Source organism: Polyodon spathula, chromosome 10 (assembly GCF_017654505.1).
Source record: "Polyodon spathula isolate WHYD16114869_AA chromosome 10, ASM1765450v1, whole genome shotgun sequence".
In the NCBI taxonomy this organism is placed as follows: Eukaryota; Metazoa; Chordata; class Actinopteri; order Acipenseriformes; family Polyodontidae; genus Polyodon; species Polyodon spathula.
In genome coordinates this window covers 40,260,486-40,322,182 of record NC_054543.1, presented here as the reverse complement: position 1 = coordinate 40,322,182, position 61,697 = coordinate 40,260,486, and the positions used below count along the sequence as shown (strand labels likewise).

Genomic DNA, 61,697 nt, shown 5'->3' with positions numbered 1-61,697 from the left:
AGCAAATCCACACTCAGAGTGTAATAGTGGTTGTAATAGAATCAGTAAGCAAACTTAACATACTAAAAGCTGTGAGAGAGTCCAAGTGTAAAAGACAATGTTAACCATTATAGAATCCAAATTGTATTTGAATTAGCCACCATTATGCCTTTGTGTATGGAGTAAACTTTAAATAGTATAATACAATAAATAACCAGATATCCCAGTATGCTTAAATTTGTCACTCTCCCATTGCAGATAAAGGATCATGTTTGGACTGAAAGTCATACATGGTCAGACAAGATGATCAGCTGGTAGTGAACAAAATTGCCACAGAAAGTAAGTTAAAAAAATAAATAAATAAATAAATAAATAAAGTTTTTGAATATTGCACATTGCCCAAAGTACCAATATATTCTGTAATGAAACAAACTTATTGTCATCAAACTGGATGAGAAATGCTTTAAAAACAAGAATGAACACACATACATGTTATTAAAGATGTTTCAGTGCCACCTAGTGGATATTTTGGTTTTGTTAGCCGGCTTTATTTTTGAGATGTAAACTTTTCAATCAAGGTATAGATAAAGTAACACATCCTAGCCTTTAGCTCGATTTAAGTTACTCAAATCAAAACTAATTTTCTGTGTCTAAAAACATGTTTCTTATCTGTTTTTATGAATCTCAGTATTGCGCACATTCCCCTTTCTACATAATATGTAATGTTATTATTTTGTGTAGAAAGAGCTTGGGTTCAGGGGTCAGACAGTTAAAATTGAGGTTATGGAGGTTTTTGGAATTGAAAGAGCTGTCCACTCAAAGAAAGATCTACCTACCATGTGGCATTTCTTTTTCCTTTCTGATGGGTAAGTTTACATTTTCGTTAAAACTCTGAAGTACATTTACTGCAATTTTACCACATGTGCTGTTTCACTGATGTACTGGGAAGCTGTATAATAGAGTGGCTGCAATGGTCCTGACACATACTGTTGTGTCTGGTTCATACTCTGTATTGTCATAAGGAGCGGGCCACCAATTTCATTTAAACCTCACCTTCAAGGGCATTGTGTTGTGTTGATTGAGGTCATCTCCAACAGTTTTTCATTCAATTTTTATTGTCTGTACTGCAAACAGATTTATACCAGTGACTTCAGGCCTTTACTAAAAGCAATTTAAGGCATTACATGTAGTATTAAATTAAGGCATATTCAAATTTTGTGCTTATAAAAATGTTATAATAATAAAATAGTTAATCTATAATTATTTTATCCTAAAATTTGGATTTCCTGTGACAATGAAATGTATACAAATACAACTGCTAAAAGAAAAAGGTACAGTAACCTCAAATGTGTTATGAAGGATTTGCAGCATGGGAAAAACAAATATAATACCCACTCAATAGTGACTCAATATGATTCAGGCACAGATGGTTCTTCAGATGGAGCTGACTGTACTTAAATATTATATCTATACACTCAATATACAGAGTTAATGTGTATCATTTTAATCGAGTAGAGAAGGAGGAGCGTAAACCAGTGTTTGAGACGGAGCCATTGATCTGGGTGGAGGACATGCAATTGGCTTCCAAATGTCTTGATAGAAAGGTAACAGTGTAAATGTAATCTTCATGAAAAGGGATCAGTTGTGAATCATGTTATATTACTAATGAATTCACAATGATCAAACTCTGTGAAAGAAATTTGTGAGCACTGAAATAAAGTAATAGTTTTTTTTTTTTTAAATTTATTTTATTAATGTCACCATGTGAGCGGCTGAGCTTTACAAAAACATTCCAACAAAAGGTTGTTTCCCCAATTACTGGGTTAATGAGTAAAGTACAAAAACTCAAAGATTTTGATACTAGTTAATCAATATTACTCAAGAATGAGAGTTTGTTAATTTATCGTAAAACAAATATATATATATATATATATATATATATATATATATATATATATCTATATATAATATAAATTTAACTGTCCTAACAAATTTGTTCACATTTAACATGCAATTTTATATTTCAGGAAAAACTAAAGGCAAATCATGCTACCTGTGTAAGCCACCACGCTGAGGTGAAGCCCTAATGGCAGACTTGCTTCAGTTTTTATTACTCAAAAAGACCAGAGGACATCTTCCCATTTGCTGCAGATTATTTTGCTCTGTTTTCATCACAGAAGCATCCAGGACCCAGTTTTCAAATGTCTAACAAAGCAAATCCTTTAATGAAACACAGTTAATTTATTTTTGATGGTGGTCTGCAAAGTATCCATATATAATTTTTTAATTTCAGAAAAATTCTTGGGGGGCAGTGGCGATTATTCTCATGGTCAGAATCTACAAGTACTGTACAAACACACAAACTACCACTAAAAATTCAAGGCTATAAGTACCAAATTCTATTTCTATAATACTCACACCACAACTAGCTACCACCTTGCTTGTTTCTTGCCCTTAAATTCAATTGACTGCACCTGCTTCTTGGTAAATTATAGAAAGTGGAGGCAGAAGGAAGTCAAAGGCAACAAAACACATCCAAGGAACAAAAGATGTTTACAAGCAGTGACATTTAATTTCTGGAGGACCCTGGCTGAAATAGGATCTCCGTTCCACAGAGGGAAACGGACCATTTAAAATTAAAAAAAAACAAAAAAACGCACATTTTATTTTGTAACTTAAAAGATAACATTGAGAACGTTTCCAGGAAGTGCTCACTTTGAGCTAGTGTATTTTACTACAGATTCAGTACCCTCAGACACCGCATGCTTTCCTAGTTCCCCAGAAAGCAGCAGTCGTACAGTAGTCTGGATTTCTTTGCTGGTGATGGTACGTCTCCTGTTGTACAATGACAGTTTGGCTGCCTCTGATGCTACATGCTCAAAACGCGTCACCCACAAACAACTTCATTATGCCCATCGACTTGGCAGAGATTCAAGTGTCTGGGTGAACCTGTAAAATAAAGTGAGAAATTACATAAATTGACAGCCACACCTGTGCCAAAGGGAGAACACTGCAATTTGGCCTTTTACGTCATCATTCCATACACACCAGTCATGCCCCTTGAAATCAAGAATATAGGTAAATGGGCTTATCTTAAAGGCCAATTAACACAAGTATAAAAACCAGAAAACTTAAAAGCTACCACAACATTGTTGGAACCATGACCATATTTCCAAGAATGTTCTTCCAGCATGGTTGTGTTCCTTTTCAATGGAAGCCAAATTTAAAAAAAAGTGCAGCACACCTGTTTTAAAACCCTGTAGATATAGGTTGTGTAGATCCCCCTCTTGCCCTTTAGTTTGTGGGATGCTTTGACAGACATTTTCATGTGACATCAATACATTTTGGGGACGGGGGAGGACGGGGGAACAAACCCAAAGCCCTACCTTACACTGTTGTTCACAATTCCACACGCTGTAATAAAATACTTAGAAATTCTATGCCTCCTTGGTGGTTTATATAGAAGTGAAATATACTCGATGAATGAATCAAGTGTTTCAGTTATTATTGAATGCACTTTAGAGTTTTAATTGTATGCACCTGTATAGATACCCTGAGCTACCTGATTAAACACTTTGAAGTAAAATTCATTTGGGATCCAATTTTAAAGCTTTAGATTTGATTATCCTCAAGCGAACTTATTGAGTGAAGATAGATCTGACTGTTTTTTTTTTTTTAACAGTGTATCGAAATGTTTTAACTTTACATTAAGTAAACAGCCGTCATTTTAGAATCGGTCAAGGAAATATGAGAACTGCAGCAATTTACAGTCCTTGCGCGTCAGATTAAAACTACAATTCCCACAATGCTGATCTAACGAGAACTCAGGAAGTCGTAATCTCGTTGAGTCTGCGGAGTTGTGTGTCAGTGTACTAGGAAGTCATAACAAGGTATGAATCACGTAACCAAGAAATTAATTCAGTGTGTAATTATATTACTTTTTAAATCGTTTCACTAGATGGGTTATTACCTTTAATCGCTGTTGAGTGTGGGGTAATGCCAATTTGTAATCTTTTGATTGAACGCATCATTTCCACAGGGTACAGTGTTGGTACACACAAAAATAAAATGTCTTATTTTTATTATTTTGAAGTGTGTTTAAATATCATAACAAACATTTAACTAATGTTTAATGTAATGTAGTTTTTACTTTGTATTAATTGAATGTTCACAGCGTTAACCAATAAAACGTTGGAATTGGTACTTAGTATCTAATCCCTTTCTCTCCATTTCAAACAACATTTAGGATCTAAAGATGTTAAAAGCTGTAATACTAATAGGAGGCCCTCAGAAAGGTAAAGTAATACTAATTAAATATACATTTATTAACGTTATTTTGTGTAAATAGAAAATATTAGTACAAACTGGGTGACGTGGCAATTTGTCAGACGACGAAAGCAAACCATGCTTTTGTAGGCATACAATTGGATTAAAAAACAAACAAACAAAGAAACTGTATCCGAATACCTTCCAAACACTTAATATAGTAAATATATTGTATTACCAATTGCAGTTATCATATTTCCTGCAATTGGTAATACAGTTAAAGTTTTTATTATTTATTTATTTATTTTTGGTACGGCGGTTTGTAAATCGTTGTATATGGGCTTAAGGTAAGTGCGGTACAGATCTTTTTCAGTTGCCCAGTTAAAGGTTTTTTTTTTTTTTTTAAATAAAATTCTTTATTCCATTTCCTTTTCTTCTTTTTTTTTCAGGGACTCGTTTTCGGCCTCTTTCTTTTGAAGTTCCAAAGCCCTTGTTCCCTGTAGCAGGGGTCCCAATGCTTCAGCACCACATAGAAGCATGTGCAAAGGTAAGCTAACTTAATAGTCTTCAGTTAAATAAAATGTGCGGATTGCATAGTGGAGGCACCTGCACGTAACCTGTGCATGTCACATTTACATTCTGGGGCTAATAAAGTTTATCTGTAGATGTGCTACAAGTGTGTTATTCAAATTCCAGTGAATATAGGTCATGATTGGCTCTTGGCACCCGCTCACTGAATTTGATGAGCATTCTGTTTTTCATTCTGTAAATGGAGGACAATGAACTGACACCTGCAAAAAAAATTAGATATGTATAAAGTATATAATTGAACTCTATATGCATGTGAGATTTGACTGCACTCCCAGGTTCTTAATATTGACCATGAATTGAGAGTTTCATACTGCAGTAATGAGAATTTTCAAATGTACTTTTGTGTGTGTTTTTTTTTTTTTTTTTTAGGTACCAAACATGAAAGAGATTTTACTGGTGGGGTTCTATCAGCCGAATGAGGCGCTCAATCGGTTCCTTTCTTTTGCACAGCAGGAATTCAAAATCCCCATCAGGTGAAAGAAACAAACGTGTTCAGTACTTCTTATTGAATTATTTGGGGGATTTGTTTCAATAAAGTCTGTTGCTAGAAATGCCTGGGTTATGTTTGGTGTGCTGTGAAAGCTGATGGAAAACCCTGCGTTTTTGGACTCATTGATTGTTTAGTTTAATCTTTGTCCAGGATATTGATGTAGATTTTGCTAATCACATTTTACAAGACCTATTTGTATTTCATGATTGCCTTTTTGCAAATGAATGCCAAGTCATATTAACCACATGTTTACTGTTTGTGTTTTAATACAGATATTAATCTTGCTTTAGGTACCTTCAGGAGTATTCAGCTCTGAGTACTGCAGGTGGTGTTTACCACTTTAGAGATCAGATCCTGTCAGGGGGCCCTGAGGCATTCTTTATTATGAATGCGGATGTCTGTTCTGAATTTCCACTTCTAGAGATGTTAGAGTTCCAGAAGGAACATGGAAACACTCACGTCATTCTGGGAACAACAGTAAGGACACTGAAATCTGCAGATATTATGATTCTCAGGAGCTTTTTATATTTTTCTTTAAATGCCTAGAAAAGTACTTGCACATGTGACCATTGTATATTTCTCCAATCTGTGAGGTGCTTGCCTCAGTGCGTAATGCTAGTCTGTTGTGGTATTTTGGAAATATTGATAACACGGTCAAAGCTGTACTTGTTTTAACAAAAGGGTAATATAGTCTTGGTTTATTTCAGGCTAACAGAAAACAGTCCATGAACTATGGCTGTATTGTTGAAAATCAAGACACCAATGAGGTAAGACAGACCTATGCAATTGAACACCCTAATTATAGAATGCCGTATGCAGCATTTTGTGTGTATTTGTATTTCTCAGTACAATCTTTGTGAGTGAAAACCCATACAAGTTCATATTGGGGTCTAGTGTGATGCTCACGTTATCAGGAATACTATAAAAGCAGGGTGTACATGTCTGTTTATTGTTTTTGATGCAGGTGTTGCACTATGTGGAGAAGCCTAGTACATTTGTCAGTGATATCATCAACTGTGGGATTTACCTGTTCACACCTGAAATCTTTCAACACATTGGGCTCGTTTTCCAGAAAAATCAACAGGATCTCTTATTGTAAGTAGAGTATAGATATCTGGGGTCTCTATCTTTTCATCATTTCATATCCTCTTTTCTCTTCATTTTGTCTTTTTTTTCCTTTCCTCCTTTTTCTGCCATCATTGTTTCCTGAATCCCATCCTCAGGTATCCTTACAATGGGTAAGTCAGAATGCAGGCGTGTGGTGAACCACAGTTTGGAAAGGAATGGTTTCTTGTGGTTTTAAAAACTTGCCACTTATTTTTAACTTTGAACGTTTGTGTAGGTATTTATGAAAGAATCGGAGCATAAAAATGTATTTTCAGTCAATTTCTCTGAACATTTGAAGTAGATGCTACATACAGTATAAGCAAATCTTCTTTTCTTTCCCTCTCATATGGTGTTTGAAGGCCGTTATCTTTTAGCACCAGCGCCTAATTATCAGCAAGTATTAAATAAATCTATTCATTAATGTGTTGATTTCAAAACCAAGAAAGGCGGTCCTTCCCTCACCTTTACAACAGATTACCAATCAATGGCAATTAACTTGATTGGTATTGAATTTTCCTCTCATCCGGGGTGCTTGCAGTCACCTTTTAAAACTCACAATGCAGAAGAGAATTGATAAAGATAAGGGAAGGAAGCTTTTCTTGTTTTGAAATCCTTTTTTTTTTTTTTTTTTTTAAGTGAGTATCGGCACACCCCTGGTAATTATAAATAGCCCGTAAATCAACCTTTTAAACACCTTAAAGATTTGTCAGAAATAGAGTTCATCAATACTTTTTTTTTTCTTCATTTTTGATAATAGTTCTTGAGTACAATCTTTTTGATTTTATAGTATGTTTATGGGGTGTCATGTTATAAATATCATGTGCAGTTTGGGCAAACCTTTCAGTAGGAGACACCCTTAATACAACATATTAACTCATTATGACTGCTATGACATGCTTCTTACAGTATAGCCAACTTCCTTGATAATCACTTTATGTAAAATAATGAAGAACACTACCATGCCATACAAATCGCAAGTTTGCAAAAGCAAATATTTTCATTGATGTCATACTGTGTGTGTGTGTGTGTGTGTATATATATATATATATATATATATATATATATATATATATATATATATATATATATATATATATTATTCTAAAATAAAAATATAAAAAATCAGGTCAGCTCCTAGAGTGCAAAAATCCATCATGCAGCTGAGCTTGTGATAAATTGAAAAACCATCCGTGCATTTCAAGATTAAAATTGCCAGACTGGTGTGCAGGTAAATTAAGCATTTGCTAATGCTAGGTTCTGTAATTATGAATTAGCATGTTGATGAACACCGCTGTAAATTGCCAGATATTGCTGCACAAAAACATACTTTATATGCATAATAATGAAAATAAAAAAAAATAATATTTGCAGAGAGAACTTTGTTTTTTTCAAGCTGTTTGTGTAAATGTGTTGAGGGTAAAGAGGTGTTTATGTGGTTCTTCATTGCATGTGCTCTCGTTTGCTCAATAGAGAGGAACAGATGAATGGCTGGCAGCGAGCAGAAGTTATTCGCCTGGAACAAGATATCTTTACAGCACTGGCAGGAAGGGGAAAGCTTTATGTGTACAAAACTGATCGGTTCTGGAGCCAGATCAAATCTGCTGGGTAAGTGAACGACTAAGTGGATTGATTTTATTCAAAAAATACAACTACATCTTTTGTCAGGTCAAGATTTTTATTTTTGTATATATTTTTTTTAAATACTAGACCTTAATATTGATGTTACGTAGCCATCTGACATTGCACTGTATCAGATAGAAATTACATCACATTAGCTAAACTATTAAATTAATTATTCTTATTTAACTGTTTATAATAAAATATAGTTGGAGTGCAATAAATTGTACATAACTTAAAATATGAATCAATAACCGTGTTCTCCAATAGATTGCTTGCTTTTAAAAGGGTTGTTTTTTTGTAGGGCTTTTCCAGGCATCGTAATACCAGAACAGTTCATGTACAAAAAAACAGAACAGTTAAACTAAAGATGTGACATCTATTGAAAAAAATGGTCAGTCCATGTATAGACTGTTCTGTAAGCACTTCTTTGCTGTAGTCATCATAATAGTGGCTCAATTAATCATCAGAGTGATGGAGACTCAGTTAATAAAATCTTTGCTGTGACTTTTTCATAGATCAGCAATTTATGCCAGCCGTCTATATCTAAACCAGTATCACAAAACTCACCCTGAAAGGCTGGCCAACAATGAAGAAGGAAGGCCTACCATCAGAGGTAACTATATTTCATTACGAATTGTAACAAGAATAATTCTTCCTATTATTTTTATTTTATGTTAATATACTTTTTTTTTTTTTCTAGGAAATGTGTATATCCATCCAACTGCCAACATTGACCCTACTGCTGTGGTAGGCTGTGTTTTGTTACTTGTACAAAGCAATAGATTGCCAATGCATTTAAACGTTTAGGCTGTGGTTTTGATGAAGTATTGTAAATCTGTGTACTTTAATCGTCAAATGTTTCTCCTTAGTTGGGTCCTAATGTTTCCATTGGCACTGGAGTGACAATAGGCGCTGGGGTTCGAGTAAGAGAGTCCATCATTCTTCATGGAGCTACGCTGCAGGTAGGAGTGAAACATTTATAGTTCTGGAGTGACTGCTTCTGGTCCCTGGGACTTTGCGACTTTGCGAGGACTGTATTAGGCAGTGCAAGGCTATGCCATTATAAATGTTGAGGTTTGTTATCGCTTTACCTTATTAAAGGACCAGCATGGTATAGCCTGTGTGGATTGTATCTTATTGTGGTGTTAAAAATTAAAAAAAAATATAAATATAAATATGTGTGCTTTAGGTCTTAATTAAATTCTATATTTAAGTTATTTGATAGAGTATGGTGCTACTTTTGCTTTTGTAATACTCACCCCCTTCCGTTTAATTTATCACTTAGGACCACAGCTGTGTCTTAAATAGCATTGTGGGATGGGACAGCACAATCGGGAAATGGGCCAGAGTTGAAGGGACTCCCAGTGATCCCAATCCTAATGACCCTTATGCCAAAATAGACAGTGAAACACTATTCAGAGATGGAAAGCTTACACCTTCAATAACTATTTTGGGTAAGTCAGATATTCCAATATGAACCCTATTCCACATTATTTACACAATTAAATATTGTGTAAAATAGTGCAGTGTAATTTTAAAACTGTTTCTAGATCTGCATATACATAACTGTTTTATTATTATTATTTTTTGTTTTACAGGCTGTAATGTGAACATTCCATCAGAAGTAATCATTCTTAACGCAATTGTTCTCCCTCACAAAGATCTCAACCGAGGTTTTAAAAACCAAATTATTCTGTAGAATCTGTTCTGCATTTTTTGTACAAATGATGCAAAATGTAAAGTTTTTAACCCATGAAACTTGGGGAGAAAAAAAAAAATAGGTGATGAAATACAGTATATACAAAGAACTTTCTATCTTAACTGAACTTTATAAAAACCCAGGCTGGTAGAAGATATATGGGACACAGCATCGCTTAAAATATTGTAATTTGAAGACCATACACCCTTTTCAGCATCTTGATGTCTGATAATTTGAAAAGTATTTAACATTTTATCTTCTTGCCATTATACCATTGCTTATTTTGACTCATTAGTGAACACTAAATATTGTAGTAACATAATACATAACCATTTTTATACTTGGTGCAATTATTAGGCAAGACCCGTTACAGCCACATGCCTTTCCGCCAACAGGCTGCATTCACACTGGGGCTGTTTCGAATGGACACTGTCTAGTCTGGTTTATTTAAAACAGTGCATCAATATGCTTGCTGTTCACATTTTTCTGCAAGCGAAGGGACAGTTTTTTTTTTTTTTTTTTTTTTTTTTTTAAGGACAGAGTCAGTTTGTGTTCACAGTGCAGTTAGGTCAGCTCGGTTTATTTTATGTGGTATGTGAACTGGATGTTTACAATATCCTGCAAGACATATTGAAAGTTGGCTGCTGTTGATGTTGCTCCTGTTTTTGGTTCTTAGTGTTGTGGAAGAAAGCACTGAGGCGCATTTTGCCGATTTAGTTAAATACATGTATTAAATGCCTACAGTAGGAGAGTAATGCAGTTGTAGATAGTTTCCCTACTGTCAGCATTAAACAAAAGTAATTTCAGAAAAGATTTTGCTATTTTTGGCTTGTATTTTAGTGTCTGACCAAATTTCTGTTTCTCCCACTGTCCAGATTTCCAGCGAAATTTATTATTTTTCTGACATCCTTAAACAGTATGTAATAACACAATAGTTAAGACACCAGAATTTATTTTAATTTATAACAATTTTTTATAGTGTCATCTAGTCAACATGTTGAATGTACAAAAAGTCAGATTTAAATAGATCAGCTATTACCATTTAAAACATGATGTACACAAATCAGAATGATAAACAATCCATTTAATACACTGATCTGCAGTAAGATTAATTTTCCCTGCAGGACTTGGAGTGTGAAATCACATTAGTTATGTTTTCTTATAAAATAAATGTTTGTAATGTAAAGCTAGTTCTTTCTCTATAACTGCCAGCTTAATTTACTGCATAACATAACAGTTACGGTTGAGTTGTTTATTACAGAGAAGAGTCACACTTAATTATAGTAATTGCACAGAAACACTTCAAATCAAAGCAATAGGAGAAACACATTAAATGCATTTTACAAAAATCTGAATGTCTAGTGTTTCTACATTTAACATGCATGTCAAATACAAGTGTTAGCCTTTGTGTTTATGCCGCAGTAAGTGCCTATAGAATTGATAATTAACAAAATATAAGTATTTAATATACAAATGTTGTAAAATGTGCATTTTCTACCCTTCACTAAAAAGCTTAAGCCTCCACTAACCACCAAAATATATTTGGGGGTGGGGTGGAGCCAATCCACCATAGCAACACAGTAGGTGAAGAATTTTACTTTGTACCTTAATGTGTACTCACACACACACGGGAATCCATGATTCCAGAAGGCAGCCACTATTCCCATTCTGGGAAATATTTATTTTTCACTTAATTTCTCTTGGTAATTAATTTAAAAATATACAATATAGTCACCATTATAACAAATATATATTTCAAGTCCAATAAATAAACATACTGACACCCACAAATATGTAGTTGTCATGAAAGTTAAACTTTGTAAGCTTATCAGGCAAGAGATGAAGTCAACCAGCAAATATAACAATTTATCAAGACATATCAGTGCATGGGCCAAGTCTATACACATGACACGAGATTAAATTAACCCATTTAAATTTTTTTTTTTTTTTTTAAATAAACCCTTTGTTTTTGTTTTTTTTACTCAAAAGATCATCATGTCTCATGACTACATGTATTACAGAGCACAGGTATATTTAACTGGATGTACATTTAAAATAAACCAGCTCCATGCATTACAAGTGAACAGACAGTGATTTCACAATGAAGCTTCGGTGTACCAGTATCCTGCTCCTTTTAGATCTACTGCAGGGTAGGAGATGTGAAAAACTTTTTTCTAGCTTGCTCCGACTTGGTTTTGTTGCTGAACCTGGACAGGAGTACAATGTAAATGAATCTGAAATTAATTTTAGTCATCCAAACATTTGAAATACAATGTCTTTAGGTTTGCCAGTTTCAAAAGTTCTGAAAATACTTTTCCTATTGCACTAAAATAAGCCCTTTTGTAACCTAAAAAAAAACCCAACTCAAAAACAACACACCAGCTTGATGTCTATGAACCAGCGCATTTAAAAACAATATAAATAAATATTGCTACATGTTGCATTTTTCTACTCTAATGCATTATGAGCATCAACAATTTACTTTGACTTGCATAAAGGAGGAAAAACATTGAGTGAAATAGCACACACTCTGTTTTCAAGGTGTGGTATCCAAAGCATAAACAAGTACAGAGAAAACATCTGTAATTGACAAACCCAGGACTAGAAGACCCAAAAAGCTGTCCAACAAGGATGAGTAATAATTGACAGAATATCCTTAAGGAGCAGAAAAACGACAAATGTGGAATTTACAACAGAAGTGGTAGAAGGCACAGGTGTTGTCAATCCATCAAGAGTACGAAGGTCACTCTTCAAATCAGGACTTAAAGATGTGTTGCAGTAAGAATACCTGTTAAAGCACTGAAATTGGACTATAAAAAATGGTCAAAAAGGTGCTTTGGACTGTTGGATGGATGCCAGTTCTATTGTAAATTCAAGGCTTGTTTCTCAAGGATATTATCCCCAAGTGTTGCTCATCCTTGTTGGGCAGCTTTTTGGTTCTGCCAGTCCTGGGTTTGTCAAATTGGATGTTTTCTCTGTACATGGTTATGCTTTCGATACCACACGTTAAATAGTGATGCAAGCTATTTCACTCAATGGTTTTTCCTTCTTCGTGCAAGTCAAGGTTATAATAGGAGAAAATACTATTAGAGGCTTTGAGTAAACTGTTGATGCCCATAATGCATCACAGTAGAAAAAATGCAACATGTCTAAAGACCTCTGCACAGCATGTGTGTGCACGTGCGTGCAAAAAAAAAAAAAAATGCTGCAAATTCTTGACATTCTAGTGGAACAATTGTTTTTACATACCGATTGTGCAGTTCGTAAAAAGCACAAGACACACAAAAACACTTACGCAGGAGTGAATGCTGTGCCAAGGGTGGTTTTAAACCTACCCGACAGGGTTTTAGGAGCAGAACCCATCTCAGGAGAAGTCAATGGCTTGAAAAGGCGGTCTAAATGGGGTGGGGGATAAAAAAAAAAGGAAGTTTTATTTAAACTCCCTGTAACAAAGACAACCTTTACTTGCCTTCCATATCCCTTGTAACAAAAGTTATACACCTTTTTTCTGGCAAACAAAGTGAAAATAGAACCAAAAAGGACTATACCAAAATATCCTGGTTAATACAGATAATGGCAATTTTGTCTATGCCAAGCTCTACCTACAACTGCTATGTAACTTGTATTGCTAAACATAGGGCCATTGTACTACATTTAATTAAAAACACAGCACGTAGTTTACCATTTTCCATGCTATGGATATTGAGGTTGGCATCAATTTCTGAAGTGCGAGTATTTTCCACTGTGAAAATCTGATTCCAGTACTCAGCAGGAAGGGACAAAAAAAGAGCAACAACCTTTTTGGGGAAAAAAATAAAATTAACACAAAGTGTGTGCACTAAAAATATCTATAAATAGTATGCTTTATACGCCTTCACATTTAGAGCACAGGCATACAATAATTCTAACTGGCCTAATTAAATGTTAACAGCATAGGCCCAAGTAGATGTTACAGTATTTCATGTAATTCCAGACACATGGCATGGAAGGTCTGTTCTAAAATCTTGTGTGTTTATTTTGCAAAGTGCAGCATTTACTCTTAAGTTTCTACTTACTTTAGGCTGCAACACAGTGTCCCTCATTATCACCATTGGGGGTGGATCTGACATGGAATGCCCAACAATGGTTGGACCAAAAACTCTGGACAGATTCATCAAATCCATTTTACAGTCTGGGCTCTTCATCACACTATAGAGAAAATATCTGTAAAAAAGGGATCTATGTAGAGAAGTGAACAGCTGACAAACATCTAGGCTAAGAAACCCCAATATATTCTGTAAAATCATCCTGCTGCTATGGGACCACATATGGCAATCAAAATTACTAGGTCATTCTGGTGAGCAAGAAAACCTAGATTGAAAGACAGGTTTCATGTGGTGTGTCCCTGAGAATGCATTCTGTTTGTCATGTTATCCTTTATAACAAAACCTGAATGACAATGAATAGTGGCCACATTAAACCGTAAATGCAAATACATTTGTTACAGTGCACTTTACAGTAGTCTAGGAAATCAAATGGCGGGGCCTTGGTTGACCCAATAGCTGGCATTACTGGGGCAAATCCAGACCTGGGATAGGACTCAGCCTGTGTGACAACCTGGAGTAAAGAAGCAGGGAACCCCACAAAGAAATAAAGGGCTGGTCCTAGTTCTGGCTGCGATGAATATATGCAAACCAGACCAATTTATTATACCAATAGGACGTTTGCATCGCTGATGAACAGGTTTGGATTCCATGGACATTCGGCTCAATGAACAAAAAAAAAAAACCACCATTAACATTACAAAACTTCAGACAAATGCATTTGTTTAGTTGTCAGGTGGTGGAAATGGTCTGTAGTTCTAACTTACCTGCCGTTCTATAATGAACTCTATAGGAGTACATCAAATATTTGCGACAAATGTGGCAGCCTAATCTCATAAGTTTCCAATGTAAACAAACAAATTTAGGATAACATTTGGAAATGTGTCACTGGTAGAACATGTATGAAAATGGACAACATATTTCACTTGAATTGGAAAACCATCCTCACCGTTGGAGGTGTAGTATGAGGAAAGCCAGAGTGTCCTTGTTTGACTGAGGCAGTTCTTGAATAGCCTTGTATATGGCCAGAGTGCTGTCATCCTCATCAAGAATATCTACAAAGTAGAACAGCTTAGTAACAAGTCAAACTTTAAGCTGGGCTGTTAATCTAAAAGCAGCTCATCTGCTTGTAATGATTTAATGTGCTCCTCATGGTTAGGGAAACAAATTGCTTTGATCCCTGTCCTCCTGACTTTGCCAGGTCAGTTCTTGATGGACAGCTATTCAACAGAAAATCTGAAGCGTATAATCAGACAGGAAGGCTATCAACCAACTGGAGAGCAAGGTCAACAAGGATGCCAGTTCTGATGCTGTGCTGCAACAGAGATGAGCATCAATGGTAGTTATTGAAAGACCTTTTTTTAAAAAGGTCAAATTAGGCAATACTCCCAACTACCCATTTAAATTTTCTAAATTGTGGCATCACACATCATGCCTTCTAGTTTGTACTAAAAAAGTACCCAAGAAAAGCACTTTGTCTCCATACTGGTGGTATAAATAATGCAATACGGGGCAGGTTTCCATTAGGTCATATTCAGGGAGAAAGGAAATGGGGTGGATAGTGGCGTTTACAAACATTTTAAAAAAGTGTTTGGATGGTGTTCTCTTATAATAAAATTGTTCATATAAATTCTACTCGCCAGCCTAAAGCCACATTTGTTATGCTGTTACAGCAACTACATAGAACAAATCCTAATGTGAAGTTTGCTGAAGCAGAAAACACAGGTCTGTCTTATACAAACATTTCTAGCCTCAAGTGTGTTAATGTATTTCTGGAAACAAATAAAACATACCACCTGCATCCATGAATTTCTTATGAAGGTGAAATGTAACAAGAGGCTCCTTTAATTTCCTCAGAAAGTCCTTGAGAAGTCCGCAAACCACGTGAATGTCTTCTACTTTACCAAGAGGAGGAAACCCTTTTCCACGCATGTATTTCTCCTTTAGCTCTCGCACTGTGCGGTCACAGCCAGGCACTCTGTAGATTCCAGTCTACACAGAAATAAACCCATCCATTAATTACCGATTGATATAAAACTGGAGAGGAGAGGAACAGAAACTAAATGGCTACCTCGTGTAGTCCTCTCTTCTCTATTTCATTCACACACTGAACCACTAAAGATGGAATCATTGGTCCCGAAGAAGGAGAAAAATCTGCCACAACTCCCTAGAAGAACAGACAGAGGTTTGTTGGTTTCAAATACAAGAATGAATAAGCATCCAATTTCTTAAACTGAGGTCAGCAGAATGCATTAAATACATCCAGAATATAAAAGTCTAACTCGTACCTCACCGTTTCCGATAGGAGCGTCAGAAACATTGGGAACACAGTGTCGAGGGCAGTGATCTTTGCATTCAGGGTGGGCTACCATCCGACAGTCCCTGCATTTCACTGCCATCTTCCCAAACCTTATCCTCTTCCCACATGGGATGCAGCTTTCTGGTCGGATTACCTTGGAGGGTGGGGGGGTTGGGATATTTATTTTTTTTTTAAAGTCTGGATTTTCACTTTTGCACCAACAGACAACACTTTAAAACAGTGAAGCCTGCCTGCCTCAGTAAAATGGTTACATCACAATTAAGGCCCCATTCATGTACATAGTGAGGGTTTACATAAACATCAGAAGCCAAGTACTTACCGTTTTGGATACAAACACATGTGGCTGGGATTCTTTTCCTTCGGGGCTAGCAAGCACGTTACAGGGGTTTACATTAGTTTCAGGTTCAACATTAAACATGTTGTTATCTACAGAGTCTTCATTGGCTATCCAAACAGTGGTTTGTTCTGAAAGAAATGTAGATTCTTGACTGGACAAATAGTGTTAATCCACAAAAAACAATAATCAGACAACACTAAGCACAGTTGACATTTCCCACAAGGTGGCATTGTTGTGATGAAAACAAAGATATTTACTGGACTGGGCAACCGCAGGGAGGTGATCATATTTTGTTAGTAGTGTTCTGCATTAGTTTACTTACAACTCTTTCAGCAACAAACAACTTTACAGAAACTGACTAACCTGAATAACTAAACAACTGCTACCCTAAGCTGAACAATAAATACAAAATGTACAAAGATTTTATGTATTAGATTCAGTTTCTCGTCTGATTTTTGTAGTTAGACAGGTCCTGTATAAATTACTGTAAAAACGTTTGTATAAAAGTCTATTTTCTAGGTATTTTTTCAGGGGTCCTAAAAAAGGGGGGGGGAGGGGGAGGGGGTAGGAGGGGGGCACTGTGTGACACACTGGTGTGACCACAGGCTGGATATCGCTTTTTCCCAAAATAGTGGTCTAAAAAAAAAAAAAAAAAAAAAAAAAAAAAAAAAAAAGTGTGGGGGTGGGCGTCAACTTTTACACCAGTGCATCTTATACACTGGTTTTTATGGTAAATACTCAAGTATTTCTTTGTATTTATTCCACAGTTGTCAATGCCATTTGTTGTACTTGCTCTAGTAAACTAACCGCCTGCTTGTTAAGCAAGGTCAGAACTCCACACTTCCAAAACTTTTGAACAGACCTGAAAAGTCAGAGACCTGCTGCTCTCCAACACTTTCAAAAGTGATTTCCTACTAGGTTAGTCTATCCAGTAGGGCTAGAACATACACAAGGATGAATCAACTATCCACGTAAATGCTCTTAGGTTTCCAAAATCCATTGCATATATCTTGATGTGCAGCATTTAAAAAGGATTAAAACCACTCTACCATTTAGAGTGGAAAGCCGCCTGCTCCTACATGATCTCCTCTTGGGTATCGTCTCAATAGTTGAAACCGTGTGAATGTGGCCCCTTTCATCTGGTAAAGTAACTGTAGTTTTAGTTATTATCGATTCCTTCACCTGAAATCAAAAATATTAAGACTACTCATAAAAACTGTGGGTTTAAGCAGCATGTTACATTAGGATTCTGCCTGTTGCCATGGACTTAAGTCACTATATACAAGTTAGCACTGGTTTAAAACCACCAATTATTTTACTTGCCCCCCCACAATTAGTTTTGTCTGCAAACCTGGCATTTTCTGCTGCCCAATCAAATAAAGTGTTGCTTATCTGGTACAGCAAGGTTTCCACACATGGAAACTGGCAGAGCAAGGATGTGTACGACTAGAGGACCTGGGGATTGATGAATTATGTTTCCAATGGGAGCAGACCGCTTGCTGCCCTCTGTCTAAAAAGCACTTCATGACAATACAATTTCTAGATTGGGTGAATTAGTGAAAGATTTTAATGTTGCAAATAGCACCTCATTTTGAGCTTGAAGGCAAATGTATTTTAAAAATGTCCATGGAAAAAGGTGTGCACATTGACATTTACTTACATTTTCAGTAGATATTAACAAATCTCCCGATCGACCACTAGTTCGAGTGCGTTTTGGTGGAACCGGCTGTGTCACAGCTGGAGCAAAGGAAGAACGCTAGAAAACAAAGTTTACTAGATACAGTATATTGCAACTTTTGTCAAAGCCATTTTAGAATGGAAGTCTTTCACACACTTGATGTACCTAAACCCATGAAATATAAATATTCTTCAAAACCAGAGCACACCAGTAAATAAAACCCTGTTACTGCTGCACAAACTGAATCCTACCCTTTTTTCTCGTGTCCTTGGTTTTAAAGGTTTAACCACAGAAGTATCCAGGTCCTGTTTTGAAAAGGACAAAAAAAAAAAAAAAAGCACCAGCACAAAACCAACTAAGTCAGTTTCAAAATCTCTACAAAACATTTTACAAACAAGCATGCTACAGCCAGTCTTACCAGGTCATCGTCTGTTCGGTCATAACTAATATCAGAGTGAGACTGGAAAGAGTTGGATGACTCATCGATAACAGACAATCTGGATGAGGTGGGGGGAAAAATATATAATGATCTAAAAACCATTGTCATTCTGGACAGCAGCAAATTATAGAAACAGCAGGAGTTTCAGCACAGCGAGTTAACTACAATTACAGCAAAAGAGTATTATACACCCTATTGTGTGGTTAATTTGAAGAAACAGACAGACAGACTACTCCTGCAAACCCTGCTTACCTTCCACCAGGAGCAAGTACCAAACCAATCCCTCCTCTTGTGTTGAAATTAGCCAGCATTGATTTCTGTTCCTCGTTCAGATATGTGTAAGACTGGCCATCGTGCATGAGAACATCACAAATTAGCTGCATCTGCCGCTCCTGATCAAAAATAAAATCTATGGGTAAATACGAAATCTAATAAGCAGTCCAACAGTAAGAATTTTTAAAACCAGCGAAAAAACAAGTTAAATCTAAAGACTGGAACCACACTGGATGCCACTATTGCAGAAACTTAAGTGAAACAAAACACCCCATTCAGTCATTGTGTATTGGTAATAAAGGGATACATCCAGCACGTACCTGTAATTTGAATTGCATGAGAATGTAACCACACTGAAGTGATAATGTGATGAAAGACTGTTCCTCAGAGCTGTCCAACCTATGCCAGTTATCTGGCAGCTGTTGCACCAACACTAATAAAAAGGTCATACTGTAAACTCTGGTACACAAACATGATACTCCCCTGCACTGGTTTGCCAACATGGCTCAGTTATAGCACAATATAACAGCTTACAGTGGATCACAACATGCAGTATAACACAACCGAGAATGACCAGGAATGTTGACTGTAAGAGATACAGATCAAAATGATGGTAACCCCCAGGTGTAGAAACAACAAGTAAACCAAGCAGAAACTTTGCTACTTTCAATTTAACCATTGCTGTTTGCACTTCAACTGGCTCCCAGTACATTTTCACTGCATTTAAAAGAAAGTTTAATCTATTAAGAAAAGAAATCTCACAAACCACTAGCAAGTTACCGTGTGGATATCAAATGGAAGTTTCATTAGATACAGTAAATGCTGGTGTTATTGAGAGAACATTACAGAAAACATTCACTAAAAGACTGCATACCAGATGTTCGAAGTCTGTCTCTGCTCTGTGGCGTTTCTTCATCTCCACATCAACCTGGTTTCGAGCGTGCTTCAGCTTGACCTCGAGTGCTGATTTATCCAGATCCATCTTGAACACGCGCTCCTTGCACTTCATTAATTCCACCTCTGTGTGCAGCCATTTCTTCCTGCACTCCTCAAAATGCTTCACCACCTGAATGAACTCTAAAATAAAAAAAAAAAAAAAAAAATTGTTTTGATTCTTATGTTCACATTTTTGTTCATTCAGAGAGGTGACAAGACAAATATCGGTTTCTATGAATTGTAAAAATAAATAACTGGTGAATATGCTAAAGGAATATATTGATAATTACATTTCTTTGTGGTTAAACAAATCTCCTAATGAGGTTCAAGACAAGTGAAACATTTAAGAATTTCCAATGAATATTTAAAGTATGCTTTATATTTAAAACTTGAAATGAGAACACTAACAATTTTTTTTAAATACAGTATAATTGTAAATCTCGAAAAACTACTCACTTCTAAATCTTTTGTAGTCATCTTTGTATTACTTTAGTATAAATACATGTTAATTTGGATTCATATGTTGTTTTTTTCTGACTTTGTGAACGAAAAGACACACATTTGCCCATTTTCCCCATTGGAAGTAGTGATATTTCAAAATATCACTGTCCTGGTCACAAAAGCAAAGTTTGTGGGGAATAGCCATTTTCTATACCTTTGAGGCATAAGCAATTAGGAAATAACACTTACTACCCAGGAACAAAAACTGTGTTACATAGTGGAATTTACAATAGGGAAGACTCCCATCAGAATTCTCTAATGTTATGAGGAATTAATTTATTATACGATGTAGATAAAATACCATTAAAATGTCCATGATTTTAAAGTTACCATTGGTAATTTCACAAAACATTTCATGTTACGTTTTACTATTGCCGTGAATTGCATCTACAATACACTTACATTATACATATTACAGTATTGCATCTAATATACTACAAATTTCCTGTTGGTGCACCTTAATACAAAACCATCCTTAAGTCATTTGGTAAAAAAATGGCTCAAGTATTAATAAACAGCATGTACAACAGTAAGGCAAAATTTGATAAACAAAACACATACCTGTTAATTCCGAGTTTGTATAGCGCAAGAGCTCTCTTTTAAAGGTTTCGCCCATTCTGTAATGATACAAAGCTGATGTTTAACCATCATTATCAATCAACTTTAATTTAAAATAGTACAGTGCTTTACATTTGTGAGGAGTCAAAACACAATTAACAAAAGTGGAGAGACCATGACCCTGCAACTGTGTGCAGGACACATGTACTCCATGGCTAAGTGCCCAGACCTCTGCTCTTTACTGTCAACATGTAAATGACACAAGTACCTTCACACTGGCACTTCTACCCACGTCCGGATCCTGGTTCCGGCTACCCGGGTCACAGTCCCGCACAGTATGAATCCACGTATCTGGGTTAACCCAAGTCCCAGCGACCCACCTCAGGATGTGGATCGACACGCTTTGACCGAGTTGAGCAAGACATATGACAAAATAACTAACAGCCACGACTGCGTGAAGGTTTCACTTCCGTATGGAACGTTTACTTATTCTGTTTATTCATATTTTTGTTGCTTGAGCCAGATTGCAGCAGGTAAGAAGAAAAATTTGCTCAACATTTGGGCCGATGGTTCAATCCAGAGAAGCTTGGATGGAAGCCTCTATCATGGTGCTTCCGGGTCATTGACACACGTATTGTTTACTTGCATCTGTCACCCAGGTCAACCCTGCTTTATCAAAAAAGTAGGGTGAAATTGCATAGCCGACCCACGTGACACTGGACCCTGACACGGGTAGAGCATGCCAGTGTGAAAGGGGCTATAGACTGGGGGTTAAATTGGCAAGCATGTAACATTTGCAGACAACACTAGGGCCAGCAAGTCCACCAACTTGCAAAAAGATATTTTAAAAGCCAACCAGACAGTTCTGCGATGAATCTGCAAGCAATTGGGAACTGGACGACCATTAATGCTCCAAATAGCCTACTTTGTGTTGCCCGTCTCGGGCACATATCTGATAACACAGCAATGCCAGCCCACACCTTACACATTGCTTAGATTTGATTGGCAGAATATCTACGCCTGGACTTCAGTTTGGCCCCTACTCTACATCAAAAAATGTCTCTTTCTGGTTTATAATTTTTGCTAGGCACATATCCTCAGACTTGCTCAGTGGTTACTTGGGTTGAATGTAAAACATTAACAGTAATTCTGGTTTTGTGGAGAATAATCTTCCAATGATTAAATGAAAGCGAGAAGCTTTAGCAAACCAACCTCATATTCAAAGCTATAGAAAAACCAAATTACAGTAAACTCTTGGCATGACATCGCGTTTATCATTCTAAAGATTTGTACAATCTAAAGGAACCACGGATTACAGGATCCACTACTCGCGCTTCATACGGCTATGCATTGTGTGTGTACTTTAATGCAAAGCAAGACTTGGGATCACATGGGTAGATTACCAGATATACGAGTAGAAACATATTTGAAATTCTAACACTGGTGGAAGAGTTAGTCAAGTGTATACAGCTACAGCAAATACAGACAATTTAGAAAAGGTGTATCCAATCACTCAAGTTTCTGGGGCAATTCGTTCTCAGTAAGAAAACGAAATGCACCAAACAATGTATGGCCACACAAGAAGCCAGCACAAATACCAACACATATTCAAGTGTCACGGACTGTAAAAAAAACACAATAATTATAATGCTATATTACGGGTCGCAGATTCATTCAAAGATACCGTAGCGCACTAGGCAGGCAGGCGCATCACACAGGGCGAGGCAATCCACACTCAGGCGGAGGGCGAGTGCGAACCCGGGACCTCTCGCACTGAAGCGTAGCGCCGACACCGCTGTACAAAAGAGACGGATCCTTTGCAATGAGCGTATATCGGGCTGCTGCCATTCCGTGTGCACGCTACACTACTCCATACCCTATCGACACACCGTATCAGTGAATTCAAAAAAAAAAAACCTCTTCAAGCTTATGTATTTAGATTTTAGACAGCAAAGTTATTCATCTTAAATACAGTAAATAATCGCACCACACCATTCATGTGTTAATTAACACAGACAAACACTAGCATTACCTTAAAAGCACGCTACCTGTCAAACGCACATCAAGCTCTGTTTCTTTCGGTGTCACAGATGTAGACTTCCTCGTATTGTTAATTGAGCACGCATGTTATTTCCCCCTTTAAAATAGACAGAAATGGCCAATAGGATGCATTTCTTAGACAAGAGCCAACCAACAAAGGGGTACTTGAAAGCAAGAGGGCAGGTCCAATCCGTAGTGCACCAGCTGGACACAGGTCAAAGGTGAGTTAGGGGAGTTCTCTGCTTGTCTGTGTTTTAGTTAATCTGTTTCTCAGTCATTGGGAACGTTATTTATTTTTGTATTTATATGGTTATTAAAGTTTTTTTTTTTTTTTTTTTTTTCCACAATCAAAGGGAAGCATTGATTTTTATTTTTATTTATATTTATTTATTTATTTTGCAGTGTTCATATTCCTTTTGCCCAAAGCTGAAAGACTGCTTGGAATGAGTATCTGAATGATTACATTAGTTTTAGTGGCAACGGGTTTTAACAGCTATGCATAGTGATGGTTTTGCATACTGCAGTGTAAACCATTTACATTAAATGGGTTTTAATTTAATCATTTATTAAGTAGCCTAGGGTTTGTATGGTTTTGTTCGTTTAAATGTTTTCCTGTCGCCTGTTATTAATTGGAAAGTGTGGCACCAGCACTGTTTTTACATAACCTTTTTATAGTTAATGTTGGAACAACATGAGTCAGTACAGTTTAGTTTAGTTTAGCAATGCAAATTAATGTATAAACGTCACATTGATTAGTAATGGTCATGGTAAATAATAATCTATGAATCTACCTTTCCTTTCCACAAAAGTTCAGTGGTCCTGTTTTTTCTCCCTTACCTAAAGCAATGTAATACAGTACCGTACAGTATGTGGTAATCAGGCATATAGATGTGACAGTTCTCCATTATATACATTTTAGTGTAGTGCACTGAACGGGCAAAACATGTATCTGATTGAGACTGGATGAGTTACAGTTACACATAAAATTGCTCTGTTTTTAAACCTTACGACATTATGCCAAACCTTAAATCACGCTTTATTATTTTAGTGTAAATATTGTTTTGTTTGTAGTTCTGTGTCTAACAGTTATTCACTTTAAATAACAGGTGTATAAATATGGGCACAACTGAATATACAATATGGAATATATAATAATATAATATATATTTTGCCATTACCTTGGAATGCTACTGTAGAGTATTTTTGATATGGGAATGGCCAACAGACCAATAAGAGTTTCAATACCTGAGTAGATCATTTGAAATTCTTGTCGAACTGATCATCTCCTGTTCTCTTAAAGTGTTTTGTGGGGTATTTATACTTGTAAGCACTTTTTCATACAGCCTGCTCTATTGGTTTTAGTTCATTAACTATAACTCCTCCCATTTGAACAAGCGTGAACAATCAATTGACGTAAGAGTAGAACTCCAGACCATGTGCCGTTTAGCAACGCATTTTCTGTACCCTTTTTCTACCTGGCAGGACCTGATTTAACATAGTCTAAAAAACAGGATTGCAAAGCTGCAACAGGTTTGCATTGTCACCCTGCGACAGTATCACGACTAATAAGTAACTGGATTTGGCTACCACAGTACAAGCAGACCAGGTGGTACCCTTTAAGCAAAATACTTTATATCTCATTGTCTTTGCACTGAGCCTCCATGCCCCCTGCATGACCTGCATTTCTAAATTGATGAGCCAGAACCTCCTTCCATTTGACTAACATTCCGGTGTATAGCATGATAAAGATGGGTCTAAACAAGACAGCCAAATCCTTTTAATGTGATTCGTAAAGTACTTCTGCCACATTGTTGTGTGGTCCCACAGGGCATAAGGACGTCATGCATAGAGCACAATATTGTTTGAATAGACAGATACATTACACATAATTAGTGTCACAAAGAGATTATTTCAAATGCTACACAAGACATAAAACCAAGATGTTGTCTTCGAGTGTGAATGATTGACTGTAACGAAGAAGAACGCTATCACTTAGTGCTATAATGCTATAATTAAACAAACCCTTTGAAAATAGGAAGGATGCTTTTCCTATCTGTTCTCAATAGAATAGTACATTTAACACTAAATTAGACACTGATGTAATCTTGACAGTGTGCACTTGTATAGCACAAGGTTATTGGAATCCTATACTGTACCATAAAGAAACATAGTGAAGCAAGAAGATCTTCAATTTATTTGGAAGTTTGCTGTAAGCACATCATTATTTACTACTTACTGTTTTGATTTATGTATTAGGCACAGTAAAATTACTGGGAGGAATTGCATGTCATATTTCTGTCAAAACCCAAAGACACAAGGATCCTTTGAATCACTGGACCTGTAAAATCAGCCCAATAAAATTCTCATTTAAAATAGCAGTGAAAATACTCTTTTTAGATTCTCCCCAAAAGTGCTAGCCAGAACCCTCAGCCACCAGGCAATACACAATTCAAATAATCCACTGTTCCTGGGATACTACAGCTATGGCCAAAAGTTTTGCGTCACCCTGTAAAATTAACACATTTTGTTTCATAAAGTTGAATGAAACCTGCTGAATGATGTTGCATTAACATATTGAATTACATACCACTTTGCAGTTTTCCATATACTTAATGTAAAACTGACAACAATTGAAAAATGTGACATTTCGAAATCTAATATGAAATCCTGTACCACTATTATGGCTTCCAGTAGACTTTTGCGATATCATTTTTTGTTTTTTTTTATTATATGATGCAAAATAAAATATCAAAATTATGTTCATACAGTTATATATATATATATATATATATATATATATATATATATATATATATATATATATAATGTCTCAATATATAAAATTCTAGGTGATGGAAAACTTTTGACCATAGCTGTACAGGCCCTTGTAAATTGGGGGTAAGGGGGGTCAGCTGGCAAATCTTTACACAATTTCATAAAATGTTAATATATTTAAAAAGTCAGAACTGTTTCTCAAGGACTTCAAGCTGTGACAGTCAAGTTACAGCAGAGAAAATTACTCCCACCATAGCAAATGCGCACAATGGACATAAGAACATAAGAAATTCCAGAACGAGGAAAGGCCATTCGGCCCACATATGCTCACTCGCTTTGGTGCCAGCATGATCTGTTAGCTCTCACGAGAGGAAAAACAAGAAACCTCTAACCAGGTTAGTAGGAGAAATAAAACCTCCAAGAATTCATGGCTAGATGAACTTCCTTTCCTCCAGGTGGCTAGCTAAATGTCTTATTGTGGTTACAGAGAAGGCTTTACAATATTGTTCATGACAGCATCCAGTCTATTCTTGAAGGATCTGATAGTCTCTGCTTCAACAGCTCTGTCTGTCAGCCTGTCCCAATTGTTCACCAGCCTTTCTGTTAAAAAGCTCCTTCTCCCCTCGGTTCTGAATATGTCCTTCTTCAGCTTCCGCCGGAGAACAGTATCATATGTGCTATGTCAGAAGTAAACAGCAACATCTCTACTGGATTTTCAAAAACAAACGTCAGTAAAGAGGCTATTCACATCTAAATTAGTGTCCCCTAAATATTTACTGAAGTTTATAGGTTCAAGCCTTTTATTCATGATCCTGCCTCTTTGAATCAAAGCAAAATTGAACTTTTATCAAAGACAGGACCTCAGAGGAATAAAAGGCTGCAAATTAAAAAAAAAAAAAAAAGAAGGAACATGTTATCCTGCTGACAGCCTGATGTGCTTTTAAGTGTAATGACTGACAGATAGTGGATTTGTTAAGAATAAGAAGTTGGAATTTAAAGGTTTTCATTTTTTTCTTAAACAATAGGGTGGATTTTAGAATTGCCAGCTTAAAATAGTATTTCAAATGTAAGCACATTGTTTCAAATTTGTCACAGCATTTGTTGTTAAAGGAAAGTCTAACTTGTAAACTTGTAATGACTTAGGGAGGACCCATTTTAAATGGCGACAGACCCAGTGCCATTCTAAACCAAAAAATTAACAGATCATGTCAACGCACATTGGTTTCTTAATACCTCAATGCAACTGATTTATTGGTTATAACATGAAATTGACTTGCATTTGTCAAAATTCTGTGGCTTAGCCCTGATATAAAATAGGGTAATGTAAACCATTATTCTTACATTCTGGCCTCCTGAGAATTTGCTGTCTAGCCTGCTGCATGAAGGAAAGTAAATAGCAAACTGACAGCTGTATAATGTGCCTTGAATTATTAAACCATGTCTTAAATGTTTCCTGATGGGGAAATGGGATTGGTAGTTTGTTCCATAGATGTTTGGTCCATTGCACATCATTTACACAAAAGTTACTCCTCTATACCTCAGCTATTAAGGACCAAAGGATGTTCCTGTACATTAGTACACACTTTGTCATAGGGAGCACTCAAAGTATAGATACATTTTGGTCAAACAAGGTCTGTAACTATTCTAACTTGGCTGTTTTTGTACAAGTAAGTTGTTGTGTAAAGGTAGATATATGCACTCCAAATTAGGCCTTAAAAAAATGAAGTAGAAGTATTTTAATGACTCAATTTTTGGTTTATCTTTTTCTTTCTCATTTGTAATTCCAGTGTGGTTTGGAAATGGAGTTTTGCTCTCTAATTTAAACCCTCTACCTGGTGCAATGTTGATAACAATGTAGTTCTGATGGAGAGTGTTGTGCAGAATACATAATCTGCTGCTCATTGGGTGCATTCTTATATATATTGTTTTGAAAACCCGATAAATATACCTGTTCGAAAAAAAGTTTAGTTTTAGTTTTTATTTTTATTATATATATATATATATATATATATATATATATATATATATATATATATATATATATATATATATACACAGCTCTGGAAAAAATTAAGAGACCACTGCAAAATTATCAATTTCTCTGGTTTTGCTATTTATAGGTATGTGTTTGGGTAAAATGAACATTTTTGTTTTATTCTATAAACTACTGAAAACATTTCTCCCAAATTCCAAATAAAAATATTGTCATTTAGAGCATTTATTTGCAGAAAATGACAACTGGTCAAAATAACAAAAAAGATGCAGTGTTGTCAGACCTCGAATAATGCAAAGAAAATAAGTTCAGATTCATTTTTAAACAACACAATACTAATGTTTTAACTTAGGAAGAGTTCAGAAATCAGTATTTGGTGGAATAACCCTGATTTTCAAGTACAGCTTTCATGCGTCTTGGCATGCTCCCCACCAGTCTTTCACATTGATGTTGGGTGACTTTATGCCACTCCTGGTGCAAAAATTCAAGCAGCTTGGCTTTGCTTGATGGCTAGTGACCATCCATCTTCCTCTTGATCACATTCCAGAGGTTTTCAATGGGGTTCAGTTCTGGAGATTGGGCTGGCCATGACAGGGTCTTGATCTGGTGGTCCTCTATCCACACCTTGATTGACCTGGCTGTGTGGCATGGAGCATTGTCCTGCTGGAAAAACCAATCCTCAGAGTTGGGGAACATTGTCAGAGCAGAAGGAAGCAAGTTTTCTTCCAGGACAACCTTGTACTTGGCTTGATTCATGCCAAAACTGCCCGATTCCAGCCTTGCTGAAGCACCCCCAAATCATCACCGATCCTCCACCACATTTCACAGTGGGTGCGAGACACTGTGGTTTGTAGGCCTCTCCAGGTCTCCGTTTAACCATTACATGACCAGGTGTTGGGTAAAGCTGAAAATTGGACTCATCTGGGGGTGCTTCAGCAAGGCTGGAATCGGGCAGATTTGTCTTTGTGAAGGACGCATGAATATATATATATATATATATATATATATATATATATATATATATATATATATATATATATATATATATATATATATATAATATTTTGTTACAGATCCTTATTGTAATTAAAGTCATGTAATAACTAAACTAAATGAACTGTGAACATTAGCTTTCAACCCTCATTTAATATTTAAACAGTTCAGCACACCTAGTTCAGGAGGGATCCTCTGAAGTTTGTCTTTAAAATATTTTTGTGCAGCAATTTATTCACCTGTTGTAGGCGTACCGCTAGGTCTGAAAATATTTATTTTCTGTCAACAATGCTTAACAAATAGAAGGTGTGTGAAAATATATCTTACCTACAGAAGTATGTTATCCATGGTTTAGGTTGCTGAATATACTATATGTAAGACTATACTCAATTTCTCTTAAAGAAGCTGATAAAATAAATACATTTTTTCATCTATGCAGCCATCACCAGCAACCGGAAAACTAAAATGCCTGCTTAAAATTTGTGGTCTCTTATTCTTCTATTTTGTTCAAATGGTTTTCTGGGTAGTGAAAATATATTGCTAGCCAGCGCTTTTCACTCATGTGAAACTATGCAGCCTGCATGACTGAAACTCAGTATATCTACCTCTGTATCTGGCGAGTTTCAAATGAATGAGAGTAATGAAAATGTTTAATCCCAGTACCAGTTTTGTGCTTGGAATGGTTAGGTGATTTGTGTCTTTCTTTTGTACACGCCTACCTGTTCATAACTCTGTCACCCGGGTTGATAAATTAGCTTATTCTGTACTGATAGTTTTCTGTTAACTGGTAAGTGATTGTGTATTTAGTCTCTGCCTGAAATAAAATGTTTTTGCATGATTAGATAAAATGTTGTTTCTTCATTTTTAGGCTAGGGGGTTTATCTGATTCAGACTGGATATGGCAGGTGAAAAAACAAAAAGACGAAAAACATTTGCAAGTGGAATTCTGAAAAAGAAATCATACATTTCATGTTGAATCCTTATAACCCGTGAATTCGAGGGGAGAGTGGGAAGCTGCAGGAACTGCTATGAGAGCAGATGTCTTTTCATTTTTATCACAAGAAAATTATCCATCAGTGTGCGTCTTTCAATAGTTAGAATTGCGTGGGTTTCAAATTTCAAACTTCAAACACTGACTTTAGAATATATATATATATATATATATATATATATAATATATATATATATATATATATATATATATATATAAAAAATTCCTTTATTAATTTTTCTATGTGGTTTTCACTGAACCAACAGAGTAACGTACATTCAATAAAGGTCAGGCTGATGTGCTACACTCTGGTATTGTTGTGTCTGTCTGTATGTGCCTCTGTGAGCTTACATTCATTAGCACGACCTTCATTTCAGAATATTATTGTATTATGTTATTTTCAATTAGTTCCCATTAACATTGGAAATCATAGTCCCCTGTGTGGGATTGAGTCATCCTGTATTTGAACTTGTCCAGCCGGTGAGAAGCTCAGGTTCCTAATACAATCAAATATAACATGACTAATAAGCAGAGGGTGGAAGCAGAGAGTTCCGAATCCTCCAAAAGACCCCACTGGGGGCCATTGAGTACACAGCTCAGGCAGGAAACAGATTCAATATGGATAATAATGCACCTGAATAATTAATTGTATCACTTTTAAATGCACACAAATATGGAGACTTCCAGGAGGTGAGATCAGGTGGTTTTGCAAGTGTATTTTGAAAGCTGGCAGAGCGCTATAGATAGTAGATAGATAGAAAACGATTATCTGTCTTTAAGATAAATTGGTCTCAGAACTGTCATAAATTTTTTAACTGGAAACTGAAACAAATTTAAAGGTCTTTTTTTTTTTTATAGGAACCTTTTTAACCTGCGGGTGTAGAGTTCTCCTAGTTGACAAAACTCCAAACACTTTTTCTTTAAAGAAGAAGATAGCTTAAAAAGTCATTTTAATAATATATATTTTTTGTGTGTGTCCATTACTATATGCTGTCTGCTATCTTTCTGAGTGGTTTTGGGTTCTGTTGCTCAAATATTCTAACGTTATTGTAATATTTCTCTAAATCTGCCTTTACCTGGCTTTGAGCTAGTTTTGATCTTGTTTGGAGTGTACTGCAGTAAGTTCTGGTACAAACAGCCTTCCTTATAAAATTTAAAACATGTCACAATGTGACTTTTCAGCTAATATATGTTGCCCCACAAACATTTGCACCAAATTGTATTTATTAAAAAGAAAAATAAATTGTTAAATAAATAATTTAGAATATTATTAGAGGGGCTTCTGCAGTGCAGTACGGCAGCTACTGTAATTTGATGTTTATGTTTTACTAGCCTTCCTAGTCTTTTAATAATAAACAGTGCACTGTCTCAAAATCTTATTCAGTCTAGACCTTGAATTGTTAAACTACATTTGCATTAATTCCAGATTTTAGAAACAAGGTCAGTTACTTAAGAACATAAGTGCTTACCATTTCTACCACAAATGGAGAAGAAATGTCAACTTTAAGCATTGACTTTTTGCATTGTGTAATTTTATTTCAACTACTGTGAGAAAAAATGAATACAAATCCATGTATAAATGTCAGGAGGTGACCTTTTAAGTGGAACTCATGTTTCTGATAGTTTTAATGCAGTGGACACTTTAACATTATAAGAACACATTAAGACATGTCTGGCATAACAATGAACCAAGACCTACCTCTTGAATAGCTGGACTTTTAAAAGTGAAAAGTACCAGAAAACTAGATATAATGTAACTTTTGTCACTTAACCTCCTTGTGGTTCGTAAGTAACTCTGCAGCTGATGCACAGTTCACACACCCTAGTCCCTGTAAGCTGCCTTAGATAAAGACATCTGCTATATAAGCAAATAATAATAATAATAATAATAATAATAATAATAATAATAATAAATAATATAGAATGTTTAAGAATGCAGACCTTGTCTGTATCTGTAGTATGCTCTGGTGTTTTGTTTTCTGTATAGTGAAATAATATGCCTTCAACAACAGCAACACAAATATCAGCACTTTTGATTGATATTGGATATTTCATACATTCGTTTCATGCAGAACTGACCAAATAGTGACTGCTGGCCAGAATTCATACTCGAGTTCTACTTTCTGGCTAACTTGTTCAGGCAGAGGTAAAATGGGATATTTACTTATTACTTTTGTGAGTGCCCGTTGTGCAAATGTTTTACTTTTAGTGCTAAAAAGCTTATTTTTTTTCTGTTCAAATCAATTTTGTTTGGATTCTCTCCACACAATTAGTATGTTTACGTACTGTTTGCTGTAGAACTTGTTACTAGCTGGGAAACAAGACATGTACCCTTATTACTGCTGTGCACTTTGAATTCTGCATCAGAACAGCTGGTCTGACAAGGGGGCTGTATTTTGTATGATTTTATAAGCCAGTTATGATGAATTATCCAGAATGCTTAATTGAGTTCACCAGAAAACAAAGTGAAACATATTTATCAATAATACCAACTATTACAATGATTTTTGTTGGTGTTTGTTTCTTCTTAGTTTATTTTTTTTTTTCCACCTATTTACTGTATTTTACTGCATAACCGATCAGACTGACAAGATACTGTATCATACAGGAGTAAATTCATCTTCCGTGCTATTTTTTGGAATGGTGGCACACCTCCAAACTCAATAAACCTTCTACCAGTGCCATTTGTATAATAAGGGAACTTTTTTATTGGCATTTCAAATAATTTATAAAGGTCACAGAGCCAAAATCTACACTATTATAAATGTCACTTAATGTGTTGGAAGTTTGTTCTATTTTGTTAACCTTCATTGTTGCAATTTCCCTCCACATATTGAGAAACACAACCAACTGGCATTCCTTTTAATATGGACAGCATACATTCAAATACAGATCATCCTACAACAGTGATTTATAAAGAGTCCACCAAAGTGTAAGAGGGCAAAGGGATAATTTATCAGTCTTAAAAAAAAAAGTACACGTGCAGTTGCAAAAGAAAAAAAAAAGATCTTTCTCAATTTGTCCTGGGACTTGCCTAGCTGACTGTAAAGCAGTTCAATACATTATCACCATAAACAACATTAATGTGTAAGTAGTGTTTGAAGATTTGGTAACCCAAGGAGTGCCCATGTGCCCAGTTTGCCCGCAGGGTTGCAAATAAAGTTGAAATGATAACTTCTGTTCTAATCCATTGTATTCTCTATGCTACAGCAAAACAAATCTGAAGTGTGCTGCAAGAAAAACAAAATAATGTTACTATATACTGGAAAGCAGTTTCCATTTTCTGATAGTAGATATTTCTGGGATTACAAAACTGTAAGCACATGTTTACTGTAAAGTTACTACTAATACAATCAATTTGAATTTAGATTTATTTTTTCATGAAAATGTTGTCCTAATCTGTGAGGATGACTATCAGAAATAAGCTACATCTGACTTTTTTAAAAACATTTTTCTCAGAGTAAAGCCTTAAAATTTCGATTCAGAACCAGCCATGTTTGTATTGTTACTTAAAACAGTCTCCTAATTTAGAAAGGTTAATTGCACAATAAGGTTCAAGGGTTTTAAGGTTATCTCAAAGCATAGGAAATATCCTGACATTTCTGTTGCACTCTGTCCTGGTAATTACAGAAGACGCTGAAAGTGTAATGCCAACAAATTGATTTTGATTGAAAAAGAGAATTATCTTATGTATCCATGTCTGTGTAGCAAAAATAGTAATTAGTAGATGGTTATTTTATTTTTTAGATGGAGGACAATCTGTTTGCATAATTCAAATACTAGCTATTGTGTGTGTGTGGGTGGGGGGGGGGGTCTCAGAATATCTAAGAAAGAATTGCAGTGATTTAAGCATAGCAACTTTACAATTGCTACTGGAAAATACTTTTATACTTATATTGTGTAGGACCACTGCATTGCTGCATTAAAAAGGCTAAATTACTGCTATTAAAAACTAATATAAAATAGTAATATATTGTAGTGTGCGCGGGGGAAGGCAGCAGCAGGGCTGGTAGGTGACGTATTCACACACAAAGTTATAAACCCGATATACTCTCCTTGCAAAGGAGCCGGCGCTTTTGTATAGCGCTAACGTTCAAGAGGTCCAGGTTCATGCCCGCCCTCCACCTGTATCTGGATTGCCTTGCCATGTGTGCCTTCAGGAACCGAGGTTCGCTACTATATGTACTATATATATATATATATATATATATATATATATATATATATATTATATATATATATATATATATATATATATATATATAATTTAGTATTTAGTACTATATTACACTAGTCAGCAATAGATGTAGGGGTGATGTCCTTTCAGTTTAACACTAATAACTTATTAGCACACAAGCAGTCTGAATAAACAGGGGGTTATTGTACCATATCAGTTCTTTGACACATCACATATATCTAGTCACTATGTACTACAGTATAATTCGATGAAGGTGAATCCAAACATACAGAAAGTATTTACAATTTAATTTTAAGTAACTTTGGAACTGCATAATATCATCTTTGACCCCTTTCATGCTTCAGTAACTACACAAAAGTGACATAAGATCTAGATTTGTTATATAACTTATAAAAAAAGAACCTGACATAAAAGGAAGACTTCTGATGACTTCTGCAAACTTTGATTGCAGTCATTTGTATAATTAATATTAAAACATTTGAATTACACACATTTTAGATCAGACACATATAGCTTTGTCATGCAATTTGAAACATTTTAATATGAAAAAAAGATCAAAGAATGAAGACCTGGTAGAACAGTTGAATTTTAGCTTGAGTTTTTTTTCTGTGTGCAAACACGGTTTGACCAGCATACACTGTCTGCCCACTTGATTATTTTAAACAATAAAAAGCAACCCAAAAGCACACAGAGGCAATGCTCTGTGTATTTGCTGACATGGCTGGTTGTTGTGCTTCAGTTCAGTGTGGCCTCTGATACTCTACTATTGTTCAAGCTGTTTGCAGTGTTTATTTAGCACTTGAATTGCTGCTCAGACTTGCAGAGGAGCACTAGCAGCAGGTCGGATTGCAGAAGAGATTATGGAGAAGTGGAATTCTCATGTTCATTAAAATTGATGTGCCAGTGGGAGGTATAGTCTCAGAGTAATCCAAATAATACAACAGTGTGATAGAAGCCTGTGGCTCCACTTCGGTGAGGATTTGCAGTTTTTTTCTTTCCCTGGGAAAGTAATTTGAGGCATATTTGAGTTTGTAGTTCAGAAAAGGCTATACTGTATGTACATTGCTATTGTGTCTTTTTTGTAAATAAAACACTGAGTTGTGTGCCTTGTAAGTTGGTAAATATACTGTAGACTTAGCTGCTTTTGAGACACGAGAGACCCAAAGGTTAACTTTGTCGACTCTATTTTGGAATTTTGAAAACTCAGATCAAGTCTCCCCAAACTCTTCTTTATTTATTCTAACAGGATCCATCTCTCTCAAATCTTCACAACACATACTTTTAAATAGATCCATCTCTCTCAAATCTTCACAACACATACTTTTAGCCTCTTGATTATTCTGGTTGCTCCTCATTGCTCTCTCTCCAGAGCTTTATTCGATATGCATTCTCACACGGGCAACTCATAATAACCTCCCTTGATTTGCACTTTTGACTGTATAACCAAGAATTCTGTTTGCTGTATTAATTGCATCCCAAACTGCCTGGTTGTTGTCAGAGACAAGTCTACTACAACACTGAATCTACTGCAGGGGGTCTGGTTCATAGCGGGCTTCTACTACAGTATGCACCCATTTAAATCCTACATCAATATGATAAAACGAACTCAGCTTATTAAAAAATAACAAGGTCATAGATAAATTGGGCTGTTGCAAAGAACTTAAATGCAGAATAACCTCAGGGTGTTGGACGCAATACATCTTCTGGGGTACTAGTCATTACTGTGTGACGGGAAAGCTTCTGTGTAGAGTTTGTTGATTTGAGATGCATGGCAAGCTTTTACTTGGTACTTTCGGATTAAAACTGAAGCAGAAACCATTATTTTACTGGAACATTAAAGTTGCATCACTAATGTTATCTGATTGCATTCAAATACATCGGGTCATGGTAGCCACAGTAAAAGTTTATTTTGTGCAGAACTCCAGAGGGGTAGTCTGACAGTGAATATATAGTTTATAAAATGTTACCTCTTTGTTAATTCATTAACTATATCTGTTTTGGTTCTCATTATATATTATTCTTTTTGTTTACCTGTTGATATTTCCCTTTAATATAGGGCAAATGTTTCAGTTCATTTAGAATACAGTAGAAGCAACACTGGCGTGGATACAAGCAGGATATTATTGTGAACATACAAGCAAACAAGATCAGATATTTCTAAAGTTCCCAGGAGTTGCTTCACTTTCCCAAGAACTGCTGACATTCCATCAGCCCTGCTTCTTAACCTCACTTTAATTCTGTGGCAGGGCTGGCAGTAAACTAGCAGATCAATGAGATCTTCTGCCAATTATCTGAAGCCTCACGAGATTGCTCGGCTATTAAAAAGCATCCCTACTTCAGCTACTCCAGTTACGCATTTCTCTTTTACCCTTTTTACTTTTTAGCTAATGTGTATATTTGTATCATTATTAAAACAAAGCTGCTATTACTGTTAAGGTAACTTAGTCCTGGATTGGGATTTTAATGATTTATCCTAAGATAAAGGAAACGTTATGAAATATTTGACCTGCGTTTACCATGCTTTAGGTTTGAGTTGCTGCTTTATTGCTGCTTGGAGAGAATGACATCATTGATGAATCCTGCCTACTTTACAAAAGACACGTGTTACATCAATGTTTAAGGCAGGGGTTGATGTAGTGCTGCTTTAATCTTGGTGACTTGGCTGTAATAGGAATAATTGTTATGTCGGGGCACTTAACACCAAAGACTGTTACACTGCCAGCATCTCACAAGATGCTCCATGCCACTGCTTCAGAGGAAAGCCTTTATGCACCAAAGGCTGCTAGTTTGAAGGATTTTGCCAGTAGTTCCTCTCTCCATGGCCTTGACCATGTAGTATCCGATGGACGCTGTACACTAAGGTGCTTCGTTTGGACTGCAGCTTTGTTGGGATCCCTGTCCTTTCTGGTTTTTCATTGTTTTGAAAGTATATGTTACTATTTAGAGTATCATCATGTCACCAAACTCGACAATATTCAGGCGCCTGCCCTGTTTTTTCCAGCGGTTACATTCTGTAACCTAAATCAGGTTAGATTTTCCAGACTTAAAAACTGCGATCTTTATTATGCTGGATTTTGGCTGGGATTATTGGACGAAAATTATACAGTTCCTGCTTCAAAGCTGAGTCAAAATGAGTCACAGCGCCTTCTTCAACTGAATGCAATGACCGAGATGGAGAAAAGGAATTGTAATTTTAACTGGACTGAGTTTTATGACCAGGCTGGCTATGATCTCAAAGAGATGTTGAAGTCCTGTAAATTCCAGAAAAACAATTGCTCTTCTGATGATTTTCAACCTGTAAGTACACTTCCCTACAATAGTATTGTGTCTTGTATGTTCACTTTACCCTGCAGTTTGAATTGTAAAACAGAAAAAAACTAAAATAAAACAGTTGATAGGGTTGGATAATCTAAAATCCATGTGATTGGATAATGAACATTTAAAGTGGTCTGGATATCTCGGCAGACCCATACACTGGATTTTCTTCTATTTCTTTTTTTTTAAGATGTAATTTTGTATTCCATTTTACTGGTATTTTAAAATACTGTTTTTATGAACATAAATAATACCAATCTAGGCAGATTGTTTAGATTACATTGTTGTTTTTGACAGTGAAACATTTGAATATAAGTAAGTTCTATGTAGATTCACAGCTTGCTCAAGGTAATACTTTTTGTACTAATTTTGTACAATTTATGCTGTAGTAGTACTTCTAAGTTTGTATATATTTGCATGGAACCTGCATTATTCATGCAGTAGACTTGGTTATTTAATTAGTTAATTGCAAAACTATTGTAAGAGTAAAGCTAATAACTAGTTTTAAAAACCCCAACAGATTAGATTGATTTACCTGCAGTTTTAATTCAGATATTAACGTAAGCTTTAGTTAAATGGAGTTGGATAAATCAGTTTACAGTTCTGCCATATAAACCTTTCTTCATCTTAATCTATATAAAATTGCACACACCGTTGTTTGAGAACAGTAAATAGAGCTCCCAGTTGTGAAAATGGCAGAATTAAACGGACACTTATGAGTTTTAACATGAGACTGAAATATATACAGTCTTTTATGGAATTTGCTTGTTGTTTTAGGATTATTGCTTTTGAAAACTCTGAAGACAAAAGGGTAAACCCTTTCTATGTATTTCATGCTTGTAATATTGAAATAAAGAATAAACAGGCCAATTGTGCATATACTTATAGTACTGGGTTGCTAATACTACAGGGAACTTAACGATACCTGCTTTTTATTGTGTCAAGCCATTACATTGGTTCTAAACTAATTGGTTCTAATACATACATGCTTATTAAAGCCCCTTTTTAAATATAGCATTTTACATTTTTTTATTTTTAACAGTGTGCACATCTGCCTGTTTTGTACACTATAGTATTAGAGCTGTAGTTCTGTATGTTGTTGTTTTTTTTTTTTTTTTTTTTTTGGTAATCTTGTTAAACTAACTCAGGGATGCCACTTGGTGTGATGGTGGATTGGGATTCTGGTTTATCAGCAAAATACATTTAGCCTTAGATAAAGGAAAGGTTTGGAAGCATTTTATATACACTCACCCCTTGTTGCTTGATGAGGATGACATCATATATGATTCCTTCCCACTTTCCAGATGACATGTGTTACTGTATAAAGCAGGGGTGGGTGTTATCTTAGTACCTTGGTTGTAACAGTGATATATCAGAACAAGTGTTATATCAGAACCCTTAACACAAAGACAGTTACATTACCAGCATCTCACAGAATGGCCAAAGCTTATGAATTCGAGGAAAGCCTTTATGAGCCAAAGGCTTCTAGTTTGAAGGATTTTGCCAGTAGTTCCTCTCTCCATGGCCTTGACCATGTAGTATCCGATGGACGCTGTACACTAAGGTGCTTCTTTTGGACTGCAGCTTTCTTGGGATCCCTGTCCTTTGTGTTTTGTCATTGCTTTGAAAGTATGTGTTACTATTTAGAGTATCATCATGTCACCAAAGTTGACAATATTCAGGCGTCTTTCATGTATTTTCCAGCAGTTACATTATGCAACCTAAATAAAGCTCAATTTTCCAAACTTAATAAATGTGATATTCTTCATGCCGGAATTTGGTTGTCAATATTGGATGAAAGTTTTGAGTTTCATGGTTCAGACTTGGTAAATAGGTCCTACTTAGAACACCTTCTGAATCTGACTGCAATGATGACAGAGGAAGAGGAAGAACACTGTCGTGACAATAAGTTTAACTGGACTGAGTTTTATGACCGGACCAGCTACAATCTCACAGAGATGCTGAAATCCTGCAAATTCCAGAAACAGGAGTGCACTGCTGATGACTTCCAACCTGTAAGTACACTTCCCTGAAATAGTAACGTATCCGTATTTCAGGGTTTACTAATACTGCTTGGGGATTGGGTATGTACAAAAAGCCATACTTAAGCAATTGAGCCCTGATTAGAGGACATTACTGTCTGGTAGTTGACTGTATCGTGAACGAAAGATCACTAGTCGAAGGCGAATGTCCCAACGCACAGGCAAGGTCAGCTATTGTGATAATGCCCGGTAATCGGGGTGTTATTGCAGTTAGAAACAGATACACATTGCCTTTATTCTAGTGCCCTTCAATGGAGCTTCCTAACAGGTGGGTAAAAGTTGTTCTGAGTTTTCTAATACTTTAATTTTTTAATTTTTTTTTTTAATGTTTTAAGCCATTGCAGGAAAAAAAAGTGAATTCTCAAATAAGTATATAAATATTAAAGGCCCTGCCACTTGTAGGGTTTTTGTTTGTACTGTTAAATTGAACCTTAGAAGCTTCTTCTAATATGAAGTTGGTAGCACTGTTAAGCTAACTTGATGATGTCACTTGATGTGGTGATAAGAGTCGATAAAGGAAAATTTACAAAGTGTTTGACCTGCACTTACCACACTAAGTTTGACTGTATTTATTGCTGCTTGAGGAGAATTACATCATTGATGAATCCTGCTTACTTTCCAAATGTCACGTGTTACACCACTGTATAATGCAGTGGTGATGTAGTGTCTCTTTCTTAGTAACTTGGTTGTAACAGTGATAATTAGTTGTAACAGTGATAATGTTCGGACAAAAGACTGCTTTACCAGGATCTCACAAGATGCTCCAGGCCACTACTTCAAATGAAAGCCTTTATCAGCTAAGGGCTTCCAGTTTGAAGGATTTTGCCAGTAGTTCTTCTCTCCATGGCCTTTACCATGTAGTGTCCAATGGATGCTGTACACTAAGGCGCTTCTTTTGGACTGCAGCTTTCTTGGGATCCCTGTCCTTTCTGGTTTTTCATTGTTTTGAAAGGATATGTTCGTATTTAAAGTAACATCATGTCACCAAAGTTGACAACATTCAAACACCATACTTGTATTTTCCAGCGATTACATTCTGTAACCTAAATCAGGCTCGATTGTCCACACTTATCAATATTGGATGAAAATAATAATTTTCCTGCTTCAGACTTACACAATGTAATCTATTCAAAACTGAGTACAATTACAGAGAAAGAGAAAAAACAGTGTCCTAATTTTACCTGGACTGAATTTTATGACCGGAACGGCTACAATATTACAGAGATGCTGAAATTGTGCTACTTCCAGAACAATGACTGCATTCCAGAGGACTTTCAGCCTGTAAGTACACATGAAACAGTGATGTAGTGGAACTTCCGGTTATACATTATTTATGTTATTCAGTTTGCCTCATCCTGAAATTTGAAGTGTCAGAGAAAGCATTCTTCTTCTTATTATTATTATACAATGGCTTGGAAAAAACACTGTTCTGGATAATAAACATTCAAAATTGAGGAAGGTTTATTGGCAAAACTGTTTGGCTTTTCTATAGTATTATAACTTTTTTGCATACTAAGGAGATATATTGTGTGTTATTACTTACGTAACAAATGTTAACATCTGTGCTAATAATGTAAGAGTTAGTCACAGGCAATATTTGTGTAATATTGCACAGTTTAGTTATACTTCTACTGTAGTACTTTTTAACTTGAGATAGATCTGTGTTAGATTGCTTTACTTGTAATATGTTATGTGACTAATTAAGTGTCAAATACATTGCAATCAATAATCACAGGTAAGATTGCAGGTGAGCAATAAGGAAACAACCCCTTCAGACCCCTTAACCCAACTTAAATGCCTGGGGTAAATAGTATTCTAACATTGTATTTATTGTCATAGCATTCAGACTGTTAAACATTTAATAAACTTCTTTACATTTTTTGTTTTTAATATATGGATGTACATTGCAAAGTTGGGCTTACTCGAGGATCGCATCTCTTTAAAGGGCTAAGGTCTAAAAACCGCTGCAGTGATTGTAAATTGCATTATGGCATGCATTTGGAAATAGCTTTCTAGCACAGTCTCTCGTCATTGTATCCACAGAAGCGGTGCTGTTTTATGGTTTCATTCTGCTGTTTTCTTATGGCGCTATCTCCAGTTTAGAAAGGACAACATAGGAACAGTTTGACAGCAGATGGTAAATGTGCTGTCTTCACATAAGAACACAGATTGCATTGCCGCTTCATAAAAGGTACCAGCAATCTAGTATTTCCATACAAATAACTGAAATATCAAAAAGATTCAATATCCTTAGCAACAGAAAGCTGACAGTGCTGTTTTTCTTTTTTTTTTAACGATGAAACTGGGATAACTTCAGTGTGTTTCATATAGTATATTGTACTTTTATAGCTTGTTCTTCATAAACACTGTAAAGTTCTAGGAATTCAGCAGTAATAACATAGCCCCCACTTCCCACCTCTGCAGAATTATCCCTTAGCAATATATGAAAACACAACACAGTGTTCTGGCATCTCCTTTTACTAGTAACCCTAAACCGATTTAGATTGAGTGCCAAAGAATATTAAAAAAAAGATTTCTCCGTTTGCATCTACCAATCCCTGTACACATTGAACACAAATAGTTTTCAGACCATTGTTATTAAAATGTCAAAATCCTCAGGAAAACGCACCATGGAGGGAATTAGGAATTGAAGTCATCTGAAAATACCACGACAACTTGTTTTTTGCAGTGTTGTCTTTGTTAACATAAAGTCAGAAATGAATTGGAAACACCAAAGATATAAGGAACCTTTAGATAATTATAATAATAATAAAATTGATTGCAAAATACTAAAACTTTTAATACTGTATTGACATGTATTTATTTATTTGGGAAATGGAAAAAAAAAGTGTCATTGTGCATATGTATTTATACAACAGTTGTTGAGAGATCTAGCATTGAATAACTCTTTCATTTTCAGTAATGCTGCGTGAATACTCTATTGAAATCTATCTTCCCTTCATTCAAATCCAGTGACAGAATGACCTGGTTTGTTAATTTTGTTCCTCATATTTTTTTTTTTTTTTAATTGTGGAATCTCTCAAATTAAAGACCTCAGCTACTGTATGAATTCCAATGCTGAATTATGAATAAGCATAATTATCTTTCAATTGTAAGATTTAACTGTAAAAGATGCTGGAGCGCAAGATTGAGCTGTTTAGAATCAACATGATATTTAGTTTATTATGAAACAGCATCAAATAAGATAAGGTTTTTTTTTCATGTGTGAAACACATTTACTCAACCATACATTCCTAGAAGAGTCTGATGTGGATTTTGCTTGTGAAGACTCTATCTGCTTTGACATTCTTTAATTAAAACGTACCCGTAGTTATAAAAAGGTACTCCAGGATGAAAATATATTAATTTTCTAATTTTGATCAAATAAGTTTTGATGTTTTATATCATGAGTTGTGAATGGTTTTACTGAATAAGGTTTTTTTGTTATGTTCTATAAAAGTTTAATGTTCTGTTGAGGTTGTAAAAAAAAAAAAAAAAGGTCAAGGTTCAAAATTACAAGAGGAAGGGGGTAACAGGGCTTTATAACCCCAGTGTGACAGGTATCAATCACTTGACTTTCAAATTTTAAATGCACTGTTCTCAGCTGTAGCAGTGGTTTCTAAATCACTGTATTTACAGTAAATATTTAAATGTGTATAAACAAACAGAAAAATAAAACTGAGTTGCATTTACTACTGTAACTTTAGTTGGTCCGCCATTGTGTTTTAAATGTATATAATAAGGTATGTTTTATGTTGGGAAGCGTTCATCAGGAAACGGTATCCTCATTCACTGGTCTATCCTTTCATTACTTGTTCGCCACTCACTATATTTGGATTTTGTGAAGCATGTGTTATTTGTGAATGCTTACTCTCATTGTCATTCACTTCAGTTCTCATTGGCTAGTATTCTGTAGACATACCAATGTCTTATACTGAAACAGTTACTGATGTGACAGTGGATGAAGTTTGAAAAGCACTGGTGGCCTGTGGAGACATTGCAGCTTCAGTCGCTGGTCCTATCAGTTCTTACAATACATTTATAAGAAAGCATGTTGTTAAACTTACCATTCGCTCATTTTTTTGTCTGCTTTATTAGTAACAAAACAGAAGTGAAAGGGCTGAGGTGATTAATGCACATATTTACCAAGGAAAACAATCTCCAGAGCAGCCATCTACTTTCCCTATATAATGAATCCAGTATATCATTGCAACAAGATAATTCAACACATTCCCATATTTACACAAATATTTAGACAAACAAGGCTAAAAGCTTCAAAGCCTTAGAGAATGGATCCACTTAATTGAAATGCCATGCCTGGAATTGTTCAGCTGCTGTGCCAGTGTTATGAGGGGTGATCAAAGTGTAGGACTGAAAAAGCAAACATTGCCAGGCAAAGGGGTTCTTGGTCAGTATGACAAAAATAATTGATTCTAAAGGCATGTTTTATTTATTTCTCAAGATAAACAGGGATATTACTCACAGAGACAACACGCTTGTATTTCCAGAGAAGATCCTGGGGCAAGGAGCAGCATGTTATATGGAAAAAATAAATCTGAAACATACCTGGAAATACCATGCAAGTTAGAGAAATGCTGTAAATTGATTCATTTATCAGTTTTTAACAGATTTTACTCATCTAATTTATTTTTTTCATATGCTAATGAAGTTGACAATGTATTCCGTCTATAATTTGATGAGTAATGATAGACGCCAAATAGAAATTAAAACTAATATGGCTAAACTGCACATAAACAGCAATGTTCTGTGTTTGTTCTTTTAGTTTTACATTTTTTTATAGTGTCGGACTGGTAAATAGGACTGTAATGAATGCATTTAGTAGTTCGTCATGATGGGGAAAATTCCCATTACGGTCTCTGCAGGTTTCTGTGGCAACTCTAATGCTACAGGTACAGCCAGATAGCTGTTGGTAATTGCTTTAAACGGATGCATACTTTTACCAAGTTAACCTTTATCAAAACCTTGAGCTGTGAAAATCGTCTGTTTTGTCTCCATTAGCCCAAGCCTACAAAGTCACACTCATTTGTTGTAGGAAAACTTGTTAAGGGTGTTTTCTGTAGAAATCTGTATTGATCATATAAATCTGTAGCTTTTTCTAACACACTATGTGAGTAAATGGAAATTGTAAGTATGGCAGGAAAGCAGAGTATACTTCATTTAAATAGTGGGACATCAACTAAGAGTGACTAGAAATAATAACTAGTGTCCAGATCCAACTGATGGTGGCAGAAAATGATAGTAGCTGTCCTGGAATATGTACAGTTTGGAGTTAAAATCATACTGTATATAAATAACTCACGGACTAGTTTACCCTCAACATAAAACCATACAGATGAAGATTACATATAAATCTTGGTGCTGTAAGACCTTTAGTTCCATGTCATTTTTAACAAAACAAACAAACAAACAAACAAATATTCATAAAGCATTTACTCCAGTGTCAAGTTCACACCAAAATATGGTTATTCAAAGCATTGCATTATTTATTCATTTTTTTACATATGTTTGCACAAATATTTAATATTACTACTTCTGTTTTGGATTTAAACATTTAATTTACAGTCCTTTTAAAAAAAAAAAAAAACCCTTTTTGTAAATTTAGTTAGTTGCCAGTTTAAAAAAAAAATAAAAAATTAGCACCCCCTTTGTCACCACTGCCACTGGGCAGCTGGTGTAGTCCCACTACTGGCACTAAATAGAACGGCTATTACTACTGCTACTCATAATAATAAGGGATAGGGATTTAGCCATACTAAATTTATATCACACCAAGCCAGGTTAGAGAGAAAGTCTGAGTTGCTTTCATAGACTTTCACTTGCTTCAAATTGCATTTCAAGTAAAACCAGTAATGGCTAATCTATGACAATAGGACCATATTATTTTAGGGGTAGGCCAGTGCCAATTTGGAATGATTAATATCGGTTTATTGGTCATATTCAAGGGCGCATTTAAGAATCATCATATACATCAGTATTTCCCAATGATATATATATATATATATATATATATATATATATATATATATATATATATATATATATATATATATATATATATATATAGATAATTTCTATATGTAAAAGTTGAGATATAACCTCTACTGCTGCTGATACTGAAATGCTGGCAGCAAATCAAACTCTGTAATGGTTGTTCAATCAATAAAGCCTTGGATCCTGAAGCATTAGGTCATTAAGATCATAGTATAAACCCTGCCATCAATACACAATTTATTATCTTATTAAAATTATAGTAATTATAACCTCTCTTTAAAAAACTAATTGATTTGGAGTTAAGAATACTACTTGATACTGGCATTGCTCAGGCAGGAAGGATAACCACATACAGTATATTGAACGTAGTTCAAAAAACAACCTTAGAATTATTAGCGATGGCCTACTGGCATACCTTTTGCACAGCCCATTTTGTGCTAATTATGTTTATCCATCCAAAAGGACAGCCAAGTAGAACGCTACAGTTACATCTGCTGTAATTAAACCTGAATGACCACGGTTCTTATGATGTGTGACATCTGAATTATTAGCAGAACCCCTCCTTAATTACCATAAAATAACACCTATACCGCAGCACTTTGAAGTTTGTTGTAAACAAATGCCCTAAAAACAAAAACGTAAAAAAGACAAATGATCAAGTGGTTTCTTTTCAGAGTAGTAGCACAACGATCACATTTTTGCAGCACAGCAACATTCACTGTGTTTAATTTTCTTAAAATTTCTATCTGAAGATAATAATGTTTATTATAGTTTTAGATTTGTTTTTCTTTTTTTTTTCAATTATTCAGATACTTCTTTGGGTAGGAATGCTCAGGCCATTAATCATTTTGTTTTTTAATCTTTGTGGAGAGATGCAGCTATTTATTTACTTGTTAGTGTTTGTTCTCTAGCACTTCCCCAGAAGGCAGAACAGGAGGAGTCAAATCCTTGCTCAAGCAAAGCTTTCCTCTTTGACCCTGTAGCGATAGAAGCAAAATGAACAATTAAACTAGTTGCAAGTGGGATCCCTTTAGATACAGAGCCCTTGAATTACATTCGTGCCTTGCTACTCAAGCAGTGCAAAATGTATTGTTAAAATACTGAGAAAGTATTATAAAAATGGCACAGTATGATAATATGTTGCCTATTACTAAATGTGTTTTAATACAAGTTACATGCAGTCAGTGTATGAAAGAATACTGACACAAGCAGAAGTTAAAGGCTAAAGCTGACAAGTCCATTTATAAAAATACCTTTTCAGATATCCTTTTATTATCAAGCTGGTGGCTTGCTTATGGGCAATTAGTCTTAACCTCAAATGTTCTAAAGTGTTCTGAATTAACCATGAAAGTATTTATAGTTTTTCAGATTCATAAAGGTCTAATTTATGCTGCACTAGAAGCTGTGTCTGCTTTTTGTGGTGTTCTGCTTAGCAGAGACCTGAAACATTTTAAAAACCAGAAAAAGCCCAAGGTGGTACAATTTGCAGAAGGAGCTTGCAAATAGCATCTAATGGGATTTATTTTGGGCAATGTAATATGTGTTTTAATAATGCATGTTTACTGGAATTGGCGATCTGCTAACTCTGTTTTACAATCTTTGTAGCATTCTAACTGACAGTCACTAATATTAACAGACATTTCTTTGTATGGTTCAAGCAGTAGACAGCAGTATTGGGGGAATTGCGTGATTTCTCAGATTCAGTGAGGGAAAGAGAACAGAGATGTTCTGTCATTGGATCAGGAACAACACAACAAAAACAACAGGTGCAACTTACTGTCACTACAAGTAATAGTTATACATTCCTTGAAATGCTATTTGATGTAAATTATTTTCAAATTATTTTCAAATTGTGTCTCTTTTATTCCCTGCACACATACAATTTTGTTACAGTATATTACGAAAAAGCTTGTGTACGATTTGTGTCAATATAAAAATTATTGGTGACATTATGAAGCCTTAGAATCTGAATTGTCTTTCTGTACACAGAGAGGAAAGAAAGGCTTGCAATATTGCAAATACTGAGTCTGGGATTGTTTAGGAAATAACAGATTGCTATTGTTATGATTCTTGCATCTCATAAAAATGTACCAGTTTTATTCCTTGATCCATTTCTGTCAATCATAGCAAAATATTACAGTAAAAATGTAACATTCCAAAGAATTATGTATCTCTAATAAGAATGTTTTTGCAGCTTGTGGCAATAATACATTTTAGATGGAATAGTGCCTCAGTATACCAGTGGTTTAATCCACTTCGGCACTAGAAAATCCCAAAGAACCAAACAAATTGCATCCAGATTGCACTGTATGAATCAGAAGGTCCAGTTACATAGTTTAGCTGATCTGATCAAGTGGATCAAGCCCATAGATCATATAAACCAGTGCAGTGTCTTAACGTATTTGAAGAAAGATTTTCTATGCGTTGGAGTGCAAATACAATTTGACCACGTTCTTTCCCTCCTCTTTATAAAGTTCACTTACTGATTTTTTTTTTTTTTCATTATCTTCCAACATCGACTGGACTTAAGATAATCTGTCATTTAAAGTGTAAGTGGATTCCATCATCTATATGGTGCTTATGCTGTAGAATAGGGTACATTTTCAGGACACACTACACAGTCATTCCAAGCAAATGGATCAAACTCACTTAATCCTCCCTGCTGCAATTGACCCAGCAGGATTTACTACAGTTTGTAATTTATACCTATTTATTTTTCTAAAATAAAAACCAAACAACTGAATAGATTGATTCAGGGGCTCTAAGACACGCGTGGACTGTTTCTGTCCTGTTTTGTAATGTTCACATTATTTTTCAAATTTCAGTAAATATAATTAGGAATAAATTACAGACTAGATTTTTCAGAATAGGTCATGACCTGAGAGAACTGTCAGCATTTAGTAGAATGTGCTGAATATCTAAATTACACCAGAGAGAAACAGGGGTAACTGATGGACATTTAAACCCCTCACTGAAAATCACATATCTATTCATGCAAATATTGAAATACTCTTTTGCAAATGACCGAGCGAAACCCTTAAAGTGAAACATGTTATGCTTTAGGAAATCAGTCTTACAATAACCCATATAAACATTTAAATACATTATGTATCTAAACTTCTAATAACCCTTTTTTTAAAATCTCTTCCTTTGTGTATAATAATTAAGTGCAGAAAATGGAATAAAAAAGTAATGAGTACTGGCATGACATGTATTTTGTACTGTTTCAATTGTACATTTGGAAGATTGGTTTGGAACATGTTATTATACCGTTATCTACAAGACCAGCATATGTGTAACATGATATTAAAATATCTGTCAAGACTTCAAATCCAAGCTCTTGTATCTGCTGATTTTTAAGAAACCCTTCACTTAATACAACCTGTTCTTCGTTTTTATGATTTGAATTAAAGCTTTTGAAAAACACTTGAGAAATATGTATTCTCTCATTAAACTTTCCAGCTTTTCAATTGTCAGAAAATGATTAAGGAATTAAATTTTAATAAAGTCTAATAGTATAACATGGTACCCAAGGGACCTGTTATTTTTCAACAATTTATCTACTTCTGCGTTATTTTCACAAGATTGTCTTAAAAGTCATTTAATGTGTATTATAATACATATATTTGTGATATATATATATATATAATATATATATATATATATATATATATATATATATATATATATATATATATATATATATATATATATATATCAAAGCATGTATAATTATTAATGCCTTCTGTCATCAAACGTTATATATTCCGTTGCAACTGCTAAAAACAATTATGGGGGGGGGGGGAGCGACACATCATGTCACCATGCTTAAGCTGGAAATAGAAGTCACATAAATCTTTGTGCTTCTCACATAAAAATGGCCTAATAAAGTCTGTAGTCTGTTATTGCCAACCCCTGATCTATCAAATAGCTTTTTTTTTTGTTTCTGCTTAGAAGACAGACCTTTAAACATGCATTTCATTATAATAATTAAACAACAAGGCAAAAAGTCAGCAGCTGGTAAAAGCTTATACTAATGCATCTAAAAAGATTTTAAAAAAAAATACACCTCCCTATGTATGTTCTGCTCACTGAACTGTAGTCTTAGCGACCAGGTCGATACCCCTTATATCTGCCTTGTTTTAGCACACACCAGGGCACAACACTGAATAATAACATTTATAATAACAGATATTGCTGTAGGGTTTCGCCCTGTAATTCTACCTGATGGAAGCTAATGATGTTAAAAGACTCCATCAGTGACATCTCACTCTTATCTTGATGGATACTGTCTGTGTCACTGAACCATTATCACCAGCCTGTCATCATTAACATCAACGTGTTCATGGAGCATTGAAACACATCAGTGGCTGAATTATTTAAGTGTGTTTTTTCTAAGGACACAGAGAGAATTAAATATTAGTACTATCTAGATAGAGAACTGTTTAACTAAGTTGTTTCTTTTGGCTGTACCATTGTTTACTGTTCCATAAAGGAATACTGGAAAAAAACATAGTTTCCTGTTTCTTTGGTAGCTGAAATCACTATAAGGCCAGTGTACCTATTTTTATGCATACAGAGATTGTGAGCTGTGAGTCAGGTTGAACTCTAACCCTCGTGTTATGATATGATGAGATTGTGGATCTCAAGCAGGGTGGTGATGTATAGTGATTGGAGCCCAAACTGCGATGACGTGCTTGGCTCAGTGGGGCACTGAAGCTTCTTTCTGACATATAGGCAGCAAAATAAAATGGGAACAAGTCTTAAAGTATAAACAAGAAGCAGCAAGCCAAAAGCTATGTGGGCTGCATTCATAAGACAGTACTTCCACTACTGCAGATCATGCAAAAATTGACCAGTCCTTTTTGGTAAAGAAGTTACTGTACCTAGCTGCAATATAACCTTACATGATTTTACAAATAGAAAAATAAATTCTTCAAAGACTAGACAATGAAGTGTAATAAGTCATAAGCTCCCAGTAAATGTACTGTGTACATGCTAAAATAATTATAAACAAAATTATATGGCTATATAGTTAGATGATAAAGAAAGTGAATTCATACAGGAAACATGTGATTCAGTAATAAATAAATAAATAAATACTTTAAAAAACCAGAAAAAAACCCTACTGTTTACACCATTTTTTGATAGTTGATCTTTGATTTTTTTTTTTTTTTTATATTTACACTGAAAAATACTATGAATATAATCTTAAACAGTGAAATATTTATGAAAAGCCTTCTTTGGGAGAGACATATCTACACAAGTGTTGGTGTTGGTTAGGTGCTATTCTGCAGCTTGGTATGGTCCTTCTTGTTAGCATGATTGAGATCACAAGCCTTAAATGTACCATAATATTTATAATTGAAGATAATTTTCTGCGTTTGTGTTCCTTTATTTTTATATAGCACCTTTCATAGTGGACCATCATCACAAACTACTTTACAAAATAGATGACTAGCGTGTGTGAACTGTGCATCAACTGCACTAAACTGGGGACTTCCTGGTTACAAGCCTGTTTCTTTAACCACTGGACCACACAGCCTCCTAGAATCACAAACTATAACATGGGGCTTAACATGTTCAGACCCTGGTAGTGGTGTATCAGGAGCCCCCCCCCCCCCCAATGTCAACAACTGTAAAGCAATATTTAGCATCAACCAGGGCAAGTGGTGCGATCAACAATGTGCCTTTATAGTTGAAATACAGTGATCCAGACTGTGGTGGCACTTGAATCGTGATATGTTTGCTACCTATAGCACCGACACAATTAGGGACTTGCCACAAATTAGTAGTCTGTCAGCAGTAGCCTTCCATTTCCCTTATGTGGGTAGAGGCATCATCTTAGGATGCAATATTTTCCATACGGATTCACATGCCTCCTCGAGAATCTTTTTAACTGTCGACTTTCCCACTCTATAACTGAAGGCTATTGTCGGAAAAGAATCACTTGTTGCCAGACACCTGAAATCAAAGAAGAGTTTGAAATAGCAACATGTCTGTACGTATTATTAATTTTCTTCATTTGTCCTTTATTTCTTTTTTTATTTATATGTTTGCCTATAAGGTTTGATAAAAATAGATATAAATAACATATTCCCTGATTTTTTTTTAAAATTATTTTATTTTTTGCAGCAGATGTGTGCAAGAAAAAGTGGAAAAACTTCAGAGATTCCTACATGAAATCTCATAGAATGTCTGTAACTAAAAGCGAACAAGCTGCAAATAAAACTATAGCTACCACTTTGCAAAGCAATTAGATCTAGACCCATAAGATAACGGGAATACACTAAGTGTGGACTGTAAAGAAGAGGATGCAGACATAAATTAAGTGCCGACAGCCTCCGACACGCCATCGCTGAATACATCATCGATCTCGTCCAACTAAAAGTCACTGGACCGTTCTCCTGCTACAGAAAGAACCACTATGACAACCAGGCAGAAGAAAACAAAACACAAGGCGACTGAAAGTGTCTTGGCTTGCCTTGCTGAGCGAAATCATGCACGAGATGAAACACAAAACCATCGGAGAGGAAAGAGAGGCTAAAGAAAAGACAGATGAAGTTGAATGTTTTTTTTTTTTATCAGTATGGCAAAAACCACCAAACCTCTTCCACATTTATTTCAATGTGAAGTTAAGATGAAGGTGCACCAAGTCATAAATGAAGCGGGGTATCTCCGCATGTCATCCCAGTATTCCAGTTCAGCAGCAGAAGCGACTACAGCTCCCTCAACACATCTAACCAAATCAGTTTATTTCTCAAAATTATCCAGTAGACTTTCAAGACACAAATGAAGATTCCCACTACACTTTCATGCAACTGCCATAAAACAAATGTAAGACACTCATACATGGTACAAAGAAATCTTATACGCAGAGTGGACCAATAAAAAAATGTCAGTGTTGTGACCTGATCATTTAGAAAAGTTCAAAATCCGATTTACCAGTATAGTATCCTTCTATTAAAATCGTCTTAAACATATAGGCCATTGAAAGATGGGTTGTCTTTTGTATTTAAAAAGTGACCTGTTTAAGGTTGAGCTGAAATAAAGGGAAACTGTTTTCCACAGAAAATTTCTCAGTTGTTTTTTTTTTTTTAATGATTAATTTACAGTATTTTATTTACTGCCTATATAATTGTTTGAAGGTGTCTGATTCTACTACTACTACTACTACTACTAATAATAATAATAATAATAATAATAATAATAATAATAATAATAATAATAATAATAATACACTATCTTTAACCTTTAGGCTACACTCTCACAAGTGAGAGATGTTTGAATAAACATTTACCTGAGACATAGGGTCATGCTTAAATGGGATAGAGCGCTGGGAGACAGTTCTTCCCAATGCTATTTATGTCGTTCAATTGTAGAAATAATAATAATAAAAAAATAAAAAAACAGTGATTCATTTTGTTTAGGAATAAAAAAAAATATACTTGTATTTTAAATTATGTATTTAACATTTAATCATAATGTAATTGATTTAATTATTTTCTTATCATTTAGAAACCAAAAAATGTGACTAAGTTCGTCTCAAATGCCTTTCATTTGATTGGGACAGACGCTTATTCAGGATGTTTTTACTTCTCCCGAGTCATACCGATAAAGCGGCGCTGACTAGACACTTTTGCTGTTTTTCTGGATGGAAATTAAAAACCATTATATTGACAGAAGGCATAACATTTGTCTTCACCCACTATCTCTAACATTTCCTCCCCTAGGAATTCTTACCACTTAAACCAACATTGTAATTGTAATGGTTCTAGTCTGCTTTTTCCATTATTACTTTTGACATTAACACTCAGTTCAGATTTTTACTGAAACCGGGAGGAAATTGACAATTAACAATTTCTGTAACGAAAAAAGCTGACTTAATGGCTTATCTTAAATATACTTAAGTACACAATTATAATAGAATTATATTGCAATTATAATAATGCATAATATAAAAGAAGTAATTTCATAACTAATTTGCATTTGAAATAGCCTGCTGTTTAACTTGCAAATTCTGAAATCGTCTAGCAATGTGCACAAGATTCTGTAACGATGCATTATATAAGAAACACTACGACATGCTGGCTATATAGTCACTTATTTATTTTATGTATTTATATTTTTATAGCGCCTTTAACCAAGGCACTTTAAACAAAATAATACAATCAAGAAAAATGTGAGAGTAAAGAATGTAAGTTATTGGGCTAGAGTGGGGAAATATGAATTAGTTTCTAATGTGAAAGCAGGGGGCCAGAGGCTAGGTCAGGGTCAGGCAAGCAGGGAGGTCAGGGGCCAGGAGTACAGGGCTCGTCAGCATGTGTTAGCTTAGGAACTTTGTGTTGGTGCTGAAAATCTGGCAGGTGGAGAAATGAATAGTAACCCTAATACAATGAAAAATGTTAAGCATCGGCTGTTAAACCGATGGTGACCTATAGCGGTAGTCTAAAAATTTTGTTACATAAGAAACACACAGAGCCCTTGCAGAATAATCTGAACACTCTTGTTTAAAACTATAAATGGATTTTTGTTGCTGAGCTGGTACAGTGCAGTAAAATAACTCCAAATGAAGTGTTCTGCACCAGGTTGTCTCTCCGTCACAGCTCCTTTTTGTAGATCTGTATTAAACCATCCAGGTTGAACATGAACAACATGAACCCTTTATAAGTGATCCTGTTAAAATGATATGACCTTGATTTGTGATGTAAAAGTTCTTATTAGCATCCTTTCCTAGTGAAAGTTTGTAGTTATTCTATTGTTGAGACTAAATCATTTCTGGATGCTATGATGTGATCAGAATCCACCATTGAGCCCCCAGCACCTTGTCAGGAGTCTTTGAATGATGGAAGTGCTATTATGCAGACCTTGATGCAAAATATAAGAGGCATGACAGGAAGACCTCATTCTTCAGTAGAGGTTGGGTGCAGAGGTTTTGCAAGTACATCCGTGAGGCCATTATTATGAGAGATGATGACAACAGTGGGCAGGAACCATTTGTAATATAGATAACATTTTCAGATTTTGACATTCCAATGGTACCTGCAGATTGACTACTCCACTTACTTATAACAAGGATGTGGAAAAAAGTGGAAAACCAGTGAAGCTTACACCACAGCATGTTAACATACATAGGGCCTTTATGGTGAATTAAGCTTGCTCATCTTAAAAAATAGCTAACATTTCTTTTGAAATCTAGGGTCATCTCATTCGCACTTTGCCTCCAGTGATGTATTTTAAACCAATTTGATTGGGGAATTTGGGGGATCCTCCACTACTTTTTTTTATTAATGTGCTGTAATGTGGATGCAATTTGTGCTGTTGTGTAAAGACAACAGCATTTGTCAATTAAATCGACCTTAATGCTACTGAAAATAATGCGTTATAAACTTAATTGTTAATGAACACCATTTTAGTTAACATTTAAGTATGTAATAAATTACTTAGCTCTCCTTCGCAATACTGTGTGCCTGCAAGAAGACCAATTTGGCAAACCGCCTTAATGATTTTGTAGCTAGCTTTGCCTCACTCCACATTTTAGTGTACCATATCAATAAGTAAACTGAGTCTGTAACTTTTAATGTTTATAAGGAGTTTTGAGCTATGTTAGAGGCACACTGTATCCAGCTACAAATTATATATTTACAAGATTTACTGATGAATGAGGCTGTATTTTTATTTTTTTTCACGGTTATCACGAATGTCACAATTTCTGTGAGATTTACCCATTTCTGTAGATTATGTAGTTCCCTGTCTAGATTACCATTTCTGAAAGAATAGTGCAAATATACATATTTTCTTTACCACTAAATAATAAATACAGCACCAGTTTGCCTTATTGTCGTACAGCCCATTACACTGCATTTAGGTACCTGTCAGCCGTTTAGTTTTGCTTCCGGTAAATGGTTGAACACACTGCATAGAGCTGCACGCTTTCTTTAAAATGTTTTTAAGGATAAAGACTTCAGCTGCATCAAAGATTGAAAATATTTCAAGGAGACATTAGACTGTTGTTAGTTTTACATTTATTTTGTTTGATAATTCACTGATGGTGAATATAGAATGCCTTCAAAAGTTGGACATAAAAATAATTCTACAATTAAGCATAGTGTTTTTTGGGTACAATTTTAAATGTTTAGGAACATTTGTTGTATAATAACTCTAGAGAAAAGTGTACATTTTGAATGGGACAATGCTGCTTTAATAAATATTATGTTTAATTGTGAAATATCTTGAATTACCTATTTTTAGATGTCAAAAAGTCATGAAATAAGCTAACATTTCTGCAGATGTTTTTCTAATATTGTATTTCTTTAGATTGGTAGACTGAAAGCTTTTCTAGTTTTAAATATACTGGGATTCATGCTGAAAAATATTTTAGATTAAAGTGATTGTACAGCTTGGCTGAGGAAAGGGTGAGTCAGGAAGCTAATGCTTTGTACTATGCTTGTAAGGAAAACCACAGGGGAAAACGGGGAATAATGTTGGCTTCATGACAAGTTTGTTGTAATAGCTAGCAAGTAGTTACTTAAATTAAATAATTTTAAAGAGTTTTTCATGTAACATTTTATTATTAAACTGCCAATTCAGACTTCTAATGTATAAAAGACATATTTTAGTCAATTCAATTATACTTTACAAACTTAATTTGGTATGTTGTAAAAGGGGCAAGTAATTTTTAGGCCAAACCGTGCTGGGATTGTCTACATGATAGGCAATTGAGCCTTTATAATTTCTTAATTACCAAAACCTATTTTCCATCAGTCCTGTCACAAGATATAAATTGATTGAAGAATATATTTAAAAAAACATTAGTTCCAGGTGCAAAACATGCATTGTGTTAAAATACAAGATTCGGTATACAAAGGAGGTTTCATTTTGTGGAGGAATACATCCGATAGGATGTAATTCCCTACAATACAGTGCGCCAAATATTATGTAGCAAAGGTCTTTGTTTAAAGGTGCTGGTAGTCAAATTGAATTAACCATTGTGACTGTGATCATAAAACCGCACCCAGAAAATCCCAGGCAGGATAAATTGAGCTCACAGTAAAACCTTGAATGGCTCAAAACTGCTGTACATTTGGATCTTCTATCCCTGCATTGAGTCATTATGTATGTGACCTTAGGCACTTGTTTTGTATCTACCGCAATCAGAACATGCAGTGAAAATGTAAAAGAAGCAGGACACTGCTGGAGAAGCTGCACTATTCTCAGCAATTTTTGCTAAATGTATTTATTTTTCTTATTTTTTAATCTATGGGCCAAAACTGACTTCGAAAGAAATTTGTTTTAGCTGGTGGACACTATATAATAACTTACATTTAAAAAATACACACATCACCTTACCGTATTTCTACCAGACTGAAGCAGTGGAATGAAAATGACATGTAATTGATTGCTTAAAGCAAGGGCCTAACCCAGGGGAGCAACCATGCAAGGCCTTACATATAAAAACATCAATCAGACACATAGACCCTCTATACGAAAAGGAAATGTAAAACATTCCATTCCAGCTCAGTGATTTCAAAGCCTTCTTTCGTGCCGCATAAATTGTCATCTTCTCAAATGTATTTTTAACCAGTGATTCAGTTACATGTATTTGTATTCACTGGCTGAATATAAGTACTGTTATCAAAGATGGAGACCAAAGGTTAATTTTGTGTAATTACTGTGCAAGCTATCCGTGATCCTCTAGTGGCATCTAAGTCCTATCGATCACCTCAGTCATGTCGTCAGAAAAGTAGAGGGGTGAGAAAGCTTGGTGTAGAAGGATTAGGTACCACTGTATTGTGGTCAGCCTAGATTTAATCACTTTAGTATGTCTAGCAGGGTTATCCATTTGCAACAGAAAATGCTGACTAGGGTCACTTTTTTGATGATTCAATACAAAAAGTGACATGAATGGAAATGTCTGTCAAAGTTGAAAAGATCAAAAGGATCCTGACTGGATTTCACCTTTCCTTAAACCTAACTTGAGCTACTGCTGTGGAAACTGGGATATGAATTTCTTCGTCAAGTTTAATCTTGCCCAGGACTACAATCCAATAATTCACTGCAGATAACACATTTCTGAGGAAACTAAGAAAAATGAAAAATAAATGATTTTGTATCAAAAAGATAAAGGACAGGTAAGGCAAATAATCGCTTGTGAAACATAAAGTTCACGTTTCTTAAAGGCAATTACTCAGAAAATAAAAATATCGGCACACCCTTAATATAGAGTGACGCAGGGTCTTTTGGTTTTCATTCCAACTTAAGCTCTCAGTTAAGATAATTGATCTAATTATTTGTTCAATTTAACATATTTAATATTTTTCAAGGTCTTTTACAGTTGATGGTTTTAAACATGCACTTGATTCAAGGTACACTACCTATGAAACATTTTGAGGCCTGAAGAGAAGAGTTAAATGTGTCCAGTTAATCAAATAATTAGACCAATTAAGTAACTGAGAGCTCGGGTGGAACGGAAGCCAAAAGACACTGCGGCCCTCCAGGAACTGAGTTTGATACCCCTGATAGATAGATAGACAGACAGACAGACAGACAGAGGCTCCTCCCTCTCGGCTCTGGGAGTGACGAGGCTCCTCTCCCTCTCTGCCTGGGACGACACGCAGAATCCGCCTCCCGTCTCTGGCCTGGGGGCGACGGCAGCTCCCACCCCTCTCTGGCTCAGACAGACGACAGACAGATTGTAGGCTTAGTGGATCACAGTAGGCTTAGAGGAAACATGTCTTATTATAGAAGAAGCTGAGATAGCTGAAGCTTGGGTATCGTTTTTTTTTTTTTTTGTAAACATTTTATTTGTCTTTTATTGGGTGTGACTAGGGGTAATTGACTTCAATCATTTAATTCTCAGCTGGCCACATTGCACACTTATTTATTAAATAAATAAAAAAATCAAACAATCAAACTTATTTATTAAATAAATAAAATAATTAAACCATCAAATATTTTAACATGTGGCTGTATAAAGGCAGTCATCTTAGCCACAAGCTATTCCTCTGTATCTGAGCCCAAGATGGCCACCAAACACACATTTTTACCTGTGCAGTGCCTCTGCACTGTCACATATGGATTAACATTTTCATAGATTTCTGTGATGGATTATTTGCACATCACTGTTTGAGATCATAGGCACAAACTGTACATGCAGTGCCTGTCAATTCTCTATGTCTCTGTTCTCTCAGTGAATCGAATCGTTGCAGTTTGTTTTTTATGTGTTAAAGTTCTGTAGAACTAGACAACACAGTGTGTTCTGAAACACTTAAAAGGAATATCAAAATATGTTATTATGTAAATTATTGTTACAGGGATATTTATTATAAAGACTACATAGAATGTGTATTTAACAATAGCATGCAGGGTTAGAAATTAATCATTTTAGCATTGATATCCTTTCCAATGATCCTTTTTTAAAAAAAAAAATTATACAGGTATTTATTTCTAGTTTATATTATTGCAAGTCTGTCTAATGAATGATGGTGTCATAATTACAGTTTTGGAATTTACATTACTTATAGGAGGCTGTGTGGTCCAGTGGTTAAAGAAACAGGCTTGTAACCAGGCGGTCCCTGGTTCATATCCCAGCTCAGCCACTGACTCGCTGTGTGCCCCCGAGCAAGTCACCTAACCTCCTTGTACTCCATCTTTTGGGTGAGACATTGTTATAAGCAACTCTGCAGTTGATGCATAGTTCACACACCCTAGTCTCATATTTTGTAAAGTGCTTTGTGATGGTGGTTCACTATGAAAGGCGCTATATAAAAATAAAGATTATCATTATTAATAATTAAATGCATTTAGTTCTGGGTAATGATATGGTATGCTTCGTCATCCAACCGTTTCATTTAAAAATGTCCCTCACAAAGCTTTTGCTTTGCTTTTTAAGGGCTCGTCAGATTTATGTGCTTTTCTAATTTAAAACACTGTTAGCGACTCCTGCTATTTCACTGTTATGTAGCATTGGTTTTAGTCACCAAGATTTAACACATGAGTTTATTTATTGTTGTGAAAGTTTTTCTTTAACAAGTTTATGTTAATAAAGTTTGGTATTCATCTGTTAAAGAAATAGGCATGAGCTACATATGCACAAGGGAAGCTGTATTTATAAATATTCATACTTACATTCTTGTCAAAATAGTAGGAAATTGAAGAAGATTATGTCAGGAGCTCCCACCTTGCTAGATTTAAATTAATACAAAGATGTATTTGCATAGTTATATATTTGTATGTTCACAGTTTTCCAGCCATTTTAATTGTCCCTTAATAACTAGGAGCCGAAGCAGGGATGCACATCAGTGCAGCAAATGCAGGGATAAGGAGGTAAACTTCAATAACGAGGTGCTTTAGAACAAACCAATTCCCTAATTATTCCATTCTTACCATTGGTAAGGAGCATGCACATTACTATAGCATGCACATTACTATAGGGTTGCTGTATAAAATGGTGAGTGCTGACAGAGCCCATAAACAGATGCTTGCAGTCCTGTACTGCTAATCTATTTTATGCAACTTATTATTAATATTCAAGTTACTCATCCAGCTATATTTGTTTTCTGATCATTGCCAAACTTTATTAAGTCCATTGTCAACTGTATTGAAGAGGGAAAAGGCTGACACAGTGAATACCGTAAGTGGCTGAGGTACACAGTCGATTGTGATGTCAATGTTTTGAATGCACTTTGCAGTTGAATGATTTTTTTAAAAGCAGGAGATGTCAACCGTGCTGACATGGAGAAAACAGCACGATAAAAACTGAAAGTTGTACAGTTGATGTCATGAATAGGGTTTCTCCATGATGTGTCATCGGATATAGACGGCTATACAAACATGCTGAAAGATCCTGGGCAGTGTATAATTATAGCGAAGGGAGTGGAAGTTGCAGATAATCATTTTAGTCCTGATCTAGTACAGTATGATGTGACAATCACCCTGTCTTTTTAAGTGTATTTTTTTCTTATCATAGGGTGTTAGGTGGAGCAGGTCAGTAGTTTACTGGACTTCCATGACTCTGGAGGCCTAGCTTTGAATATGGCACAATTAGCTGTCTCTCCCTGAGAAGGAACCAGAATTGGATGGCAAAGGGGTTCAGGTCAAGATGAAGTTGATCTTGTAGAATTTGAGAAGGCTCTTATGGCGCTTGCTTGCAACTTGATTGACTGTAGCCAGTGCCAATAATCCTGTGTCATCTAATTACATTTTTTTAAATACAGAAATAAACACTTAGTCCAGATAGTGAAATTATGAAATACAATTTTGTTGATTCATAACCCAAGGATAGAGCCCTAGGAATGCAGGCCCTGGGAATGGAGGCCCATCCATCCCAACTGGATATGTTTACATTGGCTCAAGATACAGCTCACCTTTAATTTGTTGTCCCAAATGTCTTACTGATTAGAGAGTGCCTTCTTTAACTCAACACCTTGGCTTTCATCAGGTCCCTATCCAGGAATTCACTCAACTGGGACAAAAAAATATCTTGTAATTTCCCATTTGATTTTCAGCCAGGCTGGATAAGAACCAATAATAAACTCTAATATTTCTCAGGAATCCCTTTCCTGGCCATGGGCCAAAACACCCAGATTCCTCTTAACAATAAATGGTGTTCAGCTGCAAGATGGAGCTGTTGTATTGGAGATGGGTTACACATCATTAAGTCTGACAAAGATATTCCCATTGTCTGCTAGAGGTTATTCTTGGCCCCTTGATAACTTCTGCATAGATAAGAAATCCTGCTTTGTTTAGCTAATGTGATAGTAAGTACAGCTTTTAAACAGCTTTATTAAAACTTCATGCAGTACATGTATTGGTTACATTTTTTATGTCAAGAGTTGAAAAGTTTTCCCCAGTTCTGATGTGTCCTCAACTGTTTTTTCATGCAGCCTCCTTAATTAGAATATGGCATTGAAGAAGCTGCAAGGAGGGATTGATACATTGTTCTTACTAATAGCTTTAACAGAAATACCCTTAAAAATAAACATTAAATACACCTTTACGATAATGTGTGCATGTTTCATATTCCAAAATATGACACTACATGTTAGGTAAGGTTTACTGGAATTACTGATGTTCAGTTTATATGTAGCTGATATTGTTGGAGCATTTTCAGTTGACAAATTGATAATCTGCTATGTAACATATACAGAAGTGATAACAAAGTTGCCGATATCACTTCTTTATATGATATTTTAACAGCAGATACTGGGGAGCACCCCTAGTCTAGTCAATGGGGAATTTGGGGAGAATGCGCATTGGCTGCTGTAGGGCTAGTATGCAAAAAGGAAGGGATGCTAGTTTGGGTACACTGGGGGACTCAAAGGGGGCTAAAGGCGATTAGGCCTGCCGTCGTGTGAGGGTTGAGGCCAAACGGGGAGGTGTTTGTGATTCTTGCGTTTGCGTTTGGTCACAAGCACAAATTGTGCACTTGTTCAGCATGGGGAATGCTCTCACACAGCCTGTG

General features: G+C 35.4%; 2 protein-coding genes across 3 annotated transcripts; one reads left to right on the top strand and one right to left on the bottom strand.

Moving 5' to 3' along the window:
• The first annotated feature begins 3,782 nt into the window (after positions 1-3,782).
• Positions 3,783-10,263, top strand: LOC121322309 (mannose-1-phosphate guanyltransferase alpha-A). The gene is made up of 13 exons (XM_041262096.1): positions 3,783-3,869; positions 4,226-4,274; positions 4,695-4,792; positions 5,206-5,309; positions 5,617-5,803; positions 6,034-6,093; positions 6,291-6,421; positions 7,904-8,038; positions 8,569-8,666; positions 8,754-8,800; positions 8,923-9,015; positions 9,339-9,507; positions 9,652-10,263. The coding sequence occupies exons 2-13, from the start codon at positions 4,235-4,237 to the stop codon at positions 9,750-9,752; spliced, it is 1,263 nt and encodes a 420-aa protein (XP_041118030.1). The 5' UTR covers positions 3,783-3,869; positions 4,226-4,234; the 3' UTR covers positions 9,753-10,263.
• Positions 10,264-11,500: 1,237 nt separating this feature from the next.
• On the bottom strand, positions 11,501-23,020 carry si:ch1073-416j23.1 (rac GTPase-activating protein 1). 2 transcript variants are annotated; one of them, XM_041262094.1, is made up of 17 exons: positions 22,909-23,020; positions 20,880-20,935; positions 19,756-19,958; positions 18,861-19,000; positions 18,588-18,666; positions 18,421-18,474; positions 18,152-18,247; positions 17,541-17,673; positions 16,474-16,619; positions 16,123-16,287; positions 15,906-16,001; positions 15,628-15,826; positions 14,784-14,889; positions 13,808-13,940; positions 13,435-13,549; positions 13,048-13,147; positions 11,501-11,959 (listed from the first exon to the last, which is right to left on the bottom strand). In XM_041262094.1, the coding sequence occupies exons 2-17, from the start codon at positions 20,932-20,934 to the stop codon at positions 11,893-11,895; spliced, it is 1,887 nt and encodes a 628-aa protein (XP_041118028.1). In that variant the 5' UTR covers position 20,935; positions 22,909-23,020; the 3' UTR covers positions 11,501-11,892. The 2 variants fall into 2 exon arrangements, with proteins under 2 accessions (XP_041118028.1, XP_041118029.1); XM_041262095.1 differs by lacking the exon at positions 18,421-18,474.
• Positions 23,021-61,697: the final 38,677 nt, after the last annotated feature.

What these genes read in the sequence shown, in the direction of transcription:
- LOC121322309 (XM_041262096.1), top strand. Translation starts at nt 4,235, where the DNA reads ATGTTAAAAGCTGTAATACTAATAGGAGGCCCTCAGAAAG. An exon ending in ACGTCATTCTGGGAACAACA is followed by an intron (nt 5,804 to 6,033) that starts GTAAGGACACTG and finishes GGTTTATTTCAG; the next exon opens with GCTAACAGAAAACAGTCCAT. An exon ending in AAAATCAAGACACCAATGAG is followed by an intron (nt 6,094 to 6,290) that starts GTAAGACAGACC and finishes TTTTTGATGCAG; the next exon opens with GTGTTGCACTATGTGGAGAA.
- si:ch1073-416j23.1 (XM_041262094.1), bottom strand. Translation starts at nt 20,934, where the DNA reads ATGGGCGAAACCTTTAAAAGAGAGCTCTTGCGCTATACAAACTCGGAA. An exon ending in CTCCTATCGGAAACGGTGAG is followed by an intron (nt 16,002 to 16,122) that starts GTACGAGTTAGA and finishes CTGTTCTTCTAG; the next exon opens with GGAGTTGTGGCAGATTTTTC. An exon ending in ACACTGTGTTGCAGCCTAAA is followed by an intron (nt 13,550 to 13,807) that starts GTAAGTAGAAAC and finishes TTCCCCAAAAAG; the next exon opens with GTTGTTGCTCTTTTTTTGTC.